Here is a 72,089-nt window from a genome sequence, read left to right as displayed (position 1 = left end):
CAATCAGTTAATCAGACTAAGATTGACTGTGAACTTAAAGTCCATCCCTGGTCAAGGCTTTGGTGAAGGTAGGTGGCAACCCTTTAAGTGCATCAAGTGTAGCTAAAATGAAAGGCAAAATTTGATGCCATATTTACTTTGAAGTAGTCCCGGGTCAAGGCTTTGGTGAAGGTAGGTGCCAACCCTTAAAGTGTATCAAGTGTATCTTTTAATGCATCCTTTTACAATAGCCTGGACTCTGGACATTCACCCTATTTATATAGATAATTGTGGTACTGCAGACATGGTCCATCCAGACAAGGATGTGTAAAAAAAAAAGTTATCGACAACACTGGTCTGGGCCTGAATCCGACTCTAAGGTGCTGGTAACAGGTCTGGACTTATCTTAATCAGAACTCCGCTCGGACCTGTGTTCGGTATGACATTTCATAAACCATACCAGGCACCACCCCATATCAATCGGACCCTATGGGTCTGTAACACCGTAGCTTATACTATCATCCTGTGGAAATCCATGGTTATTTTAACTGTCTCAATGCTGAATACCAAAACGATTCAATCATCTCTGTTAAGGAAAATGCTCTCTCTCTCTCTCTCTCTCTCTCTCTCTCTCTCTCTCTCTCTCTCTCTTTGAGCAATGCACAAAAATGATAAAAAGACTCAACACTTCTAATGGAGGGCTATTATGATTATTATCACTAATATTATTGGTGTGGTTATTTGTGGCATTTCTCACAAAAACCTTCCCCTTGACCAAGCCAACTGCACCACCACCACAAATGGGACCCACCCAGTAGATCCAACTCTCCTTAAACTTGCCACTTACAATAGCCGCTCCAAACGAACGAGCCGGGTTCATGGATCCACCTGTGAAGGGCCCGGTCGCCAGCATGTTGGCTCCTGCAATGAACCCAATTAAGATCGGTCCGAACAGGCTCGGTGAATCCAGTCGCCTGTCCTCCATTGTGACATACACTGTGTATACCAGAGCATACGTCCCCGCGAACTCCATCAACACTCCTCCAGTAGCAGTCATCTCATAAGCCACGGTATGGGGCGGGATGGCCTGAAACAAGAACCAGATATGTGAGAAAGTTGTTCCATGTGCACCACAGTTCTGCCCCTAGATCAATTATGGGCCATAAAAGGTCTATGCCTCCATAGACTGAAGTAGGTCCAGTAGGATTACTGGATCCAGATGGTATGATCCAGATCTGACTTGGATATTTTTAAACCGATCCCAGTATGGACCCTAGATCCGAGTCATACATGCAGAACCTTGACATAAGGTTGGCCTGTCGGTTCTCACTACCTGACCCCAAATCATTCTATGCATTGAAATATAGGTCATCCAAACCCAATGGGTATCATTATATTTTGAACCTTACCTGTCCAGCGGTAACCATTGAGAAAAAGAAGCATGCCACAATGGACCCCAACAACTGGGATGCCAGGTAGAACACGCCAGTTAGGATGCTGATGTGCCGGCCAACTACCATTCCAAACGTGACAGCTGGATTGACATGGCCTCCCGAGCGATCTGCCGCGAGGGCCACTGCCACCGTCAATGCGAATGCATGTGCCACGGCTACGGCCAGCAATCCCCCGGTATCCAACGTGGCATCAGATGTCAGCTTTCCTGTAAAAGTGTCATCGAATCATCTCTCTCGCGATCAAAAGTGTAAGGAAAATAAAAGCAAAATTCCTATATCAACATCAGTGACTCCCAAAAGTCAATACAAAAGATTCTTGGCCTTTTGATGCCCTGATCCCGAGAACAAGAGAAGTTTCTTTTTCATTGTCATTTTCAGATCATGCGAGAATGATTCTCTCAAGGGACTAACAAGAGAGCACAAGCCATCAAGCAAAATAGGGGTCCATGACTCCACGCATTCGAGTTTCTGAGATTTCTATATATTACAATCACACATGTCCAAAGGTCAAGACAAAGATTCTTGTCAAGCAAACTATTTTAGTCATTGCATGGCATCAGTTATTAGTGAAAATGTTTGTTTGTTTGGCCACCCCCAATGTATTTTGTATAAAACAAATACCTGCATGGTTATTCTGTCACGTTCAAGTATATATACTGTATCTGAGAAAGTATATATTTCAGTCAATGCATTTCATTCAGCACCAAGAAAAACGATTAGAAGTTGGGATGATAATCCGGATCTTATCTGATATCCCGATTGAATTCAATTCCCTTTTGCATTTGGTAAGCCAAAACAGTATTCGATTATAAATGGATGCCAATACGGTTTTGATTTTTTGCTACCGAATTGGACAGATCCAAATTCATTTACATGCAAAGCAGATCCAGTATGAGCTTGTCACCATTCAATTTCAAATGCAAATTCGAATTAATCGAATATGGTAGGTATTGGCTACATCCCTATAGAATTGGAAATGTTTACAATCATAACTAGAAGTGATTACCACGAGTTTTTGTTTTTGTTTTATAGGCAAGTTGGGGTTTGGCAGACTTCCACCAGTTATACAACTGTACTATTGGGTTTTGAACTTGCAACTTTCCAACACAAGGTGGTGGGAAGTAACTGATCCTACCATACAAGCGGAGCCCCCGTTGGGTGTTTCATCGATTGAACTGATCAAGAGTCAAGACATAATGGAGAAATGTCACTCTTCTAAACGTGGTGACAACTCATTTTTATTTATATTAAAACGAAGAAACTATCCTCATGATCAAAGACCTAACCGTGATGGCTCTGCCTGTTGTACTTACTGTTAGGAAAACCACGAGCAAGAAACAACCAAAAGGAAACAAAGAACAAGAACGATCAAACAAAACACAAGAAAAACACAGATTTACGTGAAAAAACCTCTCCTCAAATCCGAAAAAGAGTAAAAAACCACGGCCGCTCAGAGAGAAAACTTATTATCCTTTTCAACAGTTACAAGATGGGAAAAGAAAAGCGAGAATATAAACAAGGCAAGGGCGACAACCCTAACCCTAACCAAATCGGGTTTGATCCACTGAAAACCGAGACCCGCGCCGGGGGGAGCCCCCGGACCCCCTCCCTGCAAGGGCAAAAACAATGAATCAAGCTCCACAACTCATCACTTACAAGGTTGAGCAAGGGTGACGCACATGAAATTTGATCCGAGACAGCCTGCCTAGCGGCCTAGGCTCGCATCCCACTAGGCCAAATCTCTTGAAGCAGGGGATAACCCATTGAAAACTTTTCTTTTCAAAATTTGACATGATCAAGCATACCACAGCAGAGGTCGCCCACGTGGCCATAGGGTTGTTGTGAGAGTGTTGAGATGAAGGTGCTAGATGAAACTCCACTGGCCCACTTTAAGAAGTGGGCCTCGTCATTAGAAAACAAGGCCATCTTTTTATTAATAATTTTGTATATATTTTAAATTAGTTTTTATATTACCGAGATTTTGCCAAAAAAACGTGAGATTTCAAATTTTCAAGAGTTTTTGAAAAAAACGAGATTTAGTTGTTTTTAACATTTGTCACTATGGTGTCGCGGCACCCCCTTCCGTGGATTCCACTGATGTGAAAATGGAATGAGACCCCCACACGGAACCGTTTTTGTGGAAACCCCATCTCCAAAATAGCACGCTCGTCGAGCTGTTTTTAGCAGAAACGCAAGTTTATGTTGTTTTGTGTTGTCACCGTGGGATCCACAAAAACACATGCCGGTCCATGCATTTTTTCTGGTCACGATAAACAGCCATTTCAAACATAAATATCGCATTTAAATCACGGTATTTATGTTTTTTCATAAAACTTGAGATATTTTAAAAATCTCACCAGAAATTACAGTTTTAAACTTTCAGGCAATTTCACCCGCGATTTTCATAAATCTGGCGATATTTGTCACTATGCGCGACACCCATTCCGCGACATGCAAAGAGAATGTTTTTATTTTCTTCAAAACTAACAGACTAGCATCCTCAGAATTCCCTCTCTTTTCTCTTAACTATTCCCAAACAAAAGAAATCATTGGTTATGATAAAAAAAATAAAGAGAGAGAAAAGAACTGACCAACAGAGACGGAAGCGCCGGCTCCGGCAAAGACGAAGAAGAAAGTGGACGTGAACTCTGCGAAGTAACAGCTCAGCGAAGGCAGCGTCACCAACTCGGACACGGCGCTCACCAACTTCGATGCCATCTACTTCTCACTTTGTCGTTGCTATTAATTCTTCTTCTTCTTCTCATCCAACTCTCTTGCTTCTCTGTTTGTCAATCGACGGAGAACTAGAGGAGGAAGAAGAGGATGACGATGAAAGGAGAGAGAGAGAGAGAGAGAGAGTTCGTTTGAATCGTAGCGTGTTTATTTATGCGGGACTTCAAAGTTCCAGGAAACCAAACGGTCGCATTCCTTGTCAGAGGAGTTGTGACCGTTCGCGAAAACGCAAACGAGGAAAACGGCCCTTCTGCCAAGGGACGTAAAGTGATCGGATTTGGTTCGTAAATCCGATACACGGATTCAGTAAGGCCCTTGCAAATCCAAATAACTGAACGTGGATTGCAATTCAGTAAGGCCCTTGCAAATCCAATGTCAGTATCGCTGCAAATTGACCTGAATCGGCCAATTTGTATCGTCTCGGCAGAAAATCGGTACTAAACTGACCTGAACCGGCTTATTTTCAAATAAATTTTAAAAATGGTTAAAATAAATTTTTAATATTCTTTAATATTATTTTGATACTTTTGTGATGTCTTTTTTTGTGGTTGAAAGTTGGCCGATTCAGTCTGATTCAGCCCCGAATCTGAATCGCCCCCGATTCCCTGAATTGATTCAGGGTCCCGAGATGATTTTTACAACATTGTTTTGAACAGAATCCAACTTGGTTATGCAATAAGTTCACCAAATTATACAATCCCCTTTTCTTTATTTCTTTTTTTAAAGATTGTCTTGGAATTTTATGTTTCCAGATTCATTAAGCTGATAAAAACCAAAAGCTGAACATCAGGGCTCTTAACTTTCATTGACCATGGTTCAGCATTTAGAGCATCAGCACTGAAAGCAGGAGGGTACAAGGAAGCACAAACAGATGCTTTAGACCCAAGTTCATTGAAAGGCGGATCATAAAAAATTTATTGTCAATTTTACATATGAAGACACCAATTAATTCCAGAATGTTGTTCAGACTCAATGCTCCAGCAAGGCAATATAGATAGCAACAACAATATGTCATAAATAAGGAAGAGGTGAGAATGGAGAGAAAAAAGAAATATAGTGTGGTCTGGATGGATGAATACCACGATATCAAAATTGATGTCAGTGTGGGCTTTTGTGGAGATAATTGAAAAAAAAAATGATGTCAATGCAGGTTTTTATCAAGAGAATTGAAAAAAAGAAAAAAGAAAATCTCAGAACAGTCTTGGGGTAGTTGAACAAATAAAACTGGGATTGCCTGGTCTTAGCTTACTATCCTGCTTGTCTAATCTACAGTTCCATAAATAAGCAACATAAGATGAAGGATTAACATTTAACTCTGGTAGTATGTTGAGTTTGTGATGACATTCTTGCACAACCAGGTAGAGGTAGAGAAAACAATGGAGAAAAGAGATGTTTCAGCTAAAAGATGCACGGAAGAATCATGCAGTTTGACTGCAATAATGAGGGGAAAAAGCAGAAATGCGCTGATGGTGTCAGGAATTTGCTTGTGAGGAATGGAAAAATTTAACCATCAACTGGTTTAAGTATAAATTACAGTAAGAGAAATTTCCGATGTACCAGAGGGAAAACATCTAGGACTAGATTATCCATATCATCAAAAATATAAATGGTCCTAATAATGTAAAAGATGAGCAAGAAACCTTACAAAAACGATGGTTCACTGCATGCATTCCTGCTGTTATGAACCTTACATGCCTTGAAAATTGATGGCCAGGACTTAGTGTCATCAGCATTATTTTGCATAGAAACCATGCAAATTAGCAACATGTCAGGCAAAACCTAGGTGGAATAAGGTGACTGGATCAATCTTGACAAAATCTGCAAGATTGACTGTGGTCCAGACACCACACCATGCTCCAGAATATAGATGACCTTAGAGTTCTTGTCTTTCTCTAGAATTAGAAATATAAAGAACAAATTTAGAAAATGAAACTTGATATTAATAAATAGGTCCACAAATTACCTGGTGTTTTTCAGAAAACAACTGTCTTAGTTTGCTCATAATTTAAAACACGAAGTTCACAATAAGATTTAACAGCCTTTGTCAGGCATTGTTTCTCAAGGTTCTCTGATTTCTGCCCAAAGCTTCGTAAGTTATCCCGGTGAGAAACTCGTTCAACCTGCAATATGTATGGCCAGGAAATATGTCAATGGACAAAATTCCAGTGATTTGCATATGCAGATATGACATTTGTTACTTTAAAAATGAGTAATACCAAGGAAAATTATTATTGATCCTTCCTTTGAAAATAAACTAAATGTACAACCATATTTTCAAATGAGCAATCAACTTGTGAAAGATTTTAGGAATATGATTTTCATCATAAGAAAGAGCAAAGGAAAATCTTAACTGATCACATCGTTCAATACAAACTCCTCAATCCTCATGGGGTGGATCTTGTTTATAATTGTTACCATCCATTCATCACATTCAAATATAAAAATGAAACAGTTAAAGAAAATTTTCATGTTCTTGATTGGATCTGAATGTGATAAATAATAAAAAAATGATAGGAGTGTGGAGGGAAAATGGAGCATCCTGGTAACGTGGTTCTCAAGATTTTTTTAAGAATAAGAACATGGACAGTTTCCATTTCAATCTTGCTGACAAACTGACTGCTTGAATAATAATGTTTAAACAAGAATCAAGTAAGGAAAGCTGCAAGAGCACAGGGAACTCATGTACTTCCCCGAAGCCAAGGATTTATCAAATATCTCAGAGTGGATTGGTCTAAAGCCAGAGGAACATCAACTTGATATTAAGTCCATAGGTGGTTCCACTCAGATCATCTAGACCCTTGGGATTGTCTGAGGACATCCCGCTTTCTAAGTCAGGTCAAGATGCCACAGAATCAACTTTTGGGGGGACTATATGCAGTGCTATGTCACAACGATTTGTGGACTCGAGGATGAGGGATTCAGATTTGACTCGAAAGTTCGAATTTGTTTTTCAAAATAGGCTATGTCACAAAGACACTGGACACAAGGACACGTGAAGTGGGTTCGATTTGAAAGTTCAATTTTTTTTGGAAAATAGGACACAATTTTTAAATTTTTTATTCAATGAAAAGCTAATTTCTTGATATTTTAATGTAAAAAAATCATTTTTACTGAAATGAAACCTTAAAATATTAAAAAATAATAAATATATATTAAATTATGTTCAGTACGTGTCAGTGTCAGTATCCACATGTGCAACCATGTTGGGTCATGTGGTGGCATGTCCCTGTGACTTAGAAGATGGGACACGAGGACACAGGAAATTTTAATTTTTTAATCAACAAAAAGCCATTTTTCAAATATTTTAACATTAAAAATGACTTTTTGTTGAAATAAATTAAAATGTAATAAAATATTATTTTAAAATAGTAAAATAATGTCGTACATGTCAATGTTAGTGTCGGCATGTCTGAGCGTGTTACCAGGGACACAGCCAAAATGGCATGTCCCTGTGACGTAGATGCAGTGCTGCTTATGATACTTCTTAAATACTTTAACAGTCACAAAATGGCAATCGTGCTGAAAGAGTCATCAACTATGCTAATGACATTACCATTTGTTCGATAATGGGACCCGCATCAAGCTCTTCAGTTACAAAATGGCTTGTTGCACCAATTAGTTTTACACCAGCATCAAAAGCCTGAGAATGTTTTTCCAGTAAACCACAATGCCCAAGAGATGTTGAAGGTGATACTAAATTTATTTGTTGGGAAGAAAAGAAGCAATGCTGACCTGTTTAGAAGGATTGCCACCTTTAAATGACGGTAGAAGACCATGATGAATGTTGATTATGTCCTTCCCATACCTCTCCAAGAACTTTCCTGACAAAATCTGGAAGATAGAATTCAACATCGCTATGCAGATTTTACTAATAGTGATTGACATAGATAACTAAAAATTATACATTTTAAAATGAAAAGGACCCAAAGTCTAGCATCAGGTTAGCAAAACAGCAAACAGCTGGTTGCTAACATGTTTCATGGGTTGGATGTTAAGGTTAACTTGGTCATCACGCCGTACAAAGTAGTACACCATAGTGAAATATCAACAAGGATACATAGCACAAAGCTTCTCAATGTACTCTGTATTTTCTGAATGCAACTCTCTTCAAGTTACCATGCATGTGTTGTGAGGGGCAGTGAAGTTCCAAGAGTTTCCCTTGAAGTCTGCCATACACAGTAGGCAAAGAAAGTGACGTAGCAGGCATTTTATCATCTATTTTATCAGCTTCACTATGCTGGGGTTGAGGGACTGAACTACATGTGAAGACCTGAATATACTTGAAGGTTCTAATCTTGAAAGATATTTGATGTAAAAAATGTGTATGATTTATCTTTCCAGGAAAAGGGTAAATGAAGCTGGCATTATAAAATTCACGGACAAAGGGCCAAAAGGAAGAATAAAACTGTAACATAGAGGAACAGAAGAATAAAAAAAAAAGATATTATATAGCCACAAAGTGTGAAAAAATGCAATCTACCTCCAACTTGTATCAAATATCCAACAAGCAACCAACAGAAAAGAAGAAGAGTATCTCAGTGAAAAGGATCTAAGGAAGAGAGCTCCCTTCTTTTCCAGTAACATTAATTTAACTAGACAAAACTATCAAAGCATGACATCCCTCACTTTTTGTCTCAGAAAAACGAAAAAAGCCAATAAATACACAAACTGCGTGCACATGCACACATACACACGTGTGTGTTCCCTATCAAGAAATGGACCACACAACTTTGCCTTTTGGAAATTGCTTTGAAATTCAGAAATCATGCAAGTTCCAACAGAAAAAAGGCTTCCTACTATGGATCTATGATATTGAAAACTTTGTCCTTGATCCTTATTAAATGATCCCCACTCCTTGAAAATCATAACTTTCAACTACACTTGAATCAGCGTAGTATACCATGACAGAGCATGTTTAACTAAGGTGCATGTGATACCCCTTTGTTCAAAATGCCAGAATCTGGCTGGACACATCCACTCACATTCTCGAAGAAGTTTGGGGTTTGAAGCCCAAAGCTAATGCCACAAACGGACAGATATGGTTAGTTTTGCTGTGGCCAAAAATTAACGGGAGCAAATTTATCAACAAATTTGCAAAGCACCGATATTAACCACATTTCCAGTGGTTTCAGGCATTGGATATGGATGAAATTTTATTGAGACTGAAGAGAAGCCTCAACATCAACCCTTTCCCAGCTGCAGCAGGGGAGGATTTTGTAATATTAACTAGTGCACATCAGGTTCCTAGTGCCTATCCTTTCCCTCTGCTCTATCAACAGCTGCATTCTTAAGATTGTATAACAGGAACCTAATCCAAATGACCATCATCTTTCCCTTTCATTTCCTTTTTTTTCTTTTCTTTTTCGGGTAGCCAAGATGGAGGATTAGCATCCAGTGGGATTCAAACCTGAGAATCAAGGTTCTAAGGCAACATGTAATTCAATCTCATAATCCACCTTATTTTTTTCAATCAGTACTTCATAATGCAAAATGCAAAAATGCAGAATTCCCACATGTTTTGTTGATTGGCTAATGTGGCTCATAAAGATGCTGAAACATTCTTATAAAGATACGAGGACAACAGGTATTCATCCAGCATACCTGCATGTATCTTGCAAACACAAGAAAATCTGTGCCTCCCACTAACTCCAGAATTTCTTCTTCTCTTTTGTTTCCTTTAGTTGTTGGTAAATAATGATATGGTAGTCCATGCCTTTCAAGGAAACGTATAACATGAGTATTTGGAGCTCTGTCATGATTACTGTGCAGAATCAGAGGGAACAGATCAGTGTACTGAACGCATGTATTAAGCAGACTTAAGTGCGCATGAAGGAAATCACCTTATGACACAAACTATATCAACTGGTAGTTTCCCCTCTTGCCACCCATATAGCAAATCAACCAAACAGTGGTCCTACATTCAGCAAAGTTTTAGCTGTACGTGGGATGAACAATAATGCAAACATAGGAAAAGAAATGTTTCCTTATAAATCCTGGGCAAAGAAAACCAATTTTATTCAATATCTACATGCAAAGCCAATCAGTACACAAAAAAATGCAACCATAATTTCTACATAATTCTAATTCCAATGTCCAAATATCTTAGTCTCAACAGCCACAATTTTTATGCATGTGTTATACAGACAACACAAAAGTACAATTGAAAGTTCTGAAAAGCTTACATGTTGAATGGTACATACAGCATCCAACTGGTCTTTACCTGCTTTGAAGCAAGAATTGCAATCTTATATTTTGGATCCAGATCTGGCACCCGCACGATGGATTTCTCGGCACCAAACATTTTGGATAGCTTCAGGAAATCATCGTCCATCACAGCCCGTGGCCAACGTATAGGGTCGAAGGTAAACTCACTGCCAATTGGTATCATTGCCTATTCTCAGATAAATCGCAATTGAATGAGATTTTTCAGAAGGAATTCAGTTGGAACGGAAAATAAAATCAGAACGGCAGTGAAACTTCAAAATCACCTCCGTGAGTAGAAGATCGGCTTGTGATCAGGGACGAAGACATCAACAGAGTGAATGTTCCCTCCTCGCGAGGCAATGCACTCTGTTATTTTAGCTACGATTCCCGTCCGATCCTTTACAAAGAAAATTCAATCCGAGAATGAGGTTCAAAAGAGAAGGCCATCAAAAGCAATTCAAAACACCTAACCCCGACTTCAAGCAATGCGCACGTTTACGGAAGTGAAAAACAATGTTTAATCGTTCATAATTCACAATGTATTTCTAATCAGCAGTAAAATTCTCTTGTTCTTTTCCGTTTTCTGGATTGGTGAGCACAAGTTGCTCCAGACCATCACATTGCATCCTAAGATAACCAAATTCCAATAGAAACTCGAAGATAAAATATCGCAAATTCGGAATCAGAAACCCTATTCTAGCCCGTTTTAATCAATCCGCAACGACTGAGCAAATCGAAGCAATCCAAATCCAGCCATAAATTACCGACAAAACAGAAAAAAATAAGCAAATTCATGAAAAATTAGACATGCAAAATCTGGATCAAAATAACGAGGAAGAAGAAGAGAGTGGGAAGCAATACCAGGCATTGGAAGACGTGCAATCCGGAGATGAAGTCATGAGAATCCCCTACGGCCTTCCACGACCCGAGGGACCTGGAAATTCCTGATTTTTTCATGAACTTCGAGGCCCTCCCAAACATGGTTCTCGCTCTCTCTCGCTCTCTCTCTCTCTCTCTCTCTCTCTCCCCCCTCACGTTTCCCCCCCCTCCAAAAATCCCTCATTTTATTAGCGGGAGGGAGGTAGATTGGACACGTGGACAGACTTAATTCGTTGTCTTCTTTTTTGTCTGGATAGGGAATTTTTTTTTGTGGTGCGTGCTGGGTGCTCGAGTATTTGGTTGGTTAACGAATCGGATTTAATATCCGAGTCGGAAAAAGGTCGGGCGTTCTCCATATTCGTGGAACTAGTACAATGATTATGGGCTTGAAAGGGGCTCAAAACAGGAGATGGATCGGGTCTTGGTTGATTAAAATCCGAATCCATCAAAAGTGCATTTGGATTTGCTTTGGGTTTGGCACGTACCCGTGCCCATCTTCTTTTAAATACACGTCCGATCAGATCTTATCCATAACCTTTATGTATGTTGTTGAGGTACATGTATTATATTTAAAATACTTGGATATTTGACTCATGTCTATGTCCATAGCTGTCGCTTTTATTTTATTTTTATTGGCAGGTTGGTGGCATTTTTCTTTTTTACTTTTTCCACTTTTTTTATTCTAATTTCAAAGTCGAGAATCACAAAAATACTTGATGTTGTCTACAAAAGTCATAGGTGCAAGTGGTTTCTAGTCAAGCTGACCTCATAGATGTGTTCAACATGTTTAGTTTGCTATGAAAAGTATATTAAATTATATATTTTGACATAAAGTATGAGTTTTTATTCATTAAAGTTTAGCTCATTGTCAGCCGTTGTTGGTTTATGAAGCCTAATACAAGATCCAAAACCTATTTTCTACTAAGCAAACTATGCAGAGCATATATGTAAGGTTTAAACTGAAAAAAAGGCAGAAAAGTTGAAAAATAGTTTTTTTGTTACATTGTATGTACAAATGCCAACCAAATATGTTTGTTAGTATGAATCAATACTTTCATAGGTTTTTTTTACAAATCTAACACTGCATATGCATTTGACATGGTCCATTTGTTAGGAATAGACTTTTGGGTCATCACCATGATATCAAGAAATGTGATTTTCTATCCTTGAATATTTATAAAAATTCTATACCACTGATTTTCAACTCTTAAAAGATCTTTCTTATACATCTTGATTGGATGATCCAAGAGTCTATTTCTATAAAACCAAATGTCTAGATCACATCTGTAAGGTGAAATTTTTAGAAAAAAAGTAAAAAAATCTGTGAAAAGCTTAGCTTATACCAGTAAACATATTTTAGTTATCCTATATATATATACATGTATAAACAAACAATTTTAACAAAATATTTCAATTCCTTATTTTACTATGTTCAACTTTATGTATTTCTCTATCTGTAGAGTACATTGAATGTACATAAATGGTTATATACTAACAGTTATTCTAAGAAAAATGTTTTTATATGGTGCTAACTATTTAATAATTATTTTTGCAGTTACAAATTATGGTCTTATCTATTATCTGGATATACTAAGAGAGATGTATGATCATTATTTATATATGAAAAGGCTAAAAATAAGTTGAAAGAGGTCCAGATTTGTAAATGTTATATGTTTTGTGACCACTATGTGGAGGTGGGGTGGTTGGGTGGGGGGCTGGTATTGTAATATGAATAGCAAGGCTATTTAGAAATAGATAGATACTAGAAATAACACTTCCTATATCCACTTATTTTTCAAGAGTATAACTATGCATTTGCTCATGACGTGGTTTAAATAATGTGATTTTTTATGAACTCACAAAAAAATTAGATTATGACAATGATAATAAATATGGATCACTAATTGTTAAATGCTTTACTTGACTGCATGAACGTAATCATTTAATCATTTTGGTTAACAATTCTAGGTTTATTGGGCCCAACGGGAGTTTTTATTCTCAAATGATATCAAAGGATTTTGTAGGAATTATGAACATTATATTCTCATTACAATTAATACCTTTCTTAGAAAGAATAGTAAAAATCAGAATTTACGAGCTATTCATTCAATATTTTCATATATGTATATATATCATCCTATTCTTCAACTATAGGCTAAAAAATATAAAAATTATTGTTTATAAGAAAATATTAATAAAAATTAGTTAAAAATAAAAAATGGTTTTTTCATGATAAATAGCCGTTTAAAGCATAAATATCATGTTTAAATCATGGTATTTATGTTTTTTCATAAATTTTGCGATATTTTGAAAATCTTGTGAGAAATTGTCGATTTAAACTTTCAGGCAAATTCTCATGATATTATTGCAAGATTTTCATAAATCTCGAAATATTTGTCACTATGCTTGGGGCAATAGACAATCATGATAGGTTAGCAATAAAATTATTGCTTCCCTCGGATAGTGACCCTTGCTCCAAATCAAATGACCAAGAGGAAATATTGGATGCTTGTTGTGCCGTTGGTAGAAAACATCCTTAAGACCTTTCCATAAAATGCTATCTTGCTGGTTCAAATTCAACTGAATGTCTACTTGATGTAACCATTGCACAAATCATCACTAGCACCCAAGTGTAGGTCCATCACATCGACCACTCATATGGGATAGAGAAATCTAACCAAAGATCTAGTCATTGGGTAGCTTTGGGACTCGATCAACCGGGTTTGTGAGACTCATGGATCTAACCAAAATGAGAACCTTTCACCGTTTCCCATGTGTCACACTGAGCCCCCTCGACAAAGTGCATACCCTGACATCTATGTCACATAGGTGTGGGTGCGGGTGTGGGTGCGGCGATGCGATACTTCAAAAAAATTTGGGTGTGGAGGTGCGGGAGGTTATATATATATATATATATATATATATTAACACTTGACAATAAGACTAATGAAATAAAAGGCAATTATCATATCATTAATTCATTATGCATGCAATAAATCAATTTTCTTATTTTGAGTCCAAAATAGACAGTTATAACCCTGAGTGTGTTGACCACACCTAAGGTCAACTTGATGACACCGGGTGCCGCACCCGCACCCGAGTTGAGTCGAATCTTGTCAACACGAGTGCGATACTTTGTTGGCTGAATCCCTGTGACAGACTATCACCAACATTCCTCAAGCACAAATAAAGAATTTCAAGACCCAAAAAAGGAAAAATACTAAGAAGGATTTATTGGCTCTGATACCATCTAATAAAATCTGCAGAAATACAAACAAAAGCCTAAATATTGTATGACTAAATCGTAAATTCTGATTTTTACTTTTCCAACCATGCGGTGACCCATGATGGATGTCAAACTGAACTCTTCTTTAAATATCTGCATTGTATTAGCTTCACCCAAGGAGTATGATCCTCGTGAATCATTGCACATCCCTAATTAGAAAGGCAGGCCGATGTGTGCCACTGTAAAAGTTTAATTCTCAGACTTTGTTTTTTTCTTGCACACCTTCTCCCAAGTTAGCAAATGTAAATGACGTTTGAAGGGAGAACCATACCACAAAAATTGGTTCATAATCCTTTCATTTGATAGATCACAGGACTTGGTAAGAGGAAACAAGACATCCGGTAAATGAGAAAGGGTGCAAGAACAAATTTAACAAGAGGTCAGTCTACCTGCCATGGAAAAGATCCTACAACTCCAATTTTCAAGTTTGTTAAGAAACTTCTTAATAATAGGATAAGTCAGATTTGATAAGGATAAAAATAAATTAGTTAAAACTGATAAAGTAATTGAGAAGAAATCATTCTCAATAGGAAACTCCAGCATCAAATGTAAAAGGAAGTTGGACTCCTTCCATGATGGTTGATCTCACCATTTTGGATAAACCAAAAGAGTTAACGTGAGATCAGAATTATCGTTTTTGGTAATTATTGTTTTGTATGTATTTATCAATTTTGATAATTGTTCTTATTATCATTCTAATAGTTGTCATTGTGTTTATCAAAAATGTGTATTAATTTGGAAAGTTTTCAAAACTATTGTAACCAATTATTTTATATAATAGAATGCTTGATCCTTTCGATGGACAAGACAGAGTGATTATCGAGTTTTGTTTATCGAGTTTATAGCCTTTTCAAGATTTATTGAGCTGCCATTTAAAGACATGAAGGCCCAAATATTTGATTGGTAGATGAAACCTCTGCCAACCACAATGACAGCTTATTTGTTGCAGACCATTGTGAGGCAAATTAAACGGGATAAATAAGGATTTTTCTCGACTAACAAGAAGGCCTAACATCTCTTTATAGTCTTGAATAATATAAAAAAAGTGATCTAAAGATTGTCTTTTGTCTCGCAGTAAAAAAAAAGACATTGTCTTCAAAAAAGAGTGACTCCAACTGAATCCCTTCATTGAAACAGGAAAGATAAAGATAGGAGTCACTTATATAAAAAATTAAACAAGCTAATGGGACTAAATTTAGCAAGGGAGTGAGCTCCTTCGTCCTTAGGAATAAGAATAATATGAGAAGTATTAATACTTTTCAGGATCTCACCTTTAACAAAAAAATCCCAGACTACCAAACATATATCCTTGGAGATGATGGATCAAAATTACTCAAAAAAATTACGTGAAAATTTGCCAAGATCGGGGGAACTATCACCATCTAGAGAGAAGACTGCATTGGAAATCTCTTCATTTGAGATGGGATGGAGCAAGCTCTCATTCTCTTCATAGGTGACTAGGGGATCCAAAAATCCATTAAATACGCTTGTGTTGGTCGGAGAACAAGAAAACAAATTAGAGAAATACTCAATTACTTTGCTAAATATCTCTCTCCTGTTGGACATAACGGATCTAGGTCCAACCCATTTGGGTGACCCGCTTTGACACCATTAGTGGGCCACATTAGTGAACCACATAATGGGGAGATAATGGGTTGGAGTTACGTACGTAGCTGCCTTTTTCCCCGTTATATAATGGGGTTGGCTACTACGAAGATGATGAGAGATTCATGGCAATAGCCTACCCAAATTCCACATTTTGTTTACGCGGTATAGGGACTTGCTCACCGTCGACCTAAGGCCTGGGCTCATCGTGGGCGTCGACCGGATGAGGAGAACACCGAGCACCCGCATGTAGACTCTGTGGCATCAGCAAACACTTGCAGGTATGCTTTCTGTGTATGTTGATTCAGGAAATGCCTACACTGGGTTACGGGCCCACGACCATGTATACCGTTGCGCGTGGGTGCATGTGGGCCTGCGGGTGTTTGTTGCGATTGTCATTGTGGGGCGACGTAAGTCGTGGGTTATGATGACAGTCACTATAAGGTGACTATTTTTTCAGTAATTTGTCGCCATGAGCCGACTACAACAGACTCAAACTATCATCGTGGGACAAAAGTGTTTCCTGGCATCCCGTCAACATTGGTCGCCAGTAAATGGTGTTTTTCGGCATGGGGCGAAAAAGTTTCCCCACAGACTATTGCCATGGGGCAACAGGCTTCATCGGCGATAGTGTCATTCTGAGGTGACTGCCCGTCACCGTGGGGCGACGTTGGTCACTGAATGATGGTGACAGTCATCACAGGGCGACTGCCATTCCAAGCAATCGTTCACTGATGGCACTTGCAGCCCTGGCAACCCTCATTTAAAAAAAAAATATAGATCAAGGGTTTACATGTGGCCGTCGGGCTGTAGGGGGTTTATCCTTTGCCGGGTTGTCACCTGAAGCATCGTCGCAGACGTTGTCTGGGTGGGGGTGTTCCGGATTGTCGGCGTCCGTCTGGCGATGCATGGAATCCGGAGATTAAAACCCCTTTTTCTCTACTCCTTCAGCCGTGGGGCTGCAGTGGAGTTAGCCATCGCCAGGGGAAACGAACCATCAACGTGGGGCGATATGTCTAAAGGGGCAGCCATTAGGTCGCCACACCGCCAATGCCTCTCGACTGCATGGGTCGTCACTTGAGATCTCTGGTGCCATCAGATTGCAGGGTGGTTGGCCTGCGTCGAGGTCATCGTAGATGTTGTCGGGGCTGAAATGGGACTGAGATCGTCAGATGACCGACATCCGGGGTTTAAAAACCCCCTGCTCCTTCAGTTGATGGGTTGTAATCGGGTCTGCCATCGTCGGGAGACTATTGATGTTGATTAAGTTTTCACCTGTCACTGGTGAGCGACGTGGGTCGCCGACAAGCAATGAGGGTTGCCGGTGAGGCGACGCAGGATGCCGGCATTGGCCGGCAGCTCCTGCGATAAACATTAAGAAACCCCCTCTTTCTGCCCTGACCCCTTCGACCGTGGGGTTGTGTCGATGCGGCAAGTCTTGCCGAAGATCTGGGAGTCCAAATGCGAGGTTGCCATCGTTGGCGGCCAACCAACCAGCAACAAGTGCTTGACACCGCACGTCGTCGTGGGGCGACGTGGGTCTTCAGGGGCATTTGCCCTTACCCGTCGCCATCGTCGGTGACTGTTGACCAGAAGGGGGTAAATAAAGTAACCTTATCTGTCGCCAGAGGTGCGTCGCCAGGTTGGCACCAGTGTCAGTCACCACATGTCATCGTGGGGCAACGTGAGTTGTCTTGAAGCTTGAAGAGGCAACATTTCAGTTTCTAAGAAAACTGAATTCCTTCAGTTTCTCAAAAATCGAAAGAACCTTCTGGTTCTTATGTTGTGCGTCGGGTCAGATCGGTGCACCGACTCGGTAATGGACCTGATCAAGACCCATACATGTGGTTAGGGTCTGCCCAGAACCGGGTCCAGCCGATCGCTAAACCAGATCTGGACACATATTGTTTCCAGGTCTGATCCGGTGACCCGGGTCGGCCCGAGTATTCTGACCTAGCGGCATACCCGATCCAAACCTGGATTTTAGGTGGATCAGGTATGCCTAGATCCATTCGTTGACAGGTCCCAAGATTGGACCCAGACCCATTCGGTATCCAGGTCTAGGTCTGATCCATTTTGGAGTAGGATCCATCTGTAGGATTTAGATCCATTTGGGCCTGGGTATAGATCCAGACCCATTAGGATTTTGGGTCTGGTCCGATCTGGTTTAACCAGTAAAGATCCAAATCATTTTTTTGGATCGGGATATGATCCAGACCCATCAAGTATTCGGGTCTGGATCACATCTGAACAGCTCGGATCTGACCCCGTTGGTTCAGAATTGAACCCATTTGGTTTCGGGTCTTGTTTAATCCGACTGAATCGGGTTAAGATCCAGATCTATTCAGATTGGATTATGATCTAGACCCATCAGGTATTCGGGTCTGGATCTAATCATGAGGTCTAGATTCGGTTAGTACCGGGTCAGACCCGATTTCGGTTTACACTAGATCAAACCCAGATTCAGTTAAGGTCCATACACTATTTGGCATGAACCGGATTAGAGACTAATTCAGCCCTTTTGGGACCGGTTCAGAGTCGTTCTTTATCGGTTCCTTCTAGATTCTCACTAGTTTTGTGATGCCAAGATCCTGTTTTTATAAATATTAGAAGATACAGGGATTTTGGCATACGGTTATCGGGATTTTATGAACTTTTGTTCATACTTGACATTGGTTCATAAGGTTCAAAACTGGTTCGGACCCTTAAATAACCTGTTCGGGGTTGTTTCAGACCGGTTCAGGGTATTTTCAGACTAGTTCGGAGTCGTATAAGACCGGTTCTTGCTTGAGGACTCTGGGTTTTACCCATATGAGCTTGCTTTTGTTATTTTTCCATGCTTTATAAAGTGTTTATTGTATAGAAAGCATGACTTAAGCATATTAATTTATGTGCTCCATGTTGGTTAAGTCATGCATGATGGTTTTAAGCATTAAGAATGAATTATGACTAAATTCATGATATTTTATCATCAAAATTAGTTTATGCATATAAGTTGAAGAATGAACTGATATTTTGGTGATATAAAGTATATTTTGTCATGAATATACAAACATTAAATATGTGTGCATGGGCATGCTCTATAATACGAATATATTTTTGGTAAAAGATCTTGATTGATCGATTCATGTTATTACCAAAGTTATCTGAGTTGTGTTGATTAAGAATTCTTTGAACCGTATTTTGATTCGTTATTATGATTGTGTGTGAGTTTATGAAACATCGATTCTACCCAAAGGTAGGTCGTTGTATTTCAAATTCACATAGGGTGTTATAGTAAATGTGTTTTTTAGCCCATGAAGTATGTTCATATCTAAAGGTACAATGCTAAATTGCCTTTGGTTACATGATCTGCTTGTTTCACCAATTAAAGTCAATTCCTTGAGAATTGAAGAGACAGAGCAACTATCAATATTATTGTTTCCACCAAAGTGAAACGATAATGACTCAACTATGCTTGTCTCAAAAAAAGTGAATAATAAGGGGGTCTCATATTTACCTTTTTAATATGAATCTAGTATAGAGCGATTTATCTTCCACTCATACGGAAAATAGAACAATCATTTTGAAGGTTGTCTATGAGAAGTGAGAGCGCTCAAAATGATGTCCATGAGAAGTGAGAGTATTCGAATAATCTTAGTCTGCTGCTTTTGCAATCTTTAGTGGCTCAGAATATTCGAGGTGTTATCTCTCACTAAAGATTGTTCATTATAGATCTTGGTATGAAATACATTGAGACAAAAATTATTAATTTAATACGAGGTTTTATCTCAGGCCATTTGGATAAAAAACTTCATTATAGATCTTGGTATTGTAGACTCTATTAAGAGATCACTAAAGATCTTTTGTGATAATGATGCAATCGTGTCTTTTTCAAATAACAATAAGAGTTCAATCTTGTGTCGACACATAAAGTTAAAATACTTTGTTGTTAATAAAAGGATTGAGAATCATCTAGTATGTATTGATACAATTGGGACGAAGGAAATGACTCTAGATCCACTTACTAAAGGGCTAGCACCGGGATTGTATTCCCGACATGTAAAGGGGATGAGTCTTTTTTATTCCTTCTTATATATGACAGTATAATATGTGATCACATTTGATTCTCTATGGCTTTGTAAATTGTTGGTTTTGCATAAAGGATCTCTCATATGTGTTAAAAAGAATAGCAAAATAACAATATTAAAGGACCAAAAAAAAGAATAGGTAAGAGACCAACCTATTCATAAATATAATTTCAATATGCTTAAGCATTGAAGGTGAATTATAGTACAATACATGAAAATATGATATTTGATAAATAAGTGTTCATCTCTATGACTCATATGATCCATCCTTGTGATAAAGTGTAGCATGTGAACCCACATGAAGATTTAAATCAAGATAACAATATAAACCTCGATTTAGTGTACTTTTGATGTCAATGGGTCAAGTGAGAGAATATAGAACATAACGGATTTGGGTCCAACCCATTTGGGTGACCCGAGTTGACACCATTAGTGGACCGCATAATGCGAAGATAGTGGGTGGGAGTTACGTACGTATATTGTCTCTTTCCCCATTATATAAGGGGGTTGGCTGCTACGAAGATGATGAGAGATTAATGGCAACAGCCTACCCAAATTTCACATTCGTTTTACGTGGTATAGGGTCCTGCTCACCATCGACCTAAGGTCTGGGCTCATTGTGGGCTTCGACCGGATGAGGAGAACACCGAGCACCCGCACCTACACTTTGTGGCGTCAGCAAACACTTGCATGTATGCTTTCTGTGTATGTTGATTCAGGAAATGCCTACATCCCCTACCAATGACATTAGAGCCATCCTCCCTTTGAATCCAATGAATATGCTTACTCTGCATAATCCTACTCGTCATAACCATGAATTTAAAACCCAATGACTTGTCACTCTACTCGTCATTGAGTGACCCGTGACTATTTGGGGTAAACTCGGTGATGGGTTATGTTAACTTTATATTTTATATCACTACAACAAAGCAGTGGATTAGCGACGCTCATTCCGTCGCTAATCCATCGCTAACCGGCTTAGCGATGGATAACTTACATCGCGAATATTTTGACGCTAACTGGCGACATAATAAATCCGTCGCTAATTGCGACAAAATAACGAACGATGAATTCCGTCGCAAATTCGCTGGTACTAAACGGTGACCTCAGCTTGAAGACGGATATACAACCGTCGCTAAATTGTATATATAGTGACAGATATATCCGTCGCTAATCCATCGCAAACAAGAAAAAAAATTTATTTAAAAATTAAATATCGAGAACGCTATAATTTATATTTCTTGTACAATTTATATTTCCTGTAAATAAAAAACAAAGTACACATAAAATTTCATATAAAAGGAATCTAAAACAATTAATCGTTCCACTTTAAAATTAACAAGTTTAATTATTTACAATCCAACAATTACATTTTCGAAACAAAAAAAAATAGAACAAATTCAACACATTAATCTAATCATCGCCAAAATTTTGTGCGTCTTCTTTTTCATTGCCTTGATCTGTCCCTTCAGCTTCGCTACGTTGATTATCGCTAGCAACCTACGCAAGAAAAGAACAGTCAGTATTGATAAACAAAATATATTGAAACAAATTATACACTATATGTGATTTTATCATGTGCTCATATGTGTTCTAAGGCAGTAAAAAACTCTATATGTGATTCTATCATGCTCATATGTGCTCTAAGGCAGTCAAAAAACTCTATATGTGATTCTATCATAATGAATGATATGTGTTCTAAGGTAGTAAAAAAACTCTATATGTGATTATATCATAATCATATGTGTTCTAAGGCAGCCAGAAAATATAACATCCCAAACCCCGACCTTGTAAAAACCTTTGGTTTTTTAGCAAAAAAAAAAATGATGTAAGAGTTTAAAACAAATAGCGGAAGTGCAAAAGGGTAAGCAAAGGCCGCAAGTCTGAGAGGGACACAGTAAAAGATATAAACCACATGTCCATTCCAATTACATATAATATCAAAGTTTTACAAAATGAAACTGAAAACACCCATACAACCAGTCTCTCCCAAAATGAGAGGAAAACTCCCCTCAAACCCCAAAACAAGACAAGGACCAAGATCTGCAACTAAGTGTGGGTCTCAAGTCTCCAATCATACGCCCTCGCACCGCCACTGCACCTACTCATTACCTGTATCCCCATAAAATGGGGTCAGAACTCTTGCGAGTTGGTGAAGAACAACAGCATTGTATATCTATTTTATCAAGAAAAAGGCACATATCATGAAACAGGTAAAGTGACAGATATATGTGCAAGTGTCAGGTAAGTGCTTGTGATAAAAGATTGTAAAACTACGAAGTAAGTAACAGTGCAACAACTGAAACCGAGCAGGAACTAACCAAAAAAGTACAGCAATTAAACAGAAGTACAAGCAGTGCTAAAGTAAGCAAGTAACCAACTATTGTACGTTAGTCTGTTTGGTTAGTCCTTATGTTCTTTGTTTTTACCTTCTTCGGGTACGCGGAGGAAAACCCTCGAGTTTTGTGAGACATGCACCCGGCGTTTGTTATTCAATTTTTAGTGTGATAACCGGGGATGCTACAGACCGAGACAACCAACTGCGGGCAGCACGCAACTAGGAGAAACCTTTCGCAGGGGCAAAGGATTGCAATCCGTACTACTGCAGTAGCAGAGGTCCTTGAAGAGGGTAACCTCAACCTCCCTAACTCCGAGTGACTGGAGGTCAGAGGGCGCATCAGCTCCTCAAAAGAACGGGTCGTAGTAACGACATGTCACTCAGGGCTGTACCATTCACCCTCTCCTTGGGTGACCAAATTGTGAATGGAGCGCGGTAGGTTTATCTTATTTAGGCTCATTCTTTAAGTCATACCTCCCCTCGAGGTAGTTGTGCCTCGTGGTCCCCGTGGGGTACGCAAATGAGGACTTGGCCTGCCCATCTATGTGCTTAGCCTCTCACAGCCACCACGAGCACATCGCTTGTGAAGACGATATTATACCATTTTCATTTTATGCCTAGGGTGACATAATGTGTGAGCACACTCTCACGAACCCGGGCCACTGCCCAAAGACTCCAACCGAGTCCCAAACCTCAACAGGTCGAAAGTGTCATACCCTGCAATGCTTTCAGTTCTTTCTAGGTGTATGTCACATCGAGTGCAAAGCACGCCTCTGGTGCGTCGTATATCCATCGATATACAAATATGAACCAAAACAAGAAGTACTTGAAATTGCCTAAAAGATGACCGATTCAGGGTTCGTACACACCGAATCAGCGAAGGTTTTCAACACAAAATTCATAGATCTATTTCTCAGCTTCGCACAAAGACTGAGATCACTCAGATCCGATCAGCGGTCTGGAAAGTAGCACAGGATTACCGAACAGTATCTGGGACTTCTGGGACCACTAACGGAGACCCGTCAGTTCGCTAAAAAGGAACTTTTTGAAGGGTTTACAGAATGAATCAGAAGAAATTGTCAACACCAAAGTCGTAGATAATTATCTTACTTTTTCAAAAAGTCCTAGAATAAAAAATTCTGGTGATTGGTTTGAGAGGTAGCACCAGATTACCTGAACACTGACAGAAATCCCTGGACGTATGCTAAAACAGGGATTTTTAGAGAGGTTTACAGACCTAACTAGTAAAAACTGTAAACATGAATGTTGGAGAACGTCGTCTCCCTTTTCTGAAAAGTCCAAGATCGCCTCATTTGGACAAGTATCCAGTGAGATACGGTCTTTTTAGCAGAGCGTACTCCGGAGTTTCAGAATTCTGGAAACGTCAAAAGGGAAGACCCGCTTGCGTAAATCCCCCGGTGAGTGTGTGTTCGTGCTTAAGATATACATTTTTCACCATGGGACAGCATAATCCATGAAACAAAATAATTAGGGCATCATGCCCATCATTTTACATGTATTTTCCAAAATAAAATGGAAAAGAAGGTTGAAATCCTTCACCTTGAGGTTTTTTCGGCGAGTGAACGGAGATGGATTCGGGTTGGAGTGTTGTACTAGCTCACACACAACCTCACTTGAACACTCTCTCAACCACACACACACACCTCTCTCTCTTAGAGAAAATGGGAAAATCGGATGGGGGAGGAGAAGAAAAAATGGTTTTCTCTCTCCTCACCCCCTCTCATAGGCCCTCCTCTGAGATGGAGGGTTGGGATTAGAGAGGTGGAGATAGAGGGTTCTCCCCTCTCACGCCCTCCCCTCTCTCTCTCAAGGTTCTTTAGGCTAGGCTAGATCCAAGGGGTTTTGACCCCTTCAATAATGGACCTAGCTCAAGGGTGTACAACCCTTGAGCCTAGCTCCCAACCACTCTCCCTAAATTAGGGAGAGTATGTCTCCCTTGACCACCTTTTTGACCAAAGGTCAAACCTTTTAAAAATTCAAATTTTATATTATATTTTTTTTTGAATTGCTGGGCTGGAGCTACCCCCTAAGGGGCTAAGTCACCCACTTTGCAAAATTTCATTTCAAGCCTTAAAAGTTTGCTTTTTTGCTAACTTTTCAAAAAGGCATGCTAAAATGATTTTTTTGAAATTTTCATAATGTTTTTATTAAATAACCATTGGATAAGGTGGGGCCCATGCCAACCACCTTTTATTAATGTCCAAAACCAACCTCCTTTCAAAACTTTTCGAAAAAACTCTTTTAGGTTTTGTGAAATTTATAATTTACTTTATGTAAAAACCCCAATTACTTATTATTTAAATGGATATATTTAAGTTAATTCAAATGTTTTATTTCTAATTTATTTTCCATGCATGAAGGCCTAAATTTTAATAATATATATTTAAATTTTCAATTTCGACAATTTTGGACCTCGATCCGACTCATATTTACCAATATACCCTTTTTTTGTCAATTCCATGAAATAACGAGATATTTTTCTCGTTCAGATCCCAAATTTGGGGTGAAACTAATTAAGTATAATATAAATAAACTCTAGAAATATCAAGGCTAAATTCATCGTGGTTAGCCCTGAATTGCCTCGTAAAGCGAATTTACGCGATTCAGAACCTAAGAAAACAATATACGCCAAATTTACGAGCAATTCTCGCCTAGAACACAAAATTTTCAGCACTAAAGCATACTTCATATAAAATTTCTTTAGAAATGCAGTGGATCTTATATCCTTCCCTTCTAAAAAGGGATTTTGTCCGCGAAATCACGAACACTAGGCCACAAAAAGATTAGGGTATTTCTCCCTCATGCTGGCCTCTGGCTCCCATGTGCATTCTTCGATGCCATGGTGTTGCCACCATACCTTAACCAACGGAATGGTCTTGGTACGCAGAACTTGATCACGATGATCAATGATCTCAACAGGTCTCTCAGCTATAGTTAAGTCATCTTGTACTTCGACATCTTCGTATTGGATGACGTGTGATGGGTCCGGAATGTACTTCCTCAGCATCAACAAGTGAAAAAAATTATGAATTTGAGCATACTGCTGCGGTAGCTCAATCTGATAGGCTGCTCCACTGATCCTCTCAAGGATTCTGAACGGCTCAACATATCTAGGACTCAGCTTTTCTTTCTTTCCGAAACGAAAGACGCTCTTCGTCGGTGACACCTTTACAAAAACCATGTCATTCACATCAAACTGGAGTTCTCGCCGGTTCTTGTCGACGTAGCTCTTTTGTCTATCCTGAGTTGCCTTCAGACGCTCTCGAATCTTCTGCACTTGTTGAGTGTAGTGCTGAAGAACAATCGACGATTCACTAGATCGATCGCTGATATCGTCCCAATATAATGGGGATCGGCAAGGTCTCCCGTACAAAGCCTCGTACGGAGCCATTCTGATACTACCGTGATAACTGTTGTTGTAGGCAAACTCGACCAAACACAAGTGTGAATCTCATTCACCCTTCCAGTCGAGCATACAAGCTCGCAACATATCCTCTAGCGTCTGAATCGTTCTCTCTGACTAGCCATCGGTCTCAGGGTGAAAAGCGGTACTCAACTTCAACTTCGTTCCCAAAGCTGACTGCAACTGTCCCCACAGTCGCGACGTGAATCTGGGATCACAATCCGAAATGATAGACGTAGATACACCATGTAACCTCACGATCTCACGAATGTACAAGTCTGCTAGGCTCTCCAGCGACTGACTGAACCTGATAAACAAGAAGTCAGCAGACTTGGTGAGTCGGTCCACAATTACCCATATCGCATCGTGCTTTCTTCTGGTTCGCGGTAAGCCTACCACGAAATCCATCGTGACATCTTCTCATTTTCACTGAGGAATATCGATCCTCTGCATGAAACCTCTGGGACGTTGGTGCTCGATCTTGATTTGCTGACAAGTCAAACACATTGATACATATGTTGCGACTTCACGCTTCATCCCGTTCCACCAATACTTTCGTTGAAGATCCTTTAACATCTTAGTACCACCAGGGTGAATGGTGTACTTCGATAGATGTGCCTCATCAAGAATCTTTTTCCTCAACTCATGTTCATTTGGCACCCAAATTCAATCTTCCATACGGATACAACCACTGTCATCAATGTGAAAAATTGAGCCCTCTTCAGGAACTCGATCTATAAACTTCTGATACTGAGCGTTTCGCTTCTGCGCCTCAATAACCTTAGGCAAAAACTCTGATTGAATGGTCAAACCAGACAATCTGATCGATCCGCCTCCAATCGCGAATGGCTTCCAAGCCACGAAATCTTCAATCAACTTTTGGCTCCACAGAAGACTAGCCAGAACACAGTCGATTTGCGATTAAGCGCATCTGCCACGATGTTCACCTTACCAGGGTGGTAAGACAGCGTGAACTCGTAATCCTTGATAAACTCGAGCCAACGACGTTGTCTCATATTTAATTCCTTCTGAGAGAATAAATATTTGAGACTCTTGTGGTCAGAAAAGACGTTGAATGTATCTTCGTACAGATAATGTCGCCATGACTTCAAAGCGAACACTACAGTTGTTAACTCCAAGTCGTGAGTTGGATACTTCCTTTCGTGAATCTTCAGCTGTCGTGATGCGTATGCAATGACTCGGTCGTGCTGCATTAGCACGCATCCCATTCATGTACCTAAGGCGTCTGTGTACACTACAAAACCACCTCTACTAGAAGGTAAAGCTGACACCGGGGAGGTAGTCAGCTTCGTTAAATCAAATTTTATATTATATATATTTTTTGAATTGCTGGGCTGGAGCTACCCCCTAAGGGGCGTCCAGCCTATGGGGGCTAAGCCACCCACTTTGCAAAATTTCATTTCAAGCCTTAAAAGTTTGCTTTTTTGCAAACTTTTCAAAAAGGCATGCTAAAATGATTTTTTTTTTAAATTTCCACAATGTTTTTATTAAATAACCATTGGATAAGGTGAGGCCCATGCCAACCACCTTTCCTAAATGTCCAAAACCAACCTCCTTTCAAAACTTTTCGAAAAACCACTTTTAGGTTTTATGAAATTTATAATTAACTTTATGTAAAAACCGCAATTACTTATTATTTAAATGGATATATTTAAATTAATTCAAATGTTTTGTTTCTAATTTATTTTCCATGCATGAAGGCTTAAATTTTAATAATATATATTTAAATTTCCAATTTCGATAATTTTGGACCTCGATCCGACTCATATTTACCAATTACCCTTTTTTTGTCAATTCCATGAAATAACAAGATATTTTTCTCGTTTAGATCCCAAATTTGGGGTGAAACTAATTAAGTATAATATAAATAAACTCTGGAAATATCAAGGCTAAATTCATCGTGGTTAGCTCTGAATCACCTCGTAAAGCGAATTTATGTGATTCAAAACCTCATAAAACAATATAAGCCAAATTTACGAGCAATTCTCGCCTAGAACACGAAATTTTCAACACTGAAGCATACTTCATATAAAAATTCTTTAGAAATGCAGTGGATCTTACAGAATAACTCTAAATGTGATTCTATCATGCTCATGTGTGCTCTAAGGCAGGCAAAAAGCTATATATGTGATTCGATCATGCTTATATGTGTTCTAAGGCAGTCAAAAAATTGAATATGTGATTATAGCATGTTCATATGTGTTCTAAGGCAGTCAGAAAAACTCTATATGTGATTCTATCATGCTCATATGTGCTCTAAGGCAAGCAAAGCAAAAAACTTTATATGTTATTCTATCATGAATGATATGTGTTCTAGGGCAGTAAAAAAACTCTATATGTGATTCTAGCATACTCATATGTGTTTTAAGGCAGTCAAAAAACTGAATATGTGATTATAGCATGCTCACATGTGTTCTAAGGCAGTTAAAAAACTGAATATATGATTATAGCATGCGCATATGTGTTTTAAGGCAGTCAAAAAAACTTTATATGTGATTCTATCATGCTCATATGTGTTCTAAGGCAGGCAAAAAACTTTATATGTGATTATAGCATGCTCATATGTGCTCTAAGGCAGGCAAAAAACTCTATATGTGATTCTACTATGCTCATATGTAGGGGTGGCAATCGTGTCGGGTTGGCGGGTCAGCATACCTCAACCCGAACCCGACCCATTTATTAAACGGGTCGGTTGTGGCAAACACGAACCCGACCCGTTTAATAAACGGGTAACCCGACACGACCCGCCAACCCATTTAATAAATGGGTTGGGTCGGGTAAACGGGTTCTCAGGTTCGCGGGTCAGGTTGACGGGTCGGGTTGATGGGTTGACGGGTCGGGTTGGCAGGTCGACGGGTTGGCGGGTTGGGTTGGCGGGTTGACGGGTCGGGTTCACGGGTTCGCGGGTTGGCAGACGGGTTGGCGGGTCGGGTTGGCGGGTTGACCCACCCGCCTAACCCGTTTATTAAACGGGTCAGCCGGGTTGGCATACCCCCAACCCGAACCCGACCTGTTTAATAAACGGGTTACGCGGGTCAACCCGTTTATTAAACGGGTTGGCTTAAGCCCAACCCGAACCTGCCTAAGAGGCGGGTTGGCGGGTCGGGTTGGCGGGTCGTGTCAGAAATTGCCACCCCTACTCATATGTGCTCTAAGGCAGGCAAAAAGTTATATATGTGATTTGATCATGCTCATATGTGTTCTATGGCAGTCAAAAAACTGAATATGTGATTATAGCATGTACATATGTTTTCTAAGGCAGTTAGAAAAACTCTATATGTGATTCTATCATGCTCATATGTGCTCTAAGACAGTTAAAAAGTTGTATATGTGATTCTAGCATGCTCATATGTGTTCTGCGGCAGTCAAAAAATTGAATATGTGATTATAGCATGCTCATATGTGTTCTATGGCAGTCAAAAAAACTGAATATGTTAAGACAATCAAAGTTACATGAAATCTAACGACATGTAATATATTGTATGAAACTTTCATACCTGAGAGGGACCTGCAATCAAAGTTCCCCTGTTCAGCAAAAAACTGTTGAACTCAGCTCGGAGAACATCGACGATGATTTCATGGAAGTAGTCACGCATTGTGTCCTTAACGATCTGATGTACATCATCACCAGAGTGAATAGGCTATTGCTTGGAGCTTATGTCGACGGAAGAAGTCTGTGAGCCGTAACTGAAAGAAACAATAACAGGTGAAATGTTCATATTACTCCCAAACCCGAACACACGACCATTTTTGGGTTCACCTGCTGCAGTCACCCATGTTGCATGATCAAATGATGGATGCTGAGTAGCGTCATCACTATATCGCTCTACCATCTGTTGCTCATATGTCTCCTACAAAATAATGTTTAAAGTATGCATTAATAATTAATGATAACATTATGATAACTTGCATATTTCAATGATTATTAATAGAATAAATACATATCGTTGTCGTTCTCGCCTTCTCTGATACAAAGTCTCCCGTGGTCTTCCGTTTATGTGTTTCAACAAACACATCCTTATATGGTACAATGTCTCCTTTTTCTACTTCCTGCGAAGTTAAATGATAAAAGATTTAGTTAACAAGTTTGCAACAATACTTATAAAATTAATATTATATATTGATGAGTTACCATTTTCTTCAGGTGGCTCCCAAATGTCTTAGATCCACCTGTGTGTAGATGGGCTTCGGCCATTTTCGCTCGATTTTGTGCAGCTTTCGCAGAATGATTTCGAAATGCATCCCCCGCCCACTTATCGCACATTCCATCCCAATAATCTCTCTTGATAGTAATAGGGTCATGGCCCTTCCACTGTAGTGGATCATCTATTCCGCCAGATGCTTTTTTTGTTGCAGTCTTCATATTGTGCAGCATGTCTGCAAATCGATTGGCAACCACCTTCTACCACACCTTCCTTGCATCATTTTCCTCCACCGTAGTTGCGAAGCGATTCGAAGCCTACAAATATTTTCAGAAAGTAAGTTGACACGACTAAAAAAAATGTAAATATGAAACACATTAACAATGAGAAACAACTGTATACCGTGAATGAGGATCACAATTTATCTATCACCTCTTTTGGATACTCTTTTCATTGAGTAACTGGTCTTAGTAGATGTTGAAGAAGTGAATTCTTAATCTCGCGTACTACTTTTTGTGGCTCAAACCTCGTACTGTGTATGAATTGGTACACAGTAAATATCAATACAAAATATTTATAAGATATGCAATAATTGAAAACAAAATACTTACGGTCGATTATCGATATATAATATTCGAATGAGTCTTCTTGTGCCAGACTGAGAAGACTCTGCATCATGTGTTGGCTCCTGACTTGTGTGATCAACTGGTATAGGTGGGTCGTGTACAGGCGAAACATCATCTGTAAAAAAATACGTTAGAAATTCTCAGAATGCGCATTTCAACTAATCAAGCATCCAATTAGTTAAATGATATACCTATCACAGGAGCCCGTGGAGATGAAGGCTGGGTCTGACTACTACTGGATGAACAACCACTGTAACCTCCACGGACCATATTCTAACAAATAATAAATGTCATACAGTACATTCAAATAATTCGCATCAAGTATTACAATATATTCAAATCATTCGCATCAAATATTGCAATACATTCAAATGATTCGCAACAAGTATTACAATACATTCAAATAATTCAAATCATTCACATCAAGTACAATATAACTCATTCATTCGCATCAAGTATTACAATACATTCAAGTCATTCACATCAAGTATTACAATACATTCAAGTCATTCACATCAAGTATTGCAATGCATTCAAATCATTCACATCAGGTACTGCAATGCATTCAAATCATTCACATCAGGTATTGCAATGCATTCAAATCATTCACATCAAGTATTGCAATACAACTTATTCATTCACATCAAGTATTACAATACATTCAAGTCATTTACATCAAGTATTACAATGCATTCAAGTCATTCACATCAAGTATTACAATGCATTCAAGTCATTCACATCAAGTATTGCAATGCAATCAAATCATTCACATCAAGTATTGCAATATATGATGTCATACAATAACAAGAATTATGATGCATCCATTGATAACTTAATATTTTCATGTGCAAACTATTAATGACACGATACAATCATTTGAAGCATGCTTTTATTATACAATTTCACATGGAAGCCATAATCAAATTGAAAGTAACTACATGCAAGCATGGATACAATTACATCAAACATTGCAATACATCGTAATCATTCATATCAAACAAATGGCAAACATGTACCTGCAACAAACACACTTCAATATTCCACTTACTACTACCATGCCTAGCATGGAATCCGTACTCCAAAAATAAGAACACTTCTATATTCATACATTAAAATCATGCTCAGCATGATCTCCGAACTCCAACAAAGCAACCCTAGATATCAACAACTAAGTGAGTGTGTGAACAATAAAGTGTTACATCTAATAAATTAAATAACATGTGATGTGCTTGCATCACTTACTCACCACGGGTATTTACTCGATTTGCATTATTTTTGTCACTTACTTACCACGGGTGGCTGAGCACAAGCGGCTTTTGTTGAGAAATCTGCAAAAAACACTGTTTTAAAATGAAGTCACAAAAAAAAATGAGTCAAATGAAAACATCTTGCATAGGCCTTGAGAAGCCCAGTACCCAATGACCTACCGAAACCGCAGGGGGTCGACCCCCTGTCGGAAAACACAGGGGGGGCGACCCCCTTAAGGTATTTTAGAAATTACCCATCTCCGGGCGGCGGCGAACGACGAACGGTGGGGTCGGCGAACGGTGGATGGTGGGGCCGGCGAACGACGAACGGCGGAAGGCTGGCGGGAGCGGGAGCAGAGAAAGAAGAAAAGAAAAGAGAGCTGGGATTAGGGTTATGCGACAATTCGCGATGGCTTAGCGACAGATTAATTCCATCGCTAAGCCGCCGTAAATCAAAACACGTAAATGGCGACGGAATATATTCTGTCGCTAATTAGCGACGAAATATTTTTCGTCGCAACCGCCGTCGCTAAATGTTGTGTCTGTTACGACAAAATATTATGTCGCAAAATCCACCGCTAATTGGCAACAGATTTTGCAACGGGATATATTTCGTCGCTATTTTCGTAAATTTCATTGATTATAGCGACGGATGTGTTGCGCTCATTAATCCGTCGCTAACTAGCGACAGAATAATTTCGTCGCTAATAACCTATTTTCTTGTAGTGTATAAAATATATAAATATATATATATATATATATTATATATAATTTCCAGTATTTTATCAATATATTATATATAATATGTATTATATGATATTTTTATAATATATTTAATGTATAAATTTATTAATATATGTATGACCATATTTTTATATATAATATACTTAAATTTTATATTATATTTCATATAATATATATAATATATTATATATGTATATATACACATGACTCGGCTGCATCAACTTAGTGACTCAGGCCAAGTTTTGTACAAAACGAGTTTGTAATCATATTTGACCCAGTGATGGCGATCTCGGCTGAGTCACTGGGTTGACTGGGCGAGTTTTTAAACTATGGCCAAAGTGTTATGATTTCCCTCTTTAAGCCACCTACATCGAAATTTTTTCTTCCAATTGACTTCTTCAAGTCTGAGAATGTCTAATAGTTCGCCTTGAAGATGAAGCTCTTCATCAATGGCTACAGAGTCACCTTGATCAACATGGATTTGCAAAGATTTTATCGCCTCACTAATCTGGGTTTACCGCAGCTTCAGATCCCCTACCATATTTCTCTTCCATTCCCTAAGATATCGTCCAACAGCCAATAATTTAGATGCCTTTAACGCAGTTCCTGACAGTTGCTAAAAGGTATAAACAACTCAAAAAAGTGTCCGATTTGCATCTCTCTCTCTCTCTCTCTCTCTCTCTCTCTCTCTCTCTCTCTATATATATATATATATATATATATATATATATATACCTTTTTAATAGACAAGTTGGAACTTGGAAGATGGCCCATACAAAGATAAGATAGTCCAACTCCTCCCTAAAGTTTCTTATCTTAATTGAGGGTTAATGTATATATGCTACCCTCGTGGGTAAAGAACTTCTGATAGAAAACTATAATATTTTTAGTTTTTAATATTTTTTTTTTAACATCTAACCCCCTAGATGTGATCATTGGGTTTATAAAAATCTGTACTTAGATCATGTTATTCCAATATGTAGGTAAGATTTTGCAAGGGTTGAAATATCAATGGCTTACAATGTATCATAAGTTCAACCCTCGTAAAACCGTACATTTAAAAAACATGTTCTAAGAGTACTTTGACTTGGGGTGGCAATTTTTGACAGGACCCGCCAACCTGCTTCTTAGGCGGGTTCGGGTTTGGCTTAGACGGGTTAGTATCATAAACGGGTCAACCCGCCTAACCTGTTTATTAAACGGGTCGGTTTCGTGTTAGGGGTATGCCAACCCGTCTGACCCGTTTAATAAACGGGTTAGGCGGGCGGGTCAACCCGTTTACCCGAACCCGACCTGCCAACCCGCCTGCCAACCCTTTTACCCATTTACCTTTGGGTCCTTTTTCTTTTGAATACTTGATTAGGGATTTAGGGTTTCTCTCGGAGAACAAAGGCTAATCCGACGACGATCTTGCCTTCTTTGTGGGCACTCTTCAGCTCGATCGCCGGTGGCGTCCACTCCGTCACCATCACCTTCATCTGACCACCACCACCGGTGGCGTCCTTTCCTTGACCGAGATTGTCGCTAAAGCGCAACTTGGACTCGTCGAAAAATCTGGTGGTAGAGAGGCCGGAAGGTTTAACGGCGATGGTGGTGGCGGCCTTCTTCTCCTTTTCGCCCTGGCTCGATTTTGTCCGCTCGTAGGGGGAGAGCCATTTGGCCCTCATGTACCTGGGCTTCCGCCAAGGTGGGAACTGGGAAGTGGAGCCCCTTCCTCTTCAGCGATTGTTTCGCGGCCTCGGAGATGATGGTAACGATCTGGTGGAGCCGGTCGGCTTTCTCGACGAAGATGGACGACAGGGACTGGAGCACTGCCCGGTAGTGGCTCGTCGACCCGTTTACCCATTTACCCGAACCTGACCCGCCAACCCGCTTGCCAACCTGTTTACCCGACCCTAACCCACCCGCCAACCTGCCCGCCAACCAGTTTACCCGCTTACCTGAAACCGACCCGACAACCTGCCAACCCGTTTACCCGACCCGACCTGTTTATTAAACGGGTTAACCTTGTCGTGTCGGGTTACCCATTTAATAAATGGGTCGAGTTCGTGTTTGCCACAGCTGACCCGTTTAATAAACAGGTTGGGTTCATGTTGAGGTATGCTGATCCGCCAACCCGTCATGTTGACCCGACCCTATTGCCACCCCTAACTTTGACCATGCTGAATGCATTCATGGGTAAGATTTGGTCAAAACAACAATTTCTCACTATGAGTTCAAACTAGGGGATTTCATGGTCCTTGTGTACATTGTGGAGGGTGAGGATATGATTTGGTAGATCACTTGATCTGCTCTTGATAAAGCCCCAACCTGAACAGCTCTAACTTTTGAACTTGTACCTGACCTTGTAAGTTTCCGGATTAGGTCGAGAAGATTTGCCAGCTGTACCTAGGGATGACAAGAGATTGGATTCTGATGGAAAAAGATAAAACCCAATTAGGAGTCGAATGAAAAAAGTTAAAACCGAATCCTGATCCCACTAGCTTAAAACCCGATATTTACACTCAATTGGGTTTGGGTTTTAGTTAGATTCAGATATTAACCGGATTGGGGTCGGGTTTCAATAAAAAAAATCAATACTGAACACAAATCCGATTTCTAATTGGATCCGGATTTGGCTACCGAATCTGACTAATCATATTCGGATTTGGTTGGCATCCCTAGTTGATCCCACATCCAGACCGAATTCACTCTTATATTTTCTCACTCCTGCTTAGGCACGCCAGCAATTTGGATTTGGGTTAGATATTTAATTGAATCTGAAGCTGTTCAGTCGAATTTGGTAGAGTACACAACATTCGACCATAATTGGATTTGCATTTGGTATTGAGTTCTGCATCCAACTCTGAACCAAATTTTTTTATTTGATGCATATCGAGTTAGATATTTAGGCTCTGTTTGGGAGACTTGAATTGGAAGTATGTTGTCGTTTCCTCAAGAGCTCTCATACTCCCTGCTGTTTGAGAGCAGGTGGTGTTGCCAAAATGCTGAATTGGGAATGGAGTTGGCAGAACCAACATCACATTTCAACACCATTCATAAAAGAGGATGTTTTTGGCATCTCCATCCTCAACACCACATTTTGGTGAATCCAACTTCTGGCAACACATGAAATTGCTGTTTCCATCTCAATGTAAGGCTTCTAATCCATAACGGATTTTATCAAATATTCAACCAAATCCAACTTTGTCTAGTTAAAGCAAAACCATATCCAATTATAAGTGGATGCATATATGAATTCGTTTAAGCAACATCAAATTAGTTGGATCTGGTATTGACAACATCCGATCTGAATCTGAACCTATTACATCCTTCGGTCAGCAATTTTATGCTCATATGGGGAATTGGAGTTTGAGTCAGAAACAACACCCGATACAAACCCGGCCCATTAACAACCCAAGCCTTAAGGTACTCAGGTCCACATTTGGCATTAGCATTGTACATCTATATCCACATTGGACTCCGAGCTTGAGTTAGATCGGATCCAGTAATGCCTTCATCCAAGCTGAATCCGACCCGTTTACATCCAAAGTCCAGTCAGATCACCTTGACGGATTCATCGGCTATACTCAATCCCCACCGCACATCTCCCTTGATGGACAGATGTGAATGGGCTCCACCTCAGAGTTCCTCAAGTGAGATGTACGGTGTAGATTGAATATAACCATCGATCAATGACCAGATCTGTGCGGATGTATAAATTAGCAGAAAACAGAAACTCTCTTCAAAGAATACATTGTGCAGGAACCATGCCGGTGAGTTTCTTTTTATTAATTTTATTTTTGGTAAATTTGCTTTAGGGTTTATGGGGTGGTGTGGAGAAAAGAATGCGGTTTCGAATTTGGGAAAAAAACTAGGGTTTTGAGTGTTCTTATGCATTGACTTGGCTGGTTTTATGTGGTTTATTGGTAGATCTGACTCGAATTTTTGGGTTTTCCTCTTATTTTCCTTGTTGGGTGGTACTGGAAGAACGAAATGTGGGGTTTTTGTGGGATTATGGGAAGAAAATTTGGGTTTTGTGGTGGGTGTGATTCTGATTCTACACTTTGCAGATGAGGAGGCTTCTAGAAGTAGGGCCACCAGGCCCTCTGAGGTACATAATCGGGGCTATGATCATGATGGTCGGCGTCGTTTTTCCGGTCGGATACATGATGTTCCGGAACAAGCGTTCACCGTCTTCGTCGTCGGCCTACTCCAAGCAGACGTAGGTGTGCCTTTTCTGTTTGTCGATTGGGGTTACAGTCTGATCGATTGTGCATGTTTTGATTGGAATTTGATTTGATCTTTGTGTGAATTTCTGTGTTGGGGAGTTTGTTCTGCTATCGATTCGTATTGTTCGATGGGATTTCTTGGAATGTTTGGTATAGGTAGTTGATTTTGAATCTTTTTTCACAAGATTGTGGCTAAAAAAAAGAATTCAAATTTCTGCTGAATCTTCTTTTAGATTTCCTGGTTTTTTTTTTGTCATGGAATGTGATTAGCATGTTATTCCAATTGGGTAATGATGCAATTCAATGTAAGTGTTGTATGGATGGCAGTGGACCGGGGCGGGGGACAAGGTCTCCACCCCGCCCCGTCTCATAAATCTGAACATCCCCGTTTCATGTCCTCCATCCCGTCCAAACGGGTCGAGGCAGGGCGGGGCCCCTTTTTCCCTCGGTCCATTGCCATCCTTAGAAGTAGGGATGGCAGTGGACCGGGGGAAAGCGGGGTCCCGCCCGCCTCGCCCCGTTTGGACCGGGGATGAAGGGTATGAAACGGGGATGGAGGCGGGGACGAAGGTTAAAATCCATCCCCGTCCGGGGGTGGAGGCGGGGATGGACGTGCACTTTTCCCCGCCCCGACCACTTTTCCCCGCAATATCCCCGCCCCGTCTCATCCCCGAACCGGGGATGGAGGACATGAAACGGGGATGGAGGATAAAATCTTGAGGCGGGGCAGCGGTGGAGACCTTGTCCCCCGCCCCGCCCCACTGCCATCCCTACTTAGAAGGATTGTGGGCGGGGCAGGGGAAGGCGGGAATCGGGACGAAGAAAAGCTTAACTCCATCCCCGCACGGGTTTTGATTTTAACCTTCATCTCCGCCGTTTCATGTCCTTCATCCCCACTCCAAACGGGCAAGGCGGGGTAGGGCCCAATTTCCCCGGTCCACTGCCATCCCTAAAATGTTGTATAGAAGTTAAGATCGAACGAGATGATTGCCATTGTGAATTTGTGATTGGTATGTTTGTTACTGTTGTTTTTTTTAGCTACAGAGAAAGCTGGGTTTACCAAGACCCAGTTATACAACGATATCATTTGGGGTTCTAACTTGTAACGTCTCAACACAAGGTGACCTGCACTAACCGCTTTATTTATAACCCCAAGAAACCTCACCCGGCATAATTGGTTACACTGACTTAGCCTGCCATACCAAGTGTCATCTTGCCGGCACAAAACTCCGAGGCTAGAACCCCCACTAGGACCCCCCACCTTGCCCATAGGAAAGATGTTCATGAGCATTGAACCTTGACCACCCATCTAGGGACCAAGGTCCCACCCTACCATGCCAACCCCTTAGGCTACGCCATTGTTGTTGTTGTTGTTGTGCTGCTGGTCGTTGGTGGTGAGCTTAATAAGGGTGTAATGGGGTCTGGCAAACCAACTGGACTGAAGAATTTAACTGATTACACCCAACCGGACCCATGGTCCAGCTCAAGTCCCAAACATGTAACCTGCTGACAAGGGCCCAAATCATGCCTATATGTGTGTTTAATTTTTTATGTTACCTAGATAAAAAAAATTCAAGAATTTTTAATAAACTATAGATTTCCCCTAAATTTACATGGTTTTCTAGTCAAGTATAACCCTTTTAGCCTGTTTTTGAACCAAATCCGATTGTTTCCCAAACTGCCTAAGCCTGTTTATACCTGAAGTGATTTTTTACCCAGAACGTTGTAGAACCGACCCAATTGACGCTCAATCCCAACCCAACCCAATTCACGTACGAACCGAGCCAGTCACTACCCATTAGGTGTTTGACCCAATACGTACAGTCTCCCGATGAATACCCAATTCCAATAACCCATTTGGGTCTAAAACAAACTATGTCCCAAATCTGATTGAAATCAAGCGTTTGGATCTAATTTTGAGACTCAGTCCAAATTTGGTATTATTAAACCATCAATCTTTAGGAGATAGCCTTGTATTGTCCATCTGGAATTTGGACGGTTCACAATGGTGGAGTACCCACCATACATAGCCACCCTCATGTTGGGCTTCAAACGTGAGATAGTAACTCCTCCATTCAGTCATTCATGTATGCTCTTTCCTTGTGCGTTTCAATAACATACGAAGAATGATGTTTGAGTTGGTAACTGATACTATAGTTTTTGCTTCTGTATTTCCTTTTTCAGGGGCAAAAGTGTGATATAGAGCTGCAATTTTGGATGGAAATGGTGGAATTCTTCTCAGCATCAATGGACAGTTGTGGTGGTGATACAACCCTCATATCATTCATGTGCTTGTTTGAGTTGGTTGTTGCAATTGAGAATGCTATGTTTCATTCACTATATTTTCATGTACTACGCATTGCTGGCTATTCTCACAAGTAGAGGTAACTCACTTTTTGATGCGTATCTTGGATATCTGAATCAAGATCTCGTATTTGTTTTTCATGATCTAGGTAAGTTTGTAGTAGCATCACAGTTTTGTGTTTGTGAATGGGGTTTATACTCTCAATTGTGGTAGAAATTTTCATGTCATTGATTCTTTTGCTGTGAAGGGTTGCTTGAACGGTCGCAGGTGTTTCCTTTTCATGATTTTGCCTCCAACACTGGATGTGCTTTGTAAAATGACCACTAGATAATTGGTCTCCGGTTAATACAGAAAAGTAAAAGGGAATCTCTTAAAACCGCAGAAATTGTGCTTGCAATAGGATATTAACATCTAACATGAATTATCGGGCTCAATCATCTAATGTATTCGCTTCTAGGAGGTGGTAGTTGTCAAATGTATTAATTCTCATTCCAGCTACCAGTTTCCAAACAGGGCCTTTGTAAACGGGCTTTGGTATGCGTCATCCACTTACCATGGAACTACATATTGCCTGATGCAGAGGCCGCAGAGTTCCACTAAAATTAAACATTGTCCAAAATAGTATTTTTAGCTTCCAAAGTTCACAGACGCCTGACATTCTGGTCCAAAAACCGCTTGCAGGATTTGCACCACCTTATGAGCTGCCTTATCAAACCCTTCTAGTGCCCTCCATCAAAAGCATAAGATCCAAGAGACGGGCACTCACCCATGGTAGTTTGTATGTCATTCACCATCCAGGACCGCCATCAGAAGTGCCCCTGACCGGATCCGGTCTCTATACAATAGCAGCTAAGAACCCCTTGAACAGATTGTAACCATACCCCAAAACCATCCATGCAAACGAGCTTTCAAGGTAAACTCAAGATGCTTCTGTTTTCACATCCTTAATCGGCATCGTAGCATTTTTTTATGGGATGAAAGACTGGGCGAAGTGCAGTGCAGGTCCTATGCAGAAACATTCCTTCTAGTGAGTTTCCAAAGGACTTGGGCAACGCACGTGATTATGCATCCCAAGTTTCATATCCTTTTGCTGCTGCAACGCTTCTGTGGAAGTCTTGCCTGTTTTCCCAACGCGGACAAGTAGAATCGTAGAAATATCGAGGAATAAAAATGGAGAAATCATCAATACGAATGTAAAACAGTACATGATCTGCGATTGCATTTCAAGTTATCTGTATTAGAGACAACAAACTGAAACATGCGAAATGTGAGCCACTAAACGGGCACACACGCACTCTGAAGCAGGGCCAAAAGAATACACGGACCAATCACTCAGGATCAGGATGAATCGTGCAACCTTCCTATAGCTTCCCCTACTCGAATTCTTTCTCCTTTCCTGACGCAGAATCTAAACTCAGAAGAAACCCCAACATTTTCATATCTCAATCTCGGAGCTTGGAAGACAAGAACAACTGTAGATCCCATTCTGAAAGCTGCCACCTGCGCAAATGGTCTGGATCAGATTGCAGTTTTCCACACGATAAATAACATGAAAATAAAACTACAGGGATGATGTAGAACAAGTCCGTTTATATCCTCCAACCCATAAACACACCTCACCCCTAAACAACAATGCACGCCATATGAATCAATCTAATCCAGAAAAGAACATATGTAGCTTTATACTTTGCAGTTCATACACCATAAAAATAAACAATTGCATAGTTGCAAATTAAGCTATAGAGTAGTCACCTCCTCTCCCTTCTTGATGACCAAACCTGTGCCTTCAGGATCATATAAGCGCTCATCAGGTGGTTCAGGATGCAGCAACTTCCTTGGCCTGTTCGTCTTGAGATCCGGCTCGCTGAAAAGCTGCCCAGGAAAGATTAATTATTATTCCCAGCTTCCTTTCGGGTAAACTTTTGGGGAAAGAAAAACCAGGAAATAGACGATGGACATCAAAAAGGAATAATCAAGGTAGTTATCCCCCATGCACGAAACGATTATTTACCTTGGATTCATCAACACATGTCAAAGCTTATATACTACCAAAATCATGCAGGGAAATAGGATATAATAAAAGATGCATGCATTTTCACCATGGATTCTGCAACAGCATGAAAAAAGCTCATATGTTATGAATTTATCTTGCAGAATACCCCTAATCATAAAACTGCCACGAATTATTTGATTTTGGGTTCTCTGCCAACACATACACAAGCTTATGCCATCAAACTCTTGCAGAAAAAATGTTATTGAAGACCTCTCTCTCTCTCTCTCTCTCTCTCTCTCTCTCTCTCTCTCTCTCTCTCTCTCTCTCAGGTCTGGGTTGTATTGGTCCAGCCCAATATCCACCACTATCTCTGACTGACATGGAGACGCACAAATAAAGGGGACTAGGGAAGGATAAAATCATCCACTGCACCATATGCTCAGGCACACACGAAGACCGGAAGCTGGAGCAGAGCTAGACAGCATCCTGATGCAACTTATCCTTCCGTGTTTAACAAACAATTATATCAAAAGCAACCATGATCTTTTCTTACTGAAATATCCACAAAGAAAATAAAGACTCCAGTACCTTCTCCAAAAACTTAGCAGTCATGTTTTTATAAAGCAAAAGACTATGCATGAAATGAAGAAAATAACAATAATAAACATAAGAATAGCAATACCTTAATGGATCCAACATTTGTTGCACCAATTGCCACCAACGCCATAAATCCTTCCAACCATCGACCTTCAAGGACAACCTGCCAGAACAGTGAAAAAATATTTGTTTCAATAGTTAGTTAGCTACCTATGTAACTTGTGATGAAAGAGTTTTATATATTTCTTAAAAGCAACACAATCAGCAAACCATCTAAATCAGTAACAATATTCTAATTGAAGAACGTGTACATCAATAGTTTGGGCATAGGACTCCAAACATATAAAGGAGAAGGGGAAGCTGATCAAATGTGGATGCATGCTTGAAAAAATAGATTGATGTTTATTAAAAAGAATTTTGTGTGTAGGCTTGACAAAATTTGTTACAATTTACTCTATAGGTGTTTCTGCAGTGTATTCGCATATATTAGAGAGATTCACAAGGATATCTCCACAATAATTGGTAAGAAAAACAAAAAACTTACCCTTTCATTCTCAACATGCAGATTTCTTATTGTTCGTGTGGCACGCTCATTCAGAGGGAAAAGGTGACCTGCACAATATATAAATACTAACTAAAGAGAATCTAAAAACCAAATTTGGAAGCAATAGAACAACGGTCCTATACAAGCATCTGATACATGTCATGATTCACAGCTTACACAAACACTAATTTAAAAGCAATTGATCTTAAGAACATATCCTGAAAAGCATTCATTTCACATGATATGACAAGTTTACAGTGCAACATCATGCTCACATCCGTAGTTTCATGAAAAGCACCCAACAGCCAAATTCAACTTATAACAGTTTTTGCCAGTGATGAGAAAAAATATCCCACTAATAATGAACTCGTACCACTAAAATAGACAACAATGTACAAACTAAGGAAAGCACTAGAAAGACCATAGAACAAGACAAGACGAAATAGTCCATGAAATTTTGGGATGGTCAGGTAAAAAACAATTCTTTAATTAGATAAACTTGCCAACTTTGTAGCTGAGCTTTCTGCAAAGCGAAACGAATTAAGAATCCAAATGGCACACAAGCAAGAGCCAGAAGAGCATTGCCAGCAACACAAACAGTTGTATAACCAATGTCATAAGAAAGACGGATATGGGGAAGAGGAGCCAACAAGACAGGCAGCAGTAGATCAATTGAGGGTTAAATAACCCAAAGCGGTTGCCATAAATTCAGCTTCTGCCAAAAAAATTATGACCACCAGGGAAGCATAGATGCTGGTCCTAATTTGCTTCCATAGACATTATTAACCATGCTAGACACATAAAATCAACATCAAATGCTGAGATGAATTACACTTGATAACATCCAATCATCCCTTACATTGCACCAATTATTCAAACATACACTCAAACAAATTACAATCACAAGATTTGCAATCGTGGAAACAATGGGAAGGGTTAGAAATTTAACAAGGGATTATGTAAGCACTTATATTTACCACACAAAGTGTATGGAAATTAACTGACATTGTACCACTGGAACTTACTAGAGGATTTTATGATATAATTAATCAACTCCACACTATTATGTACGAGACTGGCTAATAAATTGCATTATGCTACCTCTCTCTAGAGGCAATGTCTAGCGCACACATGCACATGACACAAGCACAAAGGTAAAGTGTTTTGAAAGTACATATACACCTTGTAACAACAATGCTTAACCTAATTATGCCACCTAAACACTTTGATATATGAAAGAAATCTACATTATACATCTGAAAACGTAACAGTATAACATGTCCATCAGAAAGTACCGGAGAAATGGCGGCGAAGAAGAACATTCCAATCAACAGGGGAGTGTACTCGATGGTAGTAACCAGGCTTTAAATATATGACACAATAAAATATCCCCTTCACTGGACTGCCAAAGGACATAGCAAAGAATTACATATATCAAAAATATCCATTTCCAATCCCCCCCCAAAAAAGGTACCATAAGAAACTATGCATTGGGAGGAGAAGAAAGCATTTCAATCTCATCACACTTGAACCAACCAAATCAATAACCAACAAAATAAAGGAATTGCCACAATGATACAGGCAAAACATAGGAACCAACGAAGTAACCATGGACTCAAGAAAACACCTTAGGCACTAGCTTAGAGTTTAAAAATGAGTATCAGCCAAACAATAATTATAGCAGAAAAGGGGGGAACATGCAAGAAGAAATATATAGTTTTACAATAAGTAGAGAAACTTGAGTGTTCCTCAAGAAAACAAATATACATAGAAGAACATGAACAACATTTTTCTTTAAGACCCAAAAGCCTCAAAGCTAAAATGAATAGGAGAAGAGAAAGGTGAAAAAAGATGGAGGAACAAGAAATGGATAGCATCAAAACAAAGAAAAACAAGGGCACATATGGTTAATGTGCTAAAGGCAGCTTGATAAAAAAAAAATCTTCTAATGTTTCTTTTCTTGTTGGCATATAACTATATAAGACCCTAAAGAAGTGCCCATTCACATTTATTTAGGTACCAGACGCAATTGAGACATCAAAGAACCTTCAGTATTGAAAGACCATCCACGTGTCAGCAAACTCATTCACCAACGCTAATACAAAGGAGATATAAAATGACGTTAAGGCTTTCAAACCATTTTTTTATGATATAAAATATAAATGCAAGTGCCATAAACAGATTATAATTCAATGAGGTACCTTATGGCCTTCCAACCCATTTTTAGACTATAAATGCATTTGTCACGCATGCATATTGGTTCATTCAATGAGCTATAGGAGTAGCTTACACCAGGATGTGAATCACTAATGACTTGTCAAGCATAGTACACCTTTAAAAAAAATCATCAACAAAATCTTCAATATATCATTTTCATTATATGATAAAAACTAACCTTGTTTTTAGATTATCGGATGGCCTGTACCAAGTAACAGGTGACAGGAAGCATGTTCCATTTGGACAAAATCCTGTCATTTGAGTTCTAATATTTGAAAGTTATATATCAAGGATACTCCAATGTACTCCTATGTTGTGTCCTATTATATACCATTCTTAATGGAAAACTGCAAAGAATTGGTGAGTCCATGTGACATAGTTTGCAAGGATGACAAAGCCTGGCACAACCAACGCACTTGTTGAGACCAAGCTAAGGTTAATATAATCCAAAACTTCACTAAAACGTAGTTTCCACCCATTTGATCTTTTCAGTGTACATTTTGCATTATCCGGGTCATGCCAATACACAGCTTCCTGAGCTATGAGACAAACATCTTTTAAGAAACTATTAACATGAAACCTATCTCCTAATGGCTCCTTGGCTTGGACCCTACTGAACACTGGTTTACACATCTCTAACAAAACCTAGTAAGCATAACATATAAAGATGTATAGCTAAATATATTTGTTAAGAAAATGCTAAACCAGAGATAAAGTTAAGAAAAACTGTTTTCAGAAAAGATTTTTCATAAATTTTGAATATTTAGAATGACCGAGCTCAATATGCACTAAAGTGACCAAATAGGTAATAAAAAAACACAGTGGACTTGAACTGCAAGGGCACTGTTTAATGACATCTATAGGAGGTGATATCAGCCACAAAGCAATGTCAGCACTGCTTATGCTGATGTCACCCTTTAGATCCACTATATCATTTAATAAATTTTATTTCATTTTTGTGTTTTTATTCAGATAACCAGATTGATAAACATGTACTAACTTATCAGTGCAGGATCCCCAACCCAACTTGCTTATTTGGCTATTCCCAATGCATGTGTCCTTAAAATATTTCTTCAAGATTTTCCTGATTATTAAATAAGTTTTGTAGTGAATGTACATTTAAACCAACACATAGAAATTCAATTTTTTAGCAGATTCCTTGCACTCAAATCAATTAACAAAATGCTCTTTAAACACATTTGATCCATTAAAAGATGCATCAAAAACATCTTTGGTGCAAAAGGGGTCTAGAGCTTGGACGCATTTTTTCAGCCCATTCATTGGCAATTTTTTATGCCAGTGAGGTTGGCATAGTTATGCCATCAGAAAGAAATATGTGGACAAATACACACATACAAAATCATGCATATAACATGTACGTACTTGCATACTGACACAAGCATTATTTCTGTTCTTTCCCAAAAAAGAACAGAAAAACATGAGCATTTTCTCTGATTTTTTTTTCAAAATTCTATCTTTGTAGACCCTATATTCTGCAAAACATATTTTCAGCCCCACAATGTAATATTACTGGAAACCTAGAAACACAACCATTAAGAACATACTTACTTCCCTTGAGCACGTTTGTTCAAGTTTACTAAAGACACAGCATATAAAGAATTAATTCTAAGAGAACTATATGCTGCAAACCAAACGGAAATACAACCACCTCCAGAGATGCTAATATACTCTAAAAAACTATATGCGATATCCCACTATGCAGTATGATTAAATAGTTTTTCACCTTTTCTATGTGATACTACTTTACCTTTTGAAACCACTAAATTGTAATATACTTGTTACTACAAAATAATGATTGTAATAATAGCAACAATTGTGTTAAAATCAGCACTTTAAACCACAAAAGCATGCAATACATTTAATAGTTTCTCATATTTCAAAATTTTAAGCTTAATAGCTAAATGAATTCAGAAACTACAAGAAACACAGGAATATATGATTACCTCAGTACATCAGGACCACGTACCCTAGGCGACGCCAATGAGATTCTCCACCATGAATTTTTATTTGAACTAATATTATGACGATTTTCTAAAGGACTATGTTCTTCACGTACATCTCCCACAGCTGGAAGAGGAACAGAGAGACTAGTGCCAAGAAGGGAAGAGGCCGAATACGAAAACCCTTTCACTTGCTCAATCATATCTCCAGGTTCTTGCAATTCTCCAAATCTCAATACTATGCCATCAACAGGACTAACCTATTAACCAAACACAATAAATATTTCATGAACCCATGACAGTCTATAAAGTAACAGCATATAACCCCCAAAAAATTTTTATAGGAGACAAGATAGCACAGCAAGTTACCAGTTACCAGACAGTTTGGGTCAGGGTCTATAGGCCGTGAACCTTCTTTAAGAGAGTGTATAAAGAACTCTTGTAACGAAGCATATTCCTCCAATGGCAAACCAACTTCATCAAGATCTGCAACAAAAAATATGCTTAACAAAAGAATTGCAAACCCTTAAAATACCAATAGTGACACCAAAAAGAGGTACTCAAGTATGGTACTGAGTACTGACAATACTAGGATCTACAAGTTTACATTCAAGATCTTACAAGTATAAACTTCCATAAGCAAACAAGTTCTTTTTCCTTCTCCTTTTTTTTGAGAAGTACAAGGAATATTATTAAAGCAATAAGACAATGAGGTATCACCTACAAAGTCAAAAGTTGACAACACAATGCCATATGGAGGATGTAAACATGATTGAACAAGCTTAAAATGCAAAGCATGATGATTTTTTTATAACAAAAAATGATAAATCCTAGACTAAGAGCTCATAGGAAGCACGATGTTTATGATGCCAAGTAACTGGATAATATGTACAGTAACCCAATGGTTGTACTTACTGAACAATGGTACCTAAGCATTGTGACACTGTTGTACGTATCCAGCAACAAAAACCATATAATAACCCTCAAATTTTGTACAGCATGCCTGTTTACTAGTCTATAAGCTTTGAACATGGCAACAAAGAGCAAGAAATCAACGGGCAGACTGCATGAAGATAACCCATAAATGAGAGAAAGCCCAAATTGACATATTGACTCAACCTCGGTTCATAGCAATGATAATGGTAAATAAACCATGACAAACATATCTCAATGGTCAGTTCAAGCTTTCAATAATCAGAAAAATGCAAATCATACTCCATGACTACTTCCAGAATCCAGAGGGTATGCTAGTAATACAAACTGGCACATAAATATTCATGATGTTCTTACATACTCGGTATAATGTATACCATGTGAAAAAACAGACCACTAAGATCAATATTATTGAATACTTGGACATGAGACATTCAACAGCACAGCATTGCCTCTTCCAACTTTTCTTTCTTTTCCTCTATATTTTTTGCCCTTCATTTTCTACCACTATATACTATTCCAGAAATGTTATAGATTTGCCATCCCCGCCATTTAGGAATTTCTAGGTGTGCACAGTACAAGCAGGCCATAGCAAAGATGTAAAGGGGAGGTAATGGCCTTAAGACTGCTTGAATGATCCAGCTAAAATTGGCAGTAGATAGCATTCCTACCTATGTCACATAGGTGCGGGTGCGGATGCGGCACTTTAAAAAAACTTGGGTGCGGGGAGGGTATATATATAATTTTTAACAATTTTAAGTTAACAATGCTTGTATGTGTGCATTTATGTATTTATATATATATAATATAGATAAAACTGAACTTGGTTAGGGTTAACTAAATTTACTTTTAGACAGAAATGGATCTCAGTGTGGTTGACTTCACCTGACACAAAGGAAGCCATGTCCAAGTGTCGCACCCCCATGGGTGCAGGTGCGACGCGGGTATGGTGCCCTATTAGAAGAGTCCGTGTTACATAGATTCCTACTTTATGACATTGAAAATATTTGAGGATTTTGAAATCCTTTCTGTGGGCAAGGAAATAGATTAGATATTGTGGCTAAAGCATCGGCAGTAGAACCACAGAATAGGAAACAGATAAAAAACATCGGCATAGCCTACAATGCTCCATTCTTCGAATAGATTAGTGAACATGAAAATGGAGTTTCCTTCTGATTCTTAATAATTATCACAAAATACCATCTTTTGATTATGCTTGGAGTGGGCCATATCATTTTTGTAGAGAAACCTCATATTCACATGTAACCTTGTGATGCACCTCCCAAGTTTTTGGCCCACATTACATATGAAATGAGAGTGGCAGGGCAACAAGTTGTGAAAGGACAACCTAGTGATGCATCCCTGTCCTAGGATCACCTCCAGCAGAGATTGCATGCACTGTATGAACTGCAAAAGGAGGCCTAAGAGTTAAAGTATCTGCAGCAGCATCTCTCCCTCAGAACTTTTTACATAATAAGCTACATGGTTTTCATATTGGAATACAGCTTTCTGACAAGCAGTAAACAATACATTCAAAACAGGTTTTAATGGTTTTTCAAACCAGTCTTCTCATCCACAAAAATTAAAGCATCAAGAAGTTATGTGAAGTAAGATGTGGAAAAGGAAAAGAATTCAACCAAGGTGTCATTAGAAGTGGTGGAGTACGGATGTTCTGATTCTCCTGAATCAAGAACCGCTACCAGATTTTGATCTTTTTGACATGTATACAATATTCTTGAAAGACACCACACAAGGAACAATGTTTAAAAGTAGTAAAAAGCAGTTCAAAATCTTATTTTCATACATTAAGAACAATAACATTGTGCACAATATTCATAAAAAGGACCAAAAATAGCAGAATTGCTAAACCCATTACAAAAGATGATAATATACACATCTTATTCAAGAACATCCCAGATAAAGATACACAAGGAACATGTCATTCAAAGAGAAACTACATTGAGAAAACTAAACCAATTAGACACATCTTATCTCACAAGAAAGTTTGTTGTCGAGCTATAATATATACACATCTTACGCATGCTATTGCCGTCTCGGATAGGAACAGTAAGACTAACAAAAACATAACTGTAGTTATAAATTATCCATGACCATGCATGATATTCAGAGAATAATAAACAAAAAAAAAAAGATCATGCTTGGCAAAAGGTACATCTGTTGCAGGATCCATTCAGTGGAATATGGTTATGCAATCACAGAAAACAAAGGAAGAAATCATACTTGTATGAAATGCTCGAGCCCAGCCTTTGTAAACATAAGATCGAAGCATTGTCGGTATTTCCTATGACAAAAATTAAATATTTGTAAAAGAATCATTACATATTTCAAAACATGAGAAACAAATTATTAAATAAGAAAACAACCTACTCTCTGCTTCAATCACGTCAAGTCAATCATAGTGAGTACCAAGACTAATAAGACTGTAGACCACACTTATTTGTCATGCAAAATATAAATTTATTAGAGGAGAAGGATGACACTAACCACATTTGTGATGAAACCCCAAAAGCGGGAAATGGCCCGCAAGGGTAGCAACCTTAAAAAATCAGCCTACATTTAGAAGTCATGGATTTTTGGGTAAGAAGAAGATTAATTTCTGAAGCATGACTACAATCTATGAACAATAGAAGTTTTCAAAGCACAACCAAAATGAAAATTATTTTCCTGAAATAAATAATGAAGCTAAAGCATCAAAAGTTACTCACTTTTACATCAGGGGCAAACTCCAAGTCAATACCACTCTCTCTTGCCTCCTCCATCTGCCATAGCAAAAGGATAAGCAAGTAAATAAATAATTTTGACAATAGAAAAACTGCAATGATCTTATGCATGAGCCAAGTTGTTCAAGTCCAGAGAATGGCCAACAGTAAACAATATCCAGCTAACAGGTGCTGGTTGTGCTTAAGTTCTTAACTGAGTCTGTTGGACCCAGCTAGAGTGATTGAGTGATTCTAGAATGGACCATGCAGGTCAAGTCAAGGGAGAATCAGCAACTCCCCATCGACTTGGTACAACTGCAACGGATGTGGATGTTATTCTTTGTGGGGAAAAATGCAAATCACACAAATATTGCAAAGTTGCAGCATTTCCTGGCACTTGACCCAAGCTGCACAGCAATCTCAGTTGAACAGAACGTGTAAGAACTGGATGAAACTCCAACTCTAGACCTAGCCATTGAGAATTTCCTGTATCCAAGAAACTGCTTATAGAAAATTATGATCATGTTTCCCTCCTCTTACACACTAAAAATCTTCACATATATGAAGTGTTCTTCCATCAAGGGACCACATCAACATTCTGTAGTGGCAGAAAGAGTTACCAGAAGCTTCATAGATAGGTGGGAAGCACGCTTCCCTGAAACTCGCTTCGGAAGCACGAAACTTGATAGAAATCTTGATTCTCCCGTGTTTCTCCTATGCTTCCCACATGTTTTTTCCCTGCTTCCCTACACGATTTCTATACGCTTCTCTCACACTTCTTGTTATGTTTTTCATGTGCTTCCTTTCACACTTCCCGCTCACTTCTCATGTACTTTTTTAAAATTGGCAATCATCACTTTTGGATTTTGAGAAGAATTTCATTCTTACACTACAAAATTACAAATTTTAAGAATAATCAATTTTATTTCAGTTTTAATTTTTTTCTCCTTTGATTTGTGTTTTTCTTCTCATTTGATCTCATATCACTTTCTCTTTTATTCCTATTTCGCTTTTAAATTGATTCTTCGCTTCCAGCTTCTTATAAATTTTAAAATATCTTGCTTCTCGTTTTGTTTCCCGTTTCCGCTTCCTAGTCTGGTGACCTTGGGCAGAATGCACTCAGCACTCCAATAGTTGCAATTTCTCATATCTATATGTATATGTATAGAATATCATTTATGTGATGGCCATTTGCTACTTACTAGCAAGTCCATGTTTTAGAAACCAACCGATTAATATTATTGTGTGGACAGAATCAATAATTGTCATTAGATTAAGTACAAATACACGAATACCAGTAATGTCCACTATAGCATTTGAAATCATTCACTCTTTTTTTGTGATAATCAAAATGAAATGTCCAAACAACAATATTAGTGATCCTAGGGAAAAATCACATAGAAGCTTGTCATCTTTTCTACAGAGAATGCCAAATGTGAACTACTAATAATGGAGGTTGAATTTTTCTGAACAGGGAATTAAGATACGGATGCATATAAAAGGTCCACTAGGGAATCCAGAATGCTTTTAAGAGATTAACAGGAACAAACTATACAGTACATACTCTAACCCAACAGATTTACCCTATACAGTTTACACATAGCCATTTAGTCAGCTTCTCATAATAAACAGATTTAGTGCAGTCTAGACTTTAGTTAGTGCAATTTAGATCCAACTCTCACCATGTCACTTTTTCCTAATTAAAGGATGATGATGGGCCCCATGTGGGCAAGAATTCAGACTGCAGTTCTTTTTTTTTAACGGACTAGTTGTTATGCATCATGTGTTACTCTATATTTTCCATACGGGTTACAAGCTAACAAATATAACGTCCTTTGTTAACAATGAAAATGAAAACTTGTAGGCAGATAGTTTGAAGTATTGATCATGTGGAAATAAAGCAATCAACTTATTTTCATTAAACACGCATTAAACGAAAGTCATTTACCTTCTTGTCATCATAAAGACGCCTTGCGTGCAGAGCGCCAAGCATCACTATGGTAGCCACGGTTGCACCAGGCAGAAGAAAAGAGTTTCCTGAGAAATACCAGCAAAACATAAGAAGGTAAGCTCCAAATGCTTGCAATTAAATGAGCAAAATAAAATGCTAGCTTTCTTTTCTCTGAAACAAGGAAACGAAAGTTATTCTTTATACGCCACATCCTTCCCATTCCACCTACTGACTTCTTACTTATTTGTTCATAATCCCATTGACATACCAAACGTCAATTTGGAGATACAATAAGAGCTGCAGCCGTGGGTTTTAGTTATTTCCCAATTACAAATAACTTCACTTACATATATTAAATATAGGCACTGAATTCACCTTCACACTTCTCTTACAACCTGTACCACATATTACCATAGTGGTACCCAACAACGACCATACTTACAGGTAACTCTACGTCGATCGAAGTCCCTTTTCCACGCCGAAACCAAACTAAAAACTTACTACATAGTGCGAGACTTCAAAAACCACCTTTAGCAACAAGTTTTTGATCAATATGCATCGAAAACCAAACCTATCAAGACCGTCAAAATACACACACATCATTTGTGAAGATGATACTTTCCATGTAATTATCAGCAGGAAATAGTAAAAACTATATAATGAACACACAACACTACGATAAAATTCGACTCGCAATTCGGAATTGCGTTCTCTCGTGCAAGAGCTTAAGAAAATCAAGAAAACGAAAACAATCGCAAACGCATCCGATCAATGAGGGTGGAAATGAATGGAGGAGAGGATTAACCTTGAGGATTGTTACCCGTGTTGAAGGACGCTCGGCTTGTGGCGAGGCTTCTCCTGGAACCACCGATCGGTCCGTTCGGATGAGAAGCGAGAGGTTGGAAATGATGCGGGAAATGCCACACCTTCGTATAAACCCTAAACCACATCTTTGTAAACCCGATTCGCACACTCGGGGAGAGCAGGAGAGAAGGAGGGAAGGTTTAGGGTTTTAGGAGTGGCCCGAGCGTCTTGGTCAAGAACAAGAAAAGGAAATAATGGCGGGGAGAGAGAGAGGGCTTTTATAGCGCTCAAAATCTACCCGTCTAGTGGTGCAAACGAATCGGATAGAGCAGGATCACTATTGATCCGAATTTGAGACCCGGATCCGAATTCACCATGTGCCTTCGCATGTAAAACGTACAACTGTACAAGCGAGTCAAAATTGAATACAGGTACAAGGGGAAAGTCGATCCAAAACTGAATCCGTATTCGAATTTTCCAATTTACAATCCCGAATCTGATCCCAAAAACGTTCACATTTTATTTTGAGATTCATTTCATGCACAAAAGTAACATGCAATCAGATCAAAGATCCAGCCAAAGCTGGTTTATTTGCATCTAGGGATGTCAATGGATAGGATTTTATCAGATATCCAACCAACTTTGATTCTGTTTAGTTGCATTTGATGAGCCAAAACCATATCCGAATATAATCAGTTGCGACTATGCTTTTGATTTTTTGCTATCGAATCCAACAAATATCTGAATTTATCAGATATCCAAATCCATTTATATGTAAAAAAATGGATCTGGTATGAGATTTTCACTGTCCGAAGCCGAAGCCGAATTTGAATCCGTTAAGCCAGCATCTGATCAGCGAATACGGCTTTGGCTACATCGGATCTGAATCCAAAATGTTTACATCCCTATTCGCATCCCTTCTTCGTCCCATGTCTGAACCCGTAAATAAGTCCAAAGTCCAAACGTGTGTTTGGATCCATCAAATCTAGCATCTAAGGGTCTTGAGGTCTTCGGTAGGGGTAAGGAACAAGCCAGCTGGCCTGTCATTTTGATGGACCGAGCCTAGGCCATTTTTGACCTAAGACCGTGGATCTTAGATCATCATATTTGAGATCTCTTAATTGGGGAGAAGGTTGGATCTAACATGGACCTCACACCAAGTGGACCTTCCTTGGTATATCTTCAGACCTGTACCTCTAGAATATATCCATGGCATAGGAGTTAGGGCTCAATGCATCCAACTCTCAATTTGATGTAGAAGCCAATTAGATTACCTCACGTCCATAAAGATTCATTTGAATTTTTTATCATTTAATTCATTTTAATATTTTGTTTATTTATAATAGATATTAGATTACGTATTGGATTCAATATTTAGATTTTATTAAATTAAAATAAGTTTTAGCTTTTAAAGAGTTATTAGATTATGCAGTCTACTTGAATTAAAATTAATATATTTCATCTATTTATATATGAGAGAGCTATGAAGATGAAACATTTATAGTTGATGAGATAAAATTTTGGCATTTTTTTAATTTTCAATTATTTTATTTTTTCAGCTTTTTTTAGATATATAATAGAGATAATAATAAGTTTAGAGTTTTCTCATAAATTGAGCCCTCTCAATTTAAATCAAAGTGATATTAGAGCCAAAAAAAATTATCGTGTTTATGATGTTGAGAAGTGAAAACTAACAAAATATAAAAAGAGTTGGTGGTTGTAAGCAAATATCCATCAAAGAAGCTTCTTGGAGCCAGTTGTTTCTTGATTGGACCGCTAGTTCTCCCGAATGAACAACTATTTCTCGTTGATCTTGAATAAACTGCAACAGGGTCAAGACGCAAATGAACTAGCGATTTGAAGAGATGAAACGACGATTCGAGGGTTTTGAACGATGTCTAGAAAAATGACCAATCGAAGGTGTTCCCAATGAAACCCCCCTTGAAGAAGTTGATGATACGACATCAATCGATTAGTCTACAGATGGTTGTCAGTAGGGAAGAAGCTTTGGTGAACAATGATATGTCTACGGTTGTTCACCCTCGTGGTGATTGCTTCTTATGATTGCAATTTTTCTTTTTTTATTCTCTTTTGTTCTTTTGCACTCTGATTACAAGCTTCCGCAATTGGCAAGCGAGCTGACAAGTAGGCTTGCGACGGTAAGGAAGGACTGTCGTGTCGTACTGGCCCATTGAAGAAAATAGACCTGTGACAAGTGGTATCAAAATTCATTTTCGTGCTAGGGAAGGAATTCCGGAGTTGGTGTCGACAGACACGATGACAGACTGCGATTTGTGAGCAAGACATCATGGCACATTATCAAAATCTGCACAACACCAAAGGCAAGGCAGTTGCCGAAGCTGAGGAGATGGGTTCACCTCAGGGCCAAAAAGAGATGGCAGCAACTGTCAACAAGTTGGTGGAATATGTGACTTCGCACGAGGAAGCGATTTCATGTGCAGTTGAATCATTCAGTGGACTGAATGATATGGTGGCGAGCATGCAAGAGCATGTGAACTTACAGATGGGGCAGATCACTTCGTTGATGACAACAGTGGTCGACTTGTAGACTGAAGTAAGGAAGCTTTAGTTGAAAAAACACACATTGCAACAGTCAGTGACCCTAAATGGCGAAAATGGTGAGAGACCGTCAAGGATTCAAGACTCGCAAAGTTCAATGGTTCTCGAGACAGCAAGGCCATTGAGAACTTTTTGTTTCAAGTAGAAAACAACTTGGATATTCAAAATGTGATGCTTGAAGATCTCCGGATTAAGGCTGCAACAACGTTATTAGATAGGGATATTATCGCTTGGTGGAGGCGGAAGTGCAGCGACATGGAGAGTCAATGCGTGATAGACACCTTTGATGACTTCAAAATAGAGTTGCACAACTACTTTATGCCGAGGAATGCGCAGAGGCAGACGTACCAGATGGTTCGTGAGCTTAAACATACTGGTTTGCTACAAGATTATGTCAGAACATTCCAGAAGTTTATGCTGAAGTTGCCTAACATGTCAGAAGAAGATAAGTTTAACTGGTTCATTATGGGACTTCAGACATGGGCACAGTCTGAAGTGAGATGCATATGTGGCGATTGAGCGCTTAGTTGACACTCAGCGCAAGCCTTTCACCTCATCAACTAAAGTTGGGAAGAAGCCTGACCACGGAGAAAAGAAGGATGAGCGGTGCGACAACAAAGGTGAGGCATCGACACGCCATCAATCCGACAAGAAACAAAACTACACAAAGCATAACAACAATAACAAATGTATAGTTGTGACATGTTGGTTCTGTGGCGATAGGTGTATTGTCAAACAGTGCCTTAAGTGTCTTGTAAAGGACGACGGGCAAACTAATACAACGCAGGAAGAATGCAATGATACTGAATGTAGTGACACTGAAACCATGCAACCGCGGATGGGAGCCATGTGGTTGATCAACGCAGCTAGAAGTTGCACAGTTGAGAACAGGCAGGTTAGCAAAGAACTGATGTATCTCGAAGTCATTACGAATGAAAAGTCTACTTCAGCTATGGTAGACTCCGAGGCCACACACAACTTTGTCTCGCAGGAAGAGGCAGAGCGGTTGGGCTTGAAGCTCGGGCCAAAGCAAAGGACTATCAAAATGGTAAACTCTGAGGCCAAGCCCATCCTTGGTGAAGCAAGAGATGTGGTTATTCAAGTGGAGAGTTGGGCCAACAAAGCCAACTTTTCTATGGTGCCCCTGTATGATTTCAAGATGATTCTGGGTATGGAGTTTTTGCGAAGCCAGAATGTTATGATGTTGTCAAAGTTTAACACATTGATGATTATGGGGCCAAACCTTTCCTACACAGTGCAGTGCCTTACACAGAAAGGCAAGTCTTCAGTGTTATCGGCGATGCAGCTGAAAAAGGGTGTCAAGCATGGGGAGCAGACATTCTTAGTTGTTGTGCGTATAGAAGAAGGGAAGGTAGAAAAACAATGTCACCGACCCTAGCCTCACTGTTGTAGAAGTTTTGGGGGGTGATGCCTCAAGAATTGCCAAAGCATCTTCCACCAAGACTTAATGTCGATCATAAGATTGAGTTGACCCCGAGAGCGAAGCCTCTCACAATGGTTTCATATCGTATGGGGTCAGCTGAGTTGAAGGAGTTGCGTAGGCAGTTAGATGAGATATTGGATGCAGACATTGTTCGTCCATCAAAAGTCCCATTTGGCACCCCAATTCTTTTTCAGATGAAACATGACGGCTCCAAACAGTTATGTGTTGATTACCGTACTTTGAATAAGGCCACAGTGAAAAAAAGTATCCATTGCCATTGATAACAGACTTGTTCGATTAGCTAGGCAGTGCCCATATCTTTTCCAAGTTAGATCTGCGATCGGGTTACTGACAGGTGAGGATTGCTGAAGGCGATGAGCCGAAAATAATTTGCATCACTCGCTATGGTGCTTACAAATTCTTAGTAATGCCATTTGGGTTGACAAATACTCCAGCCACGTTCACGACTTTATTAAACTAGATCTTCTACCCTTACTTAGACAAGTTCGTGATAGTCTACCTAGATGATATCGTGATCTACAACAGCAACATAGAGGAACATGTCAGGCACTTGCGAACAGTGTTTCAGATGCTGAAGAAGAATGACCTTTATATCAAATGAGAGAAGTATCTCTTCGAGCAAGAGGAGATCAACTTTCTTGGCCACGTTGTGGGGCGTGGTGTGTTGCGTATGTATGAGCAGAAGATAAGGGTCATCTAAGAATGGGTCCCGCCAAGCAAAGTGCCAGAATTGCAGTCATTCTTTGGTTTGATAAATTATTATCGGTATTTCATTGAAGGTTATTCTCTCATTGTTGCACCCCTCACAGATTTATTAAAGAAGAATCAGGTATGACTCTGGACAGGAGCGTGCCAAGATGCCTTTAATGGCTTGAAAAAAGCCTTAGTGAGAGAGTCAATGTTGCGACTGCCTGATCACTCAAAACCCTTTGAGGTCCACACAGACACCCCAAACTTTGTCATTGACGATGTTATTATGCAAAAGGGTCATCTGATTGCACATGAGAGTCGAAAGCTGAAGGATGCAGAGAGGCGTTATACGGTACATGAACGTGAGATGACCGTCATCGTGTATTGCCTCAGGACCTGGCGACACTACCTTCTGGGTGTCGAGTTCATTGTCAATATGGACAATGTAACCACGAACTACTTTCGGACAAAGAAGAAGCTGACGCCTAAACAAGCTTGGTGGCAGATGTTTTTGGCTCAGTTCAACTTTGCCTTGGAGTACAAGGTTGGAAAGACCAATGTTGTTGCGGATGCCCTGAGTTGTAGGGATGAACTGGCAGCTGCGTGCGCAGAGCTTTCTGAAGTGCATTTGAAGGGTACACTGTTGAGCCACATACGCGAAGGGATGCAGCAGGATCCGACAGCACAACACCTTGTTTCTCTGGCGCAGGCAGGGAAGACTCGACAATTTTGGCTACAGGATGGCTTCCTCATGACAAAAGGGAGACACATCTTCGTGCCACAGTGGGAAAGCCTCTGTCGAGAACTGCTTAAGGAGTGCCATGATATACTATGGGTTGGTCATCCTGGTCAGAAGCAGACCTTAGCACTCTTTGAGCGCGGCTACTATTGGCCGCATATGAGGGATGCCGTTGAGGAGTATGTGCAGACATGCCTTATATGCCAGCAAGATAAGGGCACAAACCAGAAGGCTGTTGATCTCCTTGAGCCTCTGTCAATTCCAGAACGTCCTTGGGATAGCATCTCCATGGATTTCATTGTTAGTCTGCCAAAGATAAAGGGTCTTAGTTCTATTTTGGTTATGATGGATCGTTTCTCGAAGCATGCCACATTCACTCCAGCTTCTAAGGAGTGCCCTACAGAGTTGTTCGTAAAACATGTGGTGAAACACTGGGGCATACCAAAAAACATTGTGAGTGATCGCGATGCTCGCTTCACGGGCAAGTTCTAGTGTAAAGTATTTTGGCTACTTGGTTCTGATTTGTTATTTTCAACAAGCTTTCATCTGCAGACAGATGGGCAGACAAAGCGCATCAACGAAATATTTGAGTAGTACCTTAGGCACTTTGTTAGTGCAAATCAGAAAAATTGGGTGAAGCTCATTGACGTGGCACAATTTTGTTATAATTTGTAGAAGAGCGAGTATTCAGGCCACAACCCGTTTGAGATAGCCACGGGGCAACAACCACTGACCCAATACACTCTTGCCGCACAAGAAAAGGGAAGGTCATCCTTCGCCTATCAATTTGTTTGCGACTGACATGAGCAAAATGAGTTGTCAAAGACATTATTGAAGAAATGGGCGGACAAACATCGTCGGCCCACTGTGTTCCAAGTTGAGGACCAAGTGTTGGTAAAGTTATATCCTGGGCGCACAGGCATCTTTCGCGGACGACATCGTAAACTGCTCAGAAAGTATAAAAGACCATTCATCATCACAAAGAAGGTGGGCAAGCTGACGTATAAGCTTAAGTTGCTCCCAGTGTTCCACGTGTGCAACCTCAAGCAATTTCATCCAAGCTATGGAGATCCAGAACATGGCATGCCACAACGTGCTCTTATCATGCAGAGGGCCCCGACAGCACAACGGGCTGAAAAGCGCCTCAGTAAAATCCTTCGTTACAAGGTCAACTACTTAGGCGAAGCGAAGAAATATCTAATGTAGTGGGAGGAAACAACGAAACCAACGTGGGAGTCTGCATTCCAAATGTACAACCGCTACCCAGCTGAAGTTAAGGCTTATCATGAAACAGATGGTGCCAATGATGGTGCATGATTTGAAGGGAAGAGCATGTTTCCTTGCGACTTACATTGTAAAGTTGTGCTTAGAGTCTGTTTTGCTTTTGTTGATTCTGATGTAAGCTGTCCGATTCAGGTGAATCAATACCCCGAAGGAGCAACCCGTATGCTTGAACTGTAATAGCCCTCGAGCAAAATTGTGAATGAATTAAAATACGTTGAGCTTTCTTTTATTCACCCTCGTTGTGATTGCAATTCTTCTCCCTCTATTCTATCTTGCACTTTGATTACAAGATTCCGTGGCTGACAAACGAGCTGACAACTAAGCTTATGGCAGTAAAGAAGGACCGTCGCGCCGCACTGGCCCATTGAAGGAAATAAGCTCGTGACAACAATTGTGCTACCTCTAAATCCATGTCAATACAGCGCAATAAAATCATTTTGTAAAATTTATGACAACAAAAAATAATCATTTGATGGGGGCAGGAGAAGGAACAGACAAGAGATCAAATCCGAGGGATTCAAATGAACCCTAAGGCACCATTTGGATGACAGGTCCAGTTTTCTGTAAACCTGGTGTAAAGCCTAATTTTTTGTAAAACCTATAAACCTGGTTATGCTGTTTGGATGACATTTTACTAACCTGGTCATCAGTTGCACGATCAATTTCAATAATGAAATATTAAATAAACAAAGAAGACGTCTCAATATAGAAATTCCAAAAGAAACAATGTCCCATGTACTTAATTCTAAGAAAATTCCCACGAGATATATATGAAACAACGGAGAGAAGTACAACAGAGTTAATATTTGAGAACAAACTCCAGTTCATTGCAAGTAGCAACAAACGGACAAAAATACAGGCAAAACCCACTAGATGGCTGAATGATAGGTGCTTTCATGCCTCGAATTTACAAAGGTTCTCGGCAGCAAGCATAGGTACACCTGCATATCGAACTATACAGCTTTCATCTCCAGATGGACTTGGTCACCACCATTCTCACTTGTTGTCGAAGTACGGTTCTCAGGCTGCTGCATTTCTTGCACAGGCGGCGGGTTTACGATTGTCATGGGCATAACAACATTATCATCAAGGCGCCCTTTCATTTCCCGGTGCTCTTGACAAAGTGCACACCAGTGCATGCAACAGTGAACCATGCAAGGGTCACATGGTGAGTTCTAAAGACACAAGAATGCAAGATTCGTCAGATAACTAGCATAGTATCATTACCATTTATAGATACTGTAACCATTTATAGATGCACAATAGATTCACAGATTCTTTCTACTTGGTGGATATGTCCACTTTATGAGCTGACCAATCAGCCAAACTGAGCTGATTTATGATACTTCCCAGTTCCTTTACATATTCATCTGTGTCCATGTCAGTGTTAAGCAGCCAAACATTTAAGCAGATGTTTACATTACATGTTTGCTACATCTTTTTACCTAATAAGCTTTTAGGGCACCTTTGGAAGAAAGATGTAGGAAAAGTGATTTTAAATGGAAATTCTGTACGGATTTTCTGACCCTTCCAAACGAGACTTTTTCGCTGAGAGAGTTTTTCTAAAAAGTACACTTTTTGATAGGAAACATTCCTCCATGAGGGGTGGTGGAGGAATGTTTACCACCAAGAGAAAATTTATTTTTACACTCCCCACCACCCATTTCACCACCACCACACCATCACCATCACCATCACCATCACCATCACCATCACCATCACCCTCCTTTCTCTCATTTTTTTACATTTTTCCACTCTATTTTTCTCATGTTACACTAACAAGCGAAAAACTTTCTAGTTTTTCTCTTTTCCAAAAGTGCCTATGCTACAGCTCTTTCATAAGTTATTGGCTATCACCAAGGGCATTTAATAAGGTTACAAAAAAAGCACATTAAAAGATGTGGTGAATTTTCAAGGTAATAAACACTTCCACTCGTTCTGCAATGCTAGATGCTCCTGGTGGTGTCAGTTAATATATGGAACCACTGCAATCATTTTGAATAGGTTAGGGGCAAAAAAACCACAGCAACTTGTTAACATCCACAAAAGGCCATGGATGTTATCAGCAACTATATACAAAAGTACAGATTGTATACTCAAATATATAGGCAAGCGTATACACTCATTTAAAAGTTTCCAGTAGTGGTTATGCAACTTATGTGAGAAGGTGGTGGGTTAGTGCACTAACATGAAGGGTGCCAATGGCATTGGCCAAGATGGTATTGGAAAAGGCTACAGTGCATCATGGACGTGATGCACTTGAGTGTACACACACACACACACAAATGGAAGGTATTACTATGCACACTTGTTTGCCATGGTTTGTTTAATAAGAAACATGCTTTGCGTCCTACCTGATGCAAATTGGTTTTTCTTTTATGAAATTATAGTGATTATGAGTTGCTGATTTTTAGATTCCTTTAGAAACCTGTTTACACATCAAAATTACTTAAATCTAATGCATGTCCTATACTAAAAAGAAGAAAAAGGATTACAGAGGCCTCATCTGTACAGTCAGATCCACAAAAGATTAATGCAAACATTAGGAAATAAATGGGGCTACAAGTAGAGGTGCACACGAGCCGAGTCTGGGCTGTTCGAACTTGGCTCGCTTCAAAATACCCCTGTTCAAGCTCGGCTCGAGCTCGAGCTCGGAGCCGAGCTTGAACAGGATTGTCCAGACTCGGCTCGGTTCCGAGCTCGAGCTGAGCCGAGCTTGAATGGCATTCCAAAATGGTAGAGAGTTTTGAGAAGGTGGGGTTCGAACCCCAACCTCTCTAAATGCTGCACAAATGGCCAACCAGGCAACCACTATGCCAGATCATGTTTTTTGTTTACTGTGACACAGAAAAAGTTACTAATACTAAAGATCCCTCCTAGAGTCCTAGATTATCATACAGCGAAAAAAGTAAAAGGCGTGGATTCGAACATAGCACCTATGGAAGAAGAGACTAACGCCCTAACCATTATGGTAATAATGACTTTTTGCTTTTATTTTGCAAACCTATATATATATATATATATATATACTTTATTTGAGCTTAACCGAGTTCAGCGACTTGATCAATCTCGGCTCGTTTATGCACACCGAGCCTGGACTTGTGTTCAAGATTGGCTCATTTATGTTCACAGACGAGCTCAAGCTGAGCCCGAGCTCGTTGTGCACCCCTAGCTACAAGAGAGTAAAGTAGCCCGAAAGTTACCAATTTTAATCCCATATACATACAAACATACAAATATAAATACACACACACATATATATATAAAAGAGAGAGAGAGACCTTTAGATGATACTTCTTCTGCAGCTCTTGCCGAAATAAGCCTGTGTAAATGCCACACATCCACCAAGTAAACAGTAATCCTTCACCAATCAGGAATGATGTTGATGGGTCAATGCCATGAAGTACTGCAGTTGCTGTCGCGAGTGCTATGCCACCCTCAACAAATATGGCATGACAAATACAAGGTCTGGTCCAAGGAATGTCTTCTCTCAAGTTTTCAACATTGCGCCCAAATAGCACACATGGGCATAACAATCCATGCCAACCTGCAACGATAAATCAGTTAGTTATTCCTTGAGTGACACTTAGGATATTGGCCACCCTTCAGCAGATAAATATAGATTTATGAGTCTTCATGGCATTTTTTTTCTGCTTCCGATGACAGACTAACACACCTTACGCATCATTACTGCAGAAAGGAAATATTAGTGCCTTGCCTTTATATACGAGGCCAAGGCCATTTTTCCCCTCATCATTTCAAGAGTTCTCTTTAATCACAACTCCTCAAGGAATGAGAAATCCTTTTGACAATCTTTCTCTTCGATTGAGCCTCAAAGACTGATAAGTTCTTTATGAAGGGGAAAAAAAGGGAACTAATAAGTTTCAACCAAAATGGATGACTAGATTCATTCAGTTCTCTAGTGTCAATAGAAGATGCTTAACATTGTCTGTTCCAAATGATAGCAACACCAAACCATTCACAACAGGCAAAAAGACTCTAAAGTAAGAACCAAGCAACAAGTGCAGAAAAATATAACACTAAAGTTGAAATAGATTGCTAAAGAAGGTGACATAACAGAATTGGGATATCGGAAAACAAAATGAAACATCAGCAGTGCTTTGGAAAGTGTCATCAAAGCATTATCAAGTATTAACCCAAGAAACTTGACAAGATTTGATTGAAATATCACTTGGGATTGCTTAAACTAATATCAATCAGACAATCGAGTAGAAAGTCAGTTTTCCATAACACCCTAGACAGTCCTGACAATGACTTTGCTGCCTCTTGTCTGCAAAACCCTAACCAAAATTGTTAAAACTGCAAAAAGTTCAGAGGGCTTGCACATGGGCTCATTAGGCAGCAAACTCATGGCTCTTTTGAATTCTGCATAGATTTGTTGTCCTAGCATCTGTTTTGTGCTTTTTAGTCGAAACTCAAAAGCGATACGAGCCTCACTTTGCTGCTTGGCTCACCTAGGCATGAGTAGGCATTGCCTGGAACTAAAATGCAATGAAGAACAAGGAAAAAAAGAAAGGAAACATGCCCATGTTGCCTAAGTTGCTTGTCTCTCAGGCCTTTGTCTGGCTTCTGGCAACTAGGTGAGTCACCAGCCAGGACCCAGGTTGACTATGTGATACCTAGTTGCACTTTCACCGTACAGGCTTTTGTTGGCTATTTCATAATTGATTTGTTCATTTGGCATGGAACTACCCTAAGCTGAAACCATCCTAAGCAGTTAAGGATGAACATACCCTTCTTTCACATCATATAGTTTACTCATCTCCATGAGGCCGCCTCTGAAATTAAGTACTAAATGCTACAATTACCACCTCCAGGAAAGTACGTAGTATGAACTGACTCAGATGTAAGCAATGGTCACTGAAAAGGCAGAATACTATTCTGCATAATCAAAATAATGCTGGTCATAAATAAGTTCTCTATTTTCGGTTGCCAAACATGCACCGAGGTGAGGGCATGCTTTTCTTAAAATTAAGATCTTTATGAAATCTCAATCATGTCAACCACATTTTCTTCAGAGAATGAAGGACTGACATGTAGAGACCGAGAAATTACTCACCTTGTATTAATAAGTGTGATTTTACATGCTATTTATCTAAGCCACCATTCCACGATGTCAATTTCCTGTGGAACTCTTTAAAAGAAATGAACTCCATTCAACCTCTCTCAAGGATCCAACCTGAAATTTTGAAACTTGTTCTGTGACGGGAGCTTCAGCTTCCTAATTCAATGCTCTAGATCTCACAAGAATGCTATTAAGTTCACCAATATAGCAAGGCCAAATGTCATGTTAGCAATCTATGGTCAACTTAAAATGCTCAAGGATGAATATCAATTTAAGTAACCTTCCCCATGCCACAGGAAGGAAAGACCGATGATACTTATAGCATAAACCCCCTAAAACAAGGGCTGATTATGGACCCTTAATCAAGCTAAATTCCTCTAATGATAACACGGTAATGGAACATCATTATCAAATTTAACTATGCCTTAGTTCTCTACTTAGACCCAAAATGCATAATTTCAAGAACATTCATAATGACTTGAATCCTTAAAGTTATAAGCTTCTTCTTCAAATACATTTTCAATAAAGTAGTGATTCCAATGTCTTGGAATTAAAACAGAATTTACATTCAAGTATGACACCATACACAAGCAAATAAAAATATTTCATCTTTAAAATATGAAATGTGTGGGGTCAACTTTGCTGCTATTCTTGTACCATCTCAGAACAGAACTAATCCCTTCAAGATGCCACAAGACACCCATCCTAGAAAATTAACAAGCAAAACTCATCCAGATAGTAGGATACAGTCTAAATAGACTAGCAGTTTTTTTTCTGATCGTTGATGAGTTGATATCATGGATTTTTCTCCTCAGAGTTCAAACATGGGCATGCATGTGTGAGACTGTGAGTGCATATTTGTGTGTTGATATGAAATAGTCCAACTTCCATCTACAGAACATTAGAACCTGATAATTATATAGGAACTTTTAGAAAAATTACATTGTGGTTTTGCTTAGCTAAAGAAACAGGAGCACATAAAGTCATAAACATTAGGCAAATAACGGAGACTTACAACTGGCGGTATCTTCTGCACAGCCAAAAATCCCCGTAGTCCAGGGCTCATCACCAGGAGGCTCATGGTTAGCAGGGAGAGGCTGTCCACACTCACGACATTTGTGCACATTCAACTGTCACAAAGAATACAATCAGACATGTACCTAAGAATTGGTTCTGCTAACACTGGACAAGTAAAGACATACTTCTATCGATTCTAACATAAAGGGGGCAGAAAACAACAGAGCAGTTCTTAAGTTCCCAACAAAGTATGTTGGATAAATGGAAAAGATTTCATCAAATTTTCTTTCATGCTTTCTGCAAGAAATGAAGAGTTATTGCATGCTAGCTTCCGTAGCTTTATAAAATGAAACCTGTCACTGGCTACAATCCTGATGCTCAACAAAAATCAATACTCAATTGTAGTCAGAAATGAGGAAGCACCTTAAAAGGTAACTAGTTTCCCAAAGTTTAAAATGCATCATGAGATCTTAAAGCTTTAAACATGTTTTCGAAGTTAGTCGAGCCAGAAAGGCCCTTTTTGCTATTTCTCATGATTGTCCTAACAAAATTTCCATTTATCAATCAAGGTGCCAACTAATAACAGTGCCAGTTTCAGTGTCACTGAGATCTAATCAGATAATGTATAAGTGACCAGTTGCCTTAAAAAGAAAAGATAAAGAAAGGGATAACGTCCGATCCAACAAGAATAACAAAAGGTGACCAAATCAAATTGGAAGCCCATCACTGGAATCTAATTGATTGGTTCCACTGTTGCTTGAATCCACAAAAATCAAAGAGTAAAAACATAGAAGCATCAAAACAACTAGGCACTTCTTCTCTTACATATTGAAGTTACAAGATCAAGATCACAATTTTCAAAAAACAATAGCGTCAATCAAGAGTCATAAGAAACTAGAATTTTACAGAAGAAAGAGAGAGAACCGAACAAAAAAAAAACGTCTCATTTTCTTACCTGGGGAACCTGAATGGGCTGATTCAGCTCTCCCGGCACAATCTCCTCCACGGGCACATCTTGGTCCTTCCTCAGCTTCACGTAATGAGATTTTACCGTGTCTTCAGCCATCATGAAGAAGAGCCACCAAATTCCGGAGACCCTTTCTTCCCCTTCCTATAAAAAAAACCAAGAACCACCTCCAAATCCCAACAATCTCTGTGCTTCTCTTCCCTTTCTCACTTCAAAAACAGAAAAGAAGAGAAACCCACTTCACATTTAACCCCCAATGTCTTCAGAATCACCACAAAATCACAAGACGCTCATGAACTCTCCTAAGAAAAATCGACGAAATAGTGGACTGGGAAAGGCAGGGACTTCTTTTTTCACCCTAGAATTTCCAGATTCAGAAAAAATTCCCACCGGCAAAACCATTCATGCTCAGAAGAAGAAACGACAATACCATAAAGTAAACGTATATAGATGGTAATTAGAGGAGGAAAGAGGGAGGCAAGAGACCACGGAGAGGTTGATACCTTTGCCTCGCAAACTAAGAAAGGAGCTTGCTACCAACTATCATGCGTCAACGTTTGGATCCGGGTTCGGAGTTCATTGATACGATCCATGACCCATTTATTGAAGCACACCCGGATCCATCTCCCTGTCTACAATACGAACCCATGCACGAGCAGCATGAACAAGGAACCAACACCAGATCCAGGGAAGCCCTCTTTTTGCTTCCCAAATGAATGACAGGGAGGTAATGCAACACTGGTTGGTTCTCCGGGAGACCTGCCGTGCTAGGTTCCAGGGTTGTCATATCCAATCCCCATCCGTACCAGACCATATAGGTCAGGGTTTTGTTTGAACCATTGGGTTTTGAACCTACAACACAAGGTGACGTGCACTAGCTGCTCCTACCAGACAAGCGGAGCCTCGTTGGTCAGGGATGGGCTACAAAAACGAGGGCCAAATTTACTATCCGGGTAAGACCCATGAGGCCTCATTATTAAATGGATGGGGGTATGACTTATGAAAATTTATACCAAACCCATCCAATTAAGTTCCCCAATTTTTCAATGTAATAAACTTAAAATTATTATTTTACTGGGTATGGACCGAGTCTGGTTTATATAATTCTTATCCAGGTATGATTTTTTTATAAAAAATCCAGTTATACTAGAATCACGATCCGACACCCTCGTCTTTGCCAGATCCAGGTTTGAACCCACCCATTTTAGTGGGGGTTTGACCCGTTGGCACCCCTACTAAATTCCCTGCCACACTAAATTAGGGGTGGACATCACACCGACCTGGCCCAACCCGATTAGGGCCCAACAAACCCAACCCACTCAAGCCCGATCCTGCATGTCTCACGCTGGGCCCTTTAGGATCAACACTGTTAATGGACCAGGCTGGTTCGGACTTCAACCCCACTGAATTTAATAACTGTCCAAGCCCCATGCGGGACCATTTACCTGATCGGACTGGCCCATCTTTGGGCCTAATTACCTAATTGGGCCAGACTTGTGCCTGACCAAGGGCCAAGTGCCCAACAACCCATCAGGTACCAGAACCGATGTCTACCCCCAGTCACCATGGCCAATGGCATAAAACCACGTGGCTGCACAACAAAGTACAGGCCATATCATGGTATATCCAAAATTGAAACTTAAGCAGCAGCACTGATTCTAAGTCCATAACCAAATTAAATATGATATAGTAAAGTTGAGTTTGGAACTAAATTTTATGTGCTAGTTCCAGATCCACTAACGAGAAACAAAGGTTTTACCTGTAAAGTTTGCACAAATATATCATTTGATCTTAGATCTGATCTGACTACTAGAGATCCAACAAAAAATGTCAATTCAAATCCACAAAATCCGTTCATATAAGTTGGAATTTGCTCCAAACACACCTTTGGAATTGAGAAAATAGTAGGAAAAGTGAAAGTAAGAAAGAAAAAATTATCACTTTTCAGCCATTCCAAACAAGAGAATTTTTTTGAGATAAAAGTTTTTCTAAAAAGTGTGATTTTTTATAAGAAAAAGTTCTCCACATAAGGTGGTGGAGGAATCTCTTGGGTGTGGTCGACCCACCTCTTTCTTTTTCTCTAGCATGCTTGAACCACCTCTTTCTGGTTTGGTCGAACAGCCTCTCTCTTTCCCTTCCACTTTATTTTTCTATCATGCCACAAAAACAAGCAAAAAATTTTTTATTTAAAAAAGTATCATACCAAAACTTCTCATATACAAGTTTTTTTTCCTATGAAAATTTTTCTTGCTTCCAAACACGCCCTTAGATTTTATTTTAACATCCATGTCTGAAAATAAAGTATAGAACCAAAACACGTTGCTAACAAAATTCGATCTTTACACCACATGCTTTACCGTGATATTTTCAAAAGCTATTATAATGGCAAAAAAAGTTCAAAACATAGCTTATTTAAAAAATATCTTATCTTATATGACAATAAAGACATGAGTTGAAGGGTTCAACTCCCACAAATGTTATCTCCAGCTTGCTTGTAAAAAAAAAAAGAATATTTTTTATAGTTATTTCTTCTTTCATATTTTTATATATTCTATACTTTTTAAATATACTGATAATTTCTAAAGATTTTTCTAGAAAAATTATAAATTTAACAAGATTTTCCCTTACCAAGGGTATTTTGAGAAAAAGATTTGACTATGATTTGTACTCAGCATAAAACCACCCCAAGGGGAAGGGTGGGTTATGAAGGTGTTGAGTTGAAGACCTCGGATCAAACCCTGGCTAAGCCACATAAGGCAGGGTGGTTGTGGGGCCCCACCCAAGGTTTTTTCTCACTTCGATGACGGGGGAGGGGGGGGGGGGCTCCGCTTATCTGGCATGAACAGTTATTACACTTTGCCTTGTGTTGGAACATTGCAAGTTCAAATCCCAATGGTATAGTTGTATAACTGGTAGAGGTCTGACTAACCCCAGCTTTCTGTTTCAAAAAAAAAAAAAACACCACTCGCCTATAGTTTGCACTCCAACTTGTGCCGTTGACAGCCCTGCTCAAAACTCTAGACAGGCAATATGGTGCTGTACAAGGGCGGATCCAGGGGATCGGGAGGGGCTCCTAAAGTTTTGAAAATTTTCAATATAACATAGATCTATGATTTTTTTTTATGATTGAGGGTAATTATTTAGATTTTTTTTTAGATTTTATGAACATTTAATTAGGGTTTTAAGGTTTTTATGCTATTTTTCTTTTCAATTAGCATCAAGCACCCCTCCTAAAGTTTTGAAAATGTTTAACCAAAGTTGAAAAAATTTCAGTTAGCATAGATCTATGATTTTTTTTTATGATTGAGGGTATTGATTTAGATTTTTTTCAGATTTCATGAACAATTAAGGTTTTAAGGTTTTTTGTACTGTTTTTCTTTTCAATTAGCATTAAGCATGATTATATTAATGACTGTTTTATAATTATTTTTTTAAAACATATTGTTAGTATAATTTATTAGTAATTATTTTTTAAAAAATTTACTAAGAATTTTGTGCCCAAGCTAGTTTAGATTCTTGGCTCAGCCACTGTTGGTGTACCACAATACCATCCAAAGTTAAAACCAGCACATTTGAATACATTCGGTACTGCATATATCCAATAGAATTTTCTATCCATTTAATGCATTAACTATATCATGCAAGCTCCTACTAGTCTCAAACCAATAATTGATAGATAAAATATTTTTTATTCTTTTTTAATTTGGAATGTCATCTTAGAGTGACGTAAATCGTTTACTGTGGTTTGGACATATTCGGCGAAGGCCTAATGATGCTCCAGTTAGAATGATGGAGAAATGAAAAAATATATTAGTTAAAAGAGGTCGGGGTAGACCTAAAAAGACTTGGATGGAGATGATAGAAAAGAATATAAATGCTTTGAACCTCACTCAGGACATGACATTGGATAGAAATGATTGGAGGAGAAGGATTCATGTGGAAGACCTAGAATGATTTTCTTTGTTGGTTCATATCGCCGACCCCAATTGTTTTGGGATAAGGCGTAGTTGTTGCTGTAAAGGGCTGGAATCTTCCTTTCCTACCTCCAAAATGTTAGGCCACTCGTTAGGACTTAAGACTTTTGCAAATAATATTTTCAGGTGCTTTTTCCTCCATCTGAACAAATAGATATATTTACCACACATTACTCAACATAAAACATGTATTAAGTTAGGTATTTGTCAGGCTCAATTGTGTAAAAAACTAATAAATCAACAGCTGATATCAGACTAAGACTTTTGTTTTACAAGCAAGCTGGGGTTAGGTAGACCCAAACCAGTTATACAACGTAACATTAAGTTTTGAACTTACAACGTCCCAATACATGGTGACATGCACTAACTGCTCCTACCAAACAAGTGGAGACCCCATTGGTAGATATCACACTAAGACTTAATGATAAGATATTCAATTTTTTTGCTTTTCGTTAAAGTCAATTTAATCCAAATCATGCTTTATTAGACAATCATATATACTGATTCAGATCAAGAAAAAAACACTTGAAACTATGATTTTTAAAGTCTGAGTGGTTAACTTTTTGGGGGGTAAGGGGTTCCTTAGTACTTACGGATATGTTTGATGGCTTGTTCAAGATTGGACAGCAGAGCACAGGTTCTATAATTGTACTCCATCCAACAGTTGTTTTGACTGTACACAGAAGTTGTGTTCTAAAGTTCAACTTTTGTTTTGTTTTACGCAGTGCAACAGAAATAATTAGTATAACTTTGTTTTGGATCGAACAACTCAATCCACCCAACCAACCAACCATAGGAGTGTTTTAACATGTTTATTATATATTTTACCTTAGAATATAGATCTCATATTGGATCTAATTTTTTTTTAAATATTTAAAATTTAAGTAATTTGAGAGAAAAAAAGATTTGGTATTTTTTGATATATGAATGCTTCAAAATGGATCAAGTACGAAAAAAGTTTAAATTTTGAGTAATTTGAAAAAAAAATAAAAATTCATATTTTTTTATATACAAATGCAAAAACTATAGATAAATTATAAAACCCTAAAAACAAATTATAAATAAACCCAAAAACCAAATTATACAAATAATCAAATTAACTATAAAAGTCCTTATTTAATTTTTTTTTGATTCAAAGCTCTAATAAAAAAAAACCATAATGTAAGAAATTTAATTCAAATCCTTAATAAAAGAGAACAAAAAAAAATATTCAAACTAGATTTAGAAAACCCTAATTAAAAAAAATGATTCAAAGCCCTAATCAAAGAGAAAAAGACACCTAGGTGCCGTTGCTGAAGG

General features: G+C 39.1%; 5 protein-coding genes across 8 annotated transcripts in view; 1 reads left to right on the top strand and 4 right to left on the bottom strand.

Moving 5' to 3' along the window:
- LOC149821669 (putative aquaporin TIP2-2) overlaps window positions 1-4,151 on the bottom strand; it is a 4,780-nt gene extending 629 nt beyond the window's left edge. Inside the window, exons 1-3 of the mRNA XM_089981393.1 lie at window positions 4,025-4,151; window positions 1,389-1,639; window positions 729-1,066 (exon numbers count right to left, since the gene is read on the bottom strand). Coding sequence (XP_089837519.1) covers window positions 729-1,066; window positions 1,389-1,639; window positions 4,025-4,151 — 716 coding nt within the window. The remainder of the gene's footprint in view (window positions 1-728; window positions 1,067-1,388; window positions 1,640-4,024) is intronic.
- Window positions 4,152-6,084: 1,933 nt separating this feature from the next.
- Window positions 6,085-11,414, bottom strand: LOC149821668 (formyltetrahydrofolate deformylase). Of its 2 annotated transcripts, none has more exons than XM_089981509.1 (8): window positions 11,232-11,414; window positions 10,655-10,767; window positions 10,387-10,557; window positions 10,007-10,080; window positions 9,768-9,927; window positions 7,899-7,997; window positions 7,720-7,806; window positions 6,085-6,286 (listed from the first exon to the last, which is right to left on the bottom strand). In XM_089981509.1, the coding sequence occupies exons 3-8, from the start codon at window positions 10,552-10,554 to the stop codon at window positions 6,140-6,142; spliced, it is 735 nt and encodes a 244-aa protein (XP_089837635.1). In that variant the 5' UTR covers window positions 10,555-10,557; window positions 10,655-10,767; window positions 11,232-11,414; the 3' UTR covers window positions 6,085-6,139. The 2 variants fall into 2 exon arrangements, with proteins under 2 accessions (XP_089837635.1, XP_089837634.1); XM_089981508.1 differs by having other exon boundaries at window positions 10,387-10,537; window positions 11,232-11,411.
- A 25,070-nt stretch (window positions 11,415-36,484) lies between these two features.
- Window positions 36,485-37,162, top strand: LOC149821667 (uncharacterized). Its single transcript, XM_089981259.1, has 2 exons — window positions 36,485-36,507; window positions 36,805-37,162. Exons 1-2 carry the CDS (start codon window positions 36,502-36,504, stop codon window positions 36,958-36,960), a joined length of 162 nt encoding a protein of 53 aa, XP_089837385.1. The 5' UTR covers window positions 36,485-36,501; the 3' UTR covers window positions 36,961-37,162.
- Window positions 37,163-40,431: 3,269 nt separating this feature from the next.
- On the bottom strand, window positions 40,432-53,207 carry PSD1 (phosphatidylserine decarboxylase 1). Of its 3 annotated transcripts, none has more exons than XM_089980483.1 (12): window positions 52,990-53,207; window positions 52,182-52,270; window positions 50,240-50,293; window positions 50,019-50,084; window positions 49,755-49,815; window positions 46,957-47,066; window positions 46,584-46,840; window positions 43,698-43,804; window positions 42,403-42,470; window positions 41,944-42,021; window positions 41,021-41,140; window positions 40,432-40,768 (listed from the first exon to the last, which is right to left on the bottom strand). In XM_089980483.1, exons 1-12 carry the CDS (start codon window positions 53,132-53,134, stop codon window positions 40,607-40,609), a joined length of 1,317 nt encoding a protein of 438 aa, XP_089836609.1. In that variant the 5' UTR covers window positions 53,135-53,207; the 3' UTR covers window positions 40,432-40,606. The 3 variants fall into 3 exon arrangements, with proteins under 3 accessions (XP_089836609.1, XP_089836610.1, XP_089836611.1); XM_089980484.1 differs by having other exon boundaries at window positions 53,005-53,207; XM_089980485.1 differs by lacking the exon at window positions 52,990-53,207 and adding an exon at window positions 52,627-52,881.
- Window positions 53,208-60,454: 7,247 nt separating this feature from the next.
- Window positions 60,455-67,330, bottom strand: LOC149821665 (cell number regulator 6-like). Its single transcript, XM_089980654.1, has 4 exons — window positions 66,805-67,330; window positions 65,848-65,962; window positions 63,028-63,293; window positions 60,455-60,921 (listed from the first exon to the last, which is right to left on the bottom strand). Exons 1-4 carry the CDS (start codon window positions 66,916-66,918, stop codon window positions 60,700-60,702), a joined length of 717 nt encoding a protein of 238 aa, XP_089836780.1. The 5' UTR covers window positions 66,919-67,330; the 3' UTR covers window positions 60,455-60,699.
- Between the last annotated feature and the right edge of the window lie 4,759 nt (window positions 67,331-72,089).

This window comes from Nuphar pumila, chromosome 11 (assembly GCF_984573655.1).
Source record: "Nuphar pumila chromosome 11, dmNupPumi1.hap1.1, whole genome shotgun sequence".
NCBI lineage: Eukaryota > Viridiplantae > Streptophyta > Magnoliopsida > Nymphaeales > Nymphaeaceae > Nuphar > Nuphar pumila.
This window is presented reverse-complemented; position numbering and strand designations above follow the sequence as displayed.

What these genes read in the sequence shown, in the direction of transcription:
- LOC149821668 (XM_089981508.1), bottom strand. Translation starts at nt 11,351, where the DNA reads ATGTTTGGGAGGGCCTCGAAGTTCATGAAAAAATCAGGAATTTCCAGG. An exon ending in TGCACGTCTTCCAATGCCTG is followed by an intron (nt 10,768 to 11,231) that starts GTATTGCTTCCC and finishes TTCTTTGTAAAG; the next exon opens with GATCGGACGGGAATCGTAGC. An exon ending in GATATAGTTTGTGTCATAAG is followed by an intron (nt 9,928 to 10,006) that starts GTGATTTCCTTC and finishes GATTCTGCACAG; the next exon opens with TAATCATGACAGAGCTCCAA.
- PSD1 (XM_089980483.1), bottom strand. Translation starts at nt 53,134, where the DNA reads ATGTGGTTTAGGGTTTATACGAAGGTGTGGCATTTCCCGCATCATTTC. An exon ending in CGTGGTCCTGATGTACTGAG is followed by an intron (nt 43,805 to 46,583) that starts GTAATCATATAT and finishes GTCCTTTGGCAG; the next exon opens with TCCAGTGAAGGGGATATTTT. An exon ending in TCTTCGCCGCCATTTCTCCG is followed by an intron (nt 42,471 to 43,697) that starts GTACTTTCTGAT and finishes TATATTGTGCAG; the next exon opens with GTCACCTTTTCCCTCTGAAT.
- LOC149821665 (XM_089980654.1), bottom strand. Translation starts at nt 66,918, where the DNA reads ATGATGGCTGAAGACACGGTAAAATCTCATTACGTGAAGCTGAGGAAG. An exon ending in TGCAGAAGATACCGCCAGTT is followed by an intron (nt 63,294 to 65,847) that starts GTAAGTCTCCGT and finishes TTATCGTTGCAG; the next exon opens with GTTGGCATGGATTGTTATGC. An exon ending in AGAAGAAGTATCATCTAAAG is followed by an intron (nt 60,922 to 63,027) that starts GTCTCTCTCTCT and finishes TTGTGTCTTTAG; the next exon opens with AACTCACCATGTGACCCTTG.